Source organism: Nylanderia fulva, unplaced genomic scaffold (genome assembly GCF_048542155.1).
Source record: "Nylanderia fulva isolate GAGA-0341 unplaced genomic scaffold, ASM4854215v1 Scaffold179, whole genome shotgun sequence".
NCBI classification, from domain to species: Eukaryota; Metazoa; Arthropoda; class Insecta; order Hymenoptera; family Formicidae; genus Nylanderia; species Nylanderia fulva.
In genome coordinates, this window is record NW_028190044.1 from 4,118 (window position 1) to 76,206 (window position 72,089).

The following is a 72,089-nucleotide window of genomic DNA, read 5'->3' on the forward strand; positions in this document are numbered from 1 at the left end:
AATATACTCAGAAGCAATGGTTACCCTCTTGATCTGATTTTTAACAAAATTAATCATCGGATAGAACACATCATATCTAGGGGGAGCATTATAGAGAGACAGGCCAACATAGAAAGAACAAAAAGTATAAGAAATGACTCGGTCAATAAAAAATTCTTTGTCATTCCGTATATAGATGGGATCTCAGAAATGATTGTTTCCTCGGTAAAAAATAAAAATTATATGGTAGGGTATAGATGTCTCAACAAACTGGACAATATTATTAAAGCGCAGAAAGATAAAACTAAACATCCATGCAATTCGAATGTGGTTTATAAGATCAGTTGCAATAATTGTAATGCATCTTATGTAGGCCAAACAAAGAGGCAATTGCAGACGCGAATAAAAGAACATAAAAATAATATTAGGTTGGACTCAACGAAACATTCAGTAATTTCTGAACACATAATAAATGAACATCATACTTTTAATTGGGACAATGTTAAGATCATGGACAACGAAAATAATTATTATAAAAGACTCATTTCTGAGATGCTACATATCAAGGAACAAAAAAATGGACTAAATTTAAACAAAGATACTGAGTTACTTAGCGAGTCGTATTTTGATATTTTGGATATATTAGCGAACAAGAAATAATAATAGGACAAATAGGACATTAACGAGTAAAACATAGATATTAGATCATATATAAACACGCACGCTCTCCGATCAAGTAGAGTTTAAAATGAGCTGTCTTTCTGTATTGTTGGTTTGTTATGTGTCATCCTTAATAACTGTTAATAAGTAGCAAAATTATCAAGAAGAACGATGATAGGTAAGCATACTACCAATTGTAGGGGATACATATTATAATTTGGACATGCGTTGATCGGTAATTTTTTTATAAATCGCAGCGCCTACGGAACGGGTTAATTTCTCGCATATTAACGATGAAACTATCCGAGATCTGAACAAAATCAGGGATCATATCGAGGCGAACATTGTTGGACAGGACGGATTGAAACACGCGTTAATTACTCAAAAACTCTTGATTCTGAATAACTATAATTAAATTTCGATATTATGTGAATTGTAAGAATTTATATTTCAATAATTATACTGAAGAAGACCGCGTGCGGTCGAAACGTTTATAGAATGATTGTAATTTGCGTTAGTTTTAATATAATGACTGTAGTTTTATAATTTATACATGTAATAAATGGTAGTTGACTGAACATCTCGAATATTCAGCTCGATAAGTTGGCCTTATATTTATCACTTTGTTTTCTTTTATCTTTTTTATCTAATTTTTACAGCGTTTCGCTGGAGCCTCGTGTGGTTCGCATACTTGGAAGACGATACGCATTGACGGCAACGGAATTCAAATTCCTCGAAATCGGCATCAGAGTGGATCTGCCGAGTTACGTGGAGATCGCCATAGGAGATCATCGGGGAAAACAGCTATTACTATCTCTTGAAACGTGGAAAGGACTCTACGAGCAACGCCACGCTATTCACAATTACCTGAACAATGACTCCTCCTCCAACAACAATGTGTATAATTGCATAAGTGTCGGGCCGCTAACAGTGCGATTTCACAAGATAAACGGCACCAAGCTCATAAGTCTCGAATCAGCGGACGTGCGCATGATGATGGTCGAATCGACGTTACATCGTATGTTCGAGCTCGATTCATGTATCGAAATAATGTTCGATCGTTTGACGAGGCTCGTCGCAACGGTTGATATCAAATATACTCAATTCTCCAATATTGCATCCTCTGTAACGAATGCGAGAGAATTGTCGAATGCGATACGCGCTAGCAATGCCTTCAACATGCACCAACTTGTCGATTGCGAGCTGGTGGCTTTAGTTTTTAATATGTAATAAAACTATATATAATTATGTATTAAGTATAAGACGAATAAATACTTATATGTATATATCATGGCGTACTTTATTTGCGCGCCACCCGTTACATACTTTGCGAGATATAATTATTGTGTCAAGGACATTGCATTCAGCGAGAAAAAAATCGATATTTTTATCTTACGAGATGAGACCATCCATGCTGCGGCAGAATCGATAATTTTATCTTACGAGAGAGAGCGAGAGAGAGAGAGAAGACACAGCGCGCGAGAGTAAGAGAGATGCGGTGGCGAGAGAGAGGTAGCGCGCGGCGGCGAGAGAGATCCAAGCCTGGATGTGGCGGCTCGGGCCTGCGGCGAGAGAGTCGGCGGCTCGGGCGGCGAGAGATTCGGCGGCGAGAGATTCGGCGGCGAGAGATTCGGCGGCTCGGGCCTGCGGCGAGAGATGCGGCGGCGAGAGAGGCGACGGTGAACGAGAGAGATCCAAGCCTGGATTTTGCGAGAGAGATGCGGCGGCGAGAGATGTTGCGGCGAGAGAGGCGACGGTGAACGAGAGAGATCCAAGCCTGGATTTTGCGAGAGAGATGCGGCGGCGAGAGATGTTGCGGCGAGGGATGTGAAGGAGAGGAGGGGAAACATTTTTTTTATTTTAATAAAATACATATTTTATTCATTACTTTTTTTATTCATATTTTTTATATTAGTTTTTACATAATTTTTCTATAAGGAAAGAAGAAGGGAAACATTTTTTAAATTAATAAAATTTTATTATATTATTAATATTTTTTTTATTTAATATATTACCGCCGGCATTGGCATTACCCGAGGTGTACCGCGTGGAGGTTGCCGGTCGGATTTACACCTCATATGTCAGAGTATGTGCATGTGTGTATGCGTGTGTGTACTTATACATGTGTTGCAGTAGAGATGAGGACCCCGCGATTCGTCACTTCCGCGGTATTTAACGACTCCAAACCCTCTCTACTGTGTGTGTAAATAAAAAATAAAAAATAATATATGTAAAATAAAAAAAATATAAAAATATAAAAATATAAAAATATAAAAATATAAAAATATAAAATATAAAAATAAATTAATACAATTGTCGCTCGTATATTGAAAACAAAGTGATAAATATAAGGCCAACTTATCGAGCTGAATATTCGAGATGTTCAGTCAACTACCATTTATTACATGTATAAATTATAAAACTACAGTCATTATATTAAAACTAACGCAAATTACAATCATTCTATAAACGTTTCGACCGCACGCGGTCTTCTTCAGTATAATTATTGAAATATAAATTCTTACAATTCACATAATATCGAAATTTAATTATAGTTATTCAGAATCAAGAGTTTTTGAGTAATTAACGCGTGTTTCAATCCGTCCTGTCCAACAATGTTCGCCTCGATATGATCCCTGATTTTGTTCAGATCTCGGATAGTTTCATCGTTAATATGCGAGAAATTAACCCGTTCCGTAGGCGCTGCGATTTATAAAAAATTACCGATCAACGCATGTCCAAATTATAATATGTATCCCCTACAATTGGTAGTATGCTTACCTATCATCGTTCTTCTTGATAATTTTGCTACTTATTAACAGTTATTAAGGATGACACATAACAAACCAACAATACAGAAAGACAGCTCATTTTAAACTCTACTTGATCGGAGAGCGTGCGTGTTTATATATGATCTAATATCTATGTTTTACTCGTTAATGTCCTATTTGTCCTATTATTATTTCTTGTTCGCTAATATATCCAAAATATCAAAATACGACTCGCTAAGTAACTCAGTATCTTTGTTTAAATTTAGTCCATTTTTTTGTTCCTTGATATGTAGCATCTCAGAAATGAGTCTTTTATAATAATTATTTTCGTTGTCCATGATCTTAACATTGTCCCAATTAAAAGTATGATGTTCATTTATTATGTGTTCAGAAATTACTGAATGTTTCGTTGAGTCCAACCTAATATTATTTTTATGTTCTTTTATTCGCGTCTGCAATTGCCTCTTTGTTTGGCCTACATAAGATGCATTACAATTATTGCAACTGATCTTATAAACCACATTCGAATTGCATGGATGTTTAGTTTTATCTTTCTGCGCTTTAATAATATTATCCAGTTTGTTGAGACATCTATACCCTACCATACAATTTTTATTTTTTACCGAGGAAACAATCATTTCTGAGATCCCATCTATATACGGAATGACAAAGAATTTTTTATTGACCGAGTCATTTCTTATACTTTTTGTTCTTTCTATGTTGGCCTGTCTCTCTATAATGCTCCCCTTAGATATGATGTGTTCTATCCGATGATTAATTTTGTTAAAAATCAGATCAAGAGGGTAACCATTGCTTCTGAGTATATTAATAATTAACTCCAAATTTTTATTAAAAAATAGTGGATGTGATAGCAATAGACATCTGTCTACAATAAAATATAAAATATAAAAAAATATAAAAATATAAAAATATAAAAAATATAAAAAATATAAAATATAAAAATATAAAAAATATACGGTGACGGCGAGTGAGCAGCGAGAGAGAGAGAGAGAGAGATGTGGCGGCTCGAGGTAGTGGCATCTACATATAGAAATATAATAATAATTTAATATAACGTATAAGACGGGCAACAAGAGCCAAATCGCGGATGACAATGCGTTATCCTAACGAAACTAAATAATTTTTCGTTAGAATTAAATACCGGTGCACAAGGCACCAAATTTTTTTACTTGGACACGGCCAAGATTTTAAATATGAAATAATCTCATATTTTGAGATTTAATTTCAATACCCTTTTTAACCCCCCTACGGAAAATAAATAAATGAATGCAAGAGAAAAATATAGATCCGAAAATCGCTGAATCGGGAATCGAACCCGAGACCTTTCGCTTGCCGGGCGACTGCTCTTCCAGCTGAGCTATTCAGATCTTTTCGATTCTACACTTTTCTCTGTTATATATATTAATGTTGGTAAACAAACGCATTTTTTAAGCCAGCGTGTATCAATATAAGAGTTTTAACAAGGCTCTGTAATATAAATATAAATTTAACGTATAAGACGGGCAACAAGAGCCAAATCGCGGATGACAATGCGTTATCCTAACGAAACTAAATAATTTTTCGTTAGAATTAAATACCGGTGCACAAGGGGTATTGAAACCTTAAAAGGGGTATTGAAATTAAATCTCAAAATATGAGATTATTTCATATTTAAAATCTTGGCCGTGTCCAAGTAAAAAAATTTGGTGCCTTGTGCACCGGTATTTAATTCTAACGAAAAATTATTTAGTTTCGTTAGGATAACGCATTGTCATCCGCGATTTGGCTCTTGTTGCCCGTCTTATACGTTAAATTTATATTTATATTACAGAGCCTTGTTAAAACTCTTATATAATAATTTAATATTTTATAGATTTTTTTTGGTATTTTAATATACTTACAGCCCTGACGGGACAGTGAGAGAGAGGGGGGGTCGCATCACCCATCGCTGGCATCAGACTCGACATCTGTGCATAGAAATATAATAATTTAATATTTTATATATTTTTTGACATATATATATATATATATATATATATATACTCACGTCCTTAACATGTGGGACAAGCGTTGGCCAGGTAGAACACGTATAATCTTTCCCGGCAATCCTCGCAACGCAGTTCGGGTACATTTATGTACCGCGATGTAGTGTGTCCCTCGATGGTTGTGATGCTTAGGAATCTGCCCCTGTTTCTCACGAAACAGCGAAAGCAGATCCTGATCATTCCCCATGGTGCGACGAATGCCATGACATACGACGCCACAGTGCATACCCTCGCTGTCTCGTCGAGGGATGCAGTGGCGCGTATGCCATACATGCGGGACCTGCACGACTCCCGGACAGCGTTGTCAGTATCGTACCCATCGTCATTGTCATCTTCATCTTCATCTTCATCTTCATCTTCATCTTCATCTTCATCTTCATCGTCATCGTCATCGTCATCGTCATCGCCATCGCCGTCTTCATCAATGGGTACGATATCAACGTCCATCTCCTCAATGTCGTCCAATAGGATGTTCACATCCCTGTCGTACACAGGATCGTACATCGCACCATCACTGTCACTGTCGTCGTCCGAGATGGTTATGACTTCCATCTCGTCATCCGGGACAACCACCACCTCCATCTCTTCATCGTCGGAGATCACTACTTCTTTGTCTTTCTCCATTTTTTTGCAAAAACAATTCACTCACTCACTACTTCTATGATCGCCAGTGGTCACCGTACTATGACCCGGCAGTGACATCAGTCCTCATTATATATCCCGGTCATCCCTTTGTTCATGCAATGATGCAATTATCTTCGAAAGATGATCTCCGACGAAACAAAAATAGCGGCTGCTCAGTAGTTGTCTATCGACATGTTTACACCTTCCGCGAAGACATATCTACTCTCTCTCTCAGAACACGTTGATATCACATATGTTGTACACCTATTTTATCACAGAAAAGATAAATAGGCTGCCGACAAGAAATCTGGCGATGATGATGATGATGACGGTTCTCTCCTATCTGACTCCTCCTCCATTTCTTGGTCAGAATCATTTTCGGATGATTGTGTTTTGCATGACACCGATGGTGAAGGCATGTCCATGTAGCCAAAATCATAGTTGTCCACAGTGAAATAATCGACACAATTTTTGTATCGACGTTGATAACATGCGACTCGCTTGTGTCGCTTAGACGTTCTGGTGCATTTAGATAAATTACCAGCCACTCTTACAATGTCTTCATGCGTTTCCAGGAACTGGACTACACGTCTTGTATGCGGTTTTCGCACACCAAGTTCGCGATTTCGTACATATTGTACAATTGAAGTCGCCGCTTCACGTTTATTACAAAACGGGTTATCTTTTTTTTCATTGTGACAGCATACCTCGAGATGTCTATACCATCTCTCGGCAGTCTTATAACACCCCTTCTCATGACACTCTGCATGATTTTGCGGTGCGCTCTCCATTTTTTATGTCTATCACTTATTCGCACTTTTAACCTCAGCCTATTTTCGCTGACATTCGCTGCAATCCCTGATCATCGGTGCTGGACCGTCAATATGCGTTCGCATCCACGGCCGATTGTAGTGTTCGAGGCAGCGACGATATGTCTGAACCTCCGGATCCGTCTTGATATGCTCCGGCAGTTTTTCCCACAAATGCTCTACGAAATATCCGCACTTTTGCAGTAAAACAATCTTCGGAATATATTGTAACTGTTCGGCACTTAAACTGAGAATGTCGGAAGCACTTGATAGTATTACAAACATTCTGAATGAAGAGAGCGTGCGCTCGCCAGTGGTACTATGGCCCGGCAGCTGCATCGGTCCTCATTATATATCCCGATCATCCCTTTGTTCGTGGGGATGATGATGCAATTGTTAATTTGCGAGAAATATTTGTGCGATATCTTATCTTCGGAGAAAATTTAGATATCGCTGATAATTCTTAGAAATACATAGATAAGGCCGCCGTTTCATTTCACCCCGTCGGATCGACACGTCGCGCAAACATGTCGCAACCTGTACGGATCAACTCGCTTGATTGTCGGCAAACCTTTTGTTCTTAGTAATTCGCAGAATTATCTTATCTTCAGAGAAAACTTAGATATCCAATTGTCGGCGTCGGGATCCAAAATGCGGCAGCCATTCGCAGAATTTTTATCTTATCAAATTTAGATGAAGAAACGCAACCCCCTTAGTAATAGATATCCGATTGTCGGCGCTCGGGATCCAAAATGCGGCAGCCATTCGTAGAATTTTTATCTTATCTTGGATTTTCGGAGAAAATTTATGAAAACTTAGATACCGCTCAAGCTTATTTATCTTGTTTATGAAAACTTTGATACCTTACAAAGACGCCGCTTATCTTATCTTATCTTGTTTATGAACATATCAGGTAACATGATCCCCTTATCTTATCTTGTTTATAAACATATCAGGTAACATGATCCCCTTATCAGGTAACATGATCCCCTTATCAGGTTATCTAATATGTTTATAAACAAAAGATAAGCTTATCTACTGATAAGACCCCCTCCCCCCGCGTGACGTCACCCCCCTCGCCACCGATTCCCCCCCCCCCCCCGCCCCTCACCCCCCCCCCCCTCATTGCTCCTGGTCTAGAACTCCCCTAGTATACCTACTAATGTTTGATCGATTGACGAGACTCATTGCAACGGTCGATATCAAGTATACACAATTCTCCAATATTGCATCCACTATAACAGATGCTAGAGAATTGCCGAATGCGATACGCGCTAGCGACGCCTTCAACAAGCACCAACTCGTCGATTGCGAGCTAGTAGCTTTAGTCTTTAGTTTTTAATATGTAATAAAATTTTATATATAATTATGTATTAAATATAAAACAAATAAATACTTATATGTATATATCATGGTGTTCACCCGCCTTCGATTTACGCGTGAGACACTAATTTAAAAACAACTAATATATATCTTTTTTTATTACCGGTTCGTCACTTGTCCCGGGTGGGATAATAATAATAAGTCAATGGAGTTTAATTAACAAACGTATATATTTAACACTAGAATAACACCATTGATTTAACAAGACGAGGCTCTCTAGACCGATCAAAAGCCGACCCGGATAAATTGTACGAACTACGAGCTTCCGTACTGATCGCGCGTAAAATACGGACGATGCGTACGCTATCAAGGTTCGTCTCACAGTCTTGATTCTGCTCAATCCTCGATAATATTTCCTACCGAGTCGAGTACAATAACATACTCGGTGTCGGTCGTACGATTTCTTCAACCAATCACAATCGACCACCGATATGCTTGTCAAATTTCGGCAGCAACGGTAATGTCAGAAAAACTAAAGGAAAATAATTCTTTAGAATCCGAAGCAAATGTTATTTGCCCGAGGACTGGTTCTTTGAAACAAGAGTTATAAATCAAGCGAGAATTTATCTATATTGTGATCGTCTCTTTTTCAAACATCCCGCTTGCCTCGTATACCGGATAGGTAACAAAATAATTACTTCTCAAACAGATTAAAGTCCAGTCCTTCAGGGTTGAGCGATCTAGAGAGGTTTTAAGACAACATTGCAAAACAAAGAAATATGCAGTTGATTACATGATGCATGATTGAAGAAATGGTACAGATTAAGTACAATAGTTATAGATCGAAGATGATAACGGAGTATGGCGCTGAAATTTGGTATTACATTGTACTTATGTTTACATAATCATAATTTGACGTCGCGACATAGTCTTATTTGAGACGGTAATCGAGCGAAATCTTCATTTCGCGGAGCGCATTAATCTAAGAGCTAATAATTCGCATTTATCGGTAGTCGACAGATCTGTGTTATTGGTCGCTTCAGAGTTGTTTTTGCGGTACGTAACGTTACAACGCGGATATGGCTATCCTTTCCTGGATGAACCGCTACTATTCGAGCGAGTTCCCATTTAGAAGGAGGAAGGAGACTATTTTTTAATAACACTAATTCGTCGATCTTTAAATCCGGTTGATTCTCACGCCATTTTTGTCGTTGCTGAAGCGTATGCAGATAATCAGCCGACCAAGATCGCCAGATCTGTTCGAGCATCGCGCGTACTTGTTGCCATCGCGAGAGACGGTCAGAGTCTATTTCTAAATTCGACTCTTCCGGTAAACTAATTAACGGGCGGCCGATTAAAAAATGGCCCGGAATAATCGCAGAAAAATCGTTCGGATCGTCATGTAATGCGGAAATAGGTTGTGAATTTAGACACGCCTCAATCTGACACAGTAGCGTAGCGAACTCGATTTGCGACAATGTACGCGAGCCGGTTACTCTTTTAAGATGAAACTTCAATCCTTTTACGCCGGCTTCCCAGAGTCCGCCAAAATGCGGCGCGGCGGGAGGAATAAAATGCCATTTTACGTTGTCGTTGGCAACGGTGTTTTTAAGTTCAGGATCGGCAATAAGTCTTTGAAAAACGGAGTACAATTCCCTATCTGCGCCCTGAAAGTTCGTGCCGTTGTCGCTGTAAATGTCTGACGGGAGGCCACGACGACTCGCGAAACGTTTGAAAGCAGCGAGGAATCCGGCAGTGGTGTAGTTATGAATGTGGGATTTGACGCTGGTGCGAGCGGAAATTATCCAATAGTTTTGTCGTAAAATTCGTAGCGTAAGTTGAGTGCCATCATAAAGGGCGGCTTTATGCGCGTGCGCGATTAATAAGTCGGAGATGCGATGCTTCGGCAAAATGATAGGATGCCGTTCGTTAAAACTCAACGGCGAGTTTTCGATCCGCCCGCCCAGGAGTATTAATTTGTCTTCTCCGAGGAAAGGACAGAGAGTCGACAAGGAGCTGGATTTCGGAATTGAACCTTTCGCATTTAAAACCTTAATTTCCGACAAAAATTGATGAAGCTGTACGTACCGAAGCCAAAAAAGGGAAGCTTCCTTGAGCTCGAAAGCTGACAACTCCGTCGTTTTTGGCGCAGTAAATTCGCGTTTTAATTTTTGAATTAATCGTTTCACGAGCGCGGTAACTCAAATTAATTTCGTCCAGCTAGAAACGATATGCGGTAGCTCCCATTCCGAGGAGACTCGAGTATGACACACGGAAGAGAGTTTTATTTCAGATTCGACGATTTCTCGATTAGCGTCGGGTCGATTTTGATCATGCTTATGAATTGGCCACGCGGATTCCGTAGAACTCAACCACGCAGGGCCGTGCCACCAGAGCGTAAAGTCCTTGAATGCAGCCGGCGATACACCTCGCGACGCACAGTCCGCGGGGTTATCGCTCGATGAGACGTGATTCCATTGAACCGAAGGGAGTCGAGTCTGGACTTCAGATATGCGATTTGCGACGAAGGTTTTCCATCGCGATGGATGGCTTTGTAACCAGGCTAAGGCGACAGACGAGTCGGTCCATCCGTATACAGGCGCTTTTTGCAAATTCAACGAATTTTGCACCCATTCGAGTAATTTAGTCAATAATACAATTGCGCTCAACTCCATTTGCGGTACGCTTATTGTCTTAATCGGGGCGACTTTTGATTTAGCTGTTAATAAAACTACTGAAATTTTATTGAACGAGTGACGAATTCTCAAATAAACGACAGCAGCGTATGCGCGGGTCGACGCGTCTGCGAACCCATGTAATTCGACAGCTAAATTTTCTCGATGTCGTCCAGTCCAGCGCGGGATGCGTATTTCATTTAGTTTGGAAAATTCCGAGCAATACTTTCTCTACGGCTCTAATAACTTGGCAGATACAGGAGAATCCCAGTCATATTTTCTGATCCACAGCTCTTGGATCATTATTTTAGAGGTAATTACTATCGGAGATGCCCATCCTAATGGGTCAAAGAATTTCGCGATAAATGATAGAATGGTTCGTTTAGTATTAAAGTCGGCAGTAGGTATATCTATTTGGAAACAAAACGAATCTTCTTGCGGTCTCCACGTGAGACCAAGTACTTTTAACATATCGTCTTCACCGAGTTTTCGTTCGACAGCTAATTCGTGCTCGTCAGCCGGAATATCGTCTAATAATTCGGTCGCGTTAGCAGCCCATTTGCGTAAGTGAAAACCGCCACGCGACATTAGTGACTGAAGTTGATCGCGGCTTTCTTTGAACTCCGGAACGTCGTCGGCGCCAAATAACACGTCGTCGACGTATATAAATTCCTGAACGATGGATTGAGCTTTCGGAAATGCATGTCCTTCATCGAGAGCCAATTGATTAAGAACTCGCATGGCTAAATAAGGAGCAGGAGCAGTGCCGTACGTAACCGTTAATAATCGATAGGCTTTAATAGATTTATCATTTGCGGATCGCCAGAGAATCCGTACGAAATCCGTATCATCCGGATGAACGCGAATCTGTCGGAACATTTTTTCAATATCCGCTGTATACACGTAGCGGAATTGTCGCCATCGCAGGATAATAGATGCTAACTCGCGTTGTAACTTAGGTCCGGTCATCAGATAAGCATTTAACGTAGAGCCGTTACTAGTTTTACACGACGCGTTAAATACGACGCGAAGTTTCGTTGTACTGCTAGACTCGCGGAGCACCGGATGATGCGGGATATAAACCGGAGAAAAGCGTGGCTTATTGTCATCCGTAACGGCCTCCATATGACTCATTGTTTCATATTCCGACAAGAATTCGTTATATTGTTTGGGAAGATCGTAATTTCGATCTAGACGTTTTTCTAATTTAGAATATAGAAGCGCGGTAATTTCGTATGAAGAACCGATCTCAAGCGGAGGATCGGTTTTGAACGGTAACCGAACGATATAACGGCCGTCGTTGGCACGCGTATGACTTTCCTTAAAATGCAACTCACATTTTTGATCTTCTTCCGACAGCGGAGAGTCGGAAGAAATCTCCTCGATCTCCCAAAACTTACGGAGCAGAGAATCTATCGGAGGGTCCAGGACGCAATTTAGCGTTTGAACCGATTCTGTTCTTTGAGTAGAAGTTCCGGTGGGACCGGATAAGACCCAGCCTAGTTTAGTGAGCTGAGCCGTTGGAGTTCCGATTGAGCCTTGCTTTACGTCATGCAGTAACAAAGCGCCGTATATGTCTGCTCCGAGGAGCAGATGAATCGGGTGATTGCTAAACGGATCGGGATCCGCGAGATTTAATCCACTTAAGTGAGGCCAAGAATCGAGAGGTTTTATTCGAGAACCCGCGTACGACGTTATTTTTTGATATACGAAAGCATTTAGAGGTAAAGAAGGTCCTTGCGTTTGACACGGCTCGAGCTTGAGCGGTACTTGCGCTTTCGCTACGCCACTGTATTGTTCACCAAAGCAATGTACCAGTAATCTCGCGCGGTAACGTTTCGTGCGCAGCGTTTGGCATAATGACTCCGAAATAAAACTAACGGCAGAACCCTGATCCAATAACGCACGTATTTTAAATTTACGACCTTCGACCGTGCGAAGAATCACCCACGCAGTAGCTAACAGTACATTCGGTGGATTTTTTATCGAAGCGCTAATCGTTTGAACAAAGACGACAGCGGACTCGTCTTTGGCCTCAGAGGCAGTAGCAGACGGTTGAGCGTTGAGCGTCGCATTATTCGCGACAGAATTTACATTCGTCTTTTGAGCATTAACGTCCCGGTGTAGGAGCGTATGATGCGCTCGTCGGCACACATTACATCGTTTTTGACTCGAACAATCGTTAGGGAAGTGGCCAACCTTTAGACAATTGAAAAAACATTTATTTGATCGGAGAAGCTGAATTCTCTGTTCAACTGATTTACGTTTGAAATCATCACATTGCATTAACCGATGATGGCCGGGGCAATTCAAACATTTATCGGCGGTCACGCTGTGTACAGAGGCGCGATTATAACTGCAGCGGTTAGAACCTTTAATTTTATTTTTCGAAGAATCGATATTTTTATAATGATCCGTCAACCCTCGTATTTGCAACGTCATGAAATCACGAATATTTTCGTAAGTCGGATAAGTGCTTGTTTTTCCGCGTAACAGATTCTATTCGTTACGCGTGCGTGGACTAAATTTTTGAGAGATTATAAAAACTAACAAATCGTCCCATTGATCTACCGGTCTGCCGAAATTATCTAACGCAGCCAATGACGAGGCAACAACATCTCGCAACCTCTTAAGATCGGCAGCTGTTTCCGTTTTCATAATCGGCAGCTCTGCAAAGGCTTGAATGTGCGCAAAGATGATAGCGTATTGGTTATCGTACTCATCTACAAGTAATTTCCACGCAGCGTCGTAACTCGTGTCTGTTATCTGGATATGATTTATCAATAACGCGGCGTCGCCCGTAACACTCGTCTTTAGGTAATGTAATTTTTGAGTGTTCGATAGCGTTTCTTTAGAGGCAACAAGTGACTCGAAGATTCCGCGAAAATTTCCCCACTCCGTTAGACTACCGGAAAATTTCGGCAGAGATATACGAGGTAATTGCAACGCAATAGAGGGTTCCCGTATAGAGGTGTCGCTTACCGAGTGAGCCGCGTTCGACTCGCATCGAGTGAATTTACCGATTACATCAGCGAGATAGTCCGCGGCTTCGTGATAGACGTCCTCAACCTCGAAGAAGACCTCTGCGGTGAAGTATCCGTTCGTTCGTTGTTCCTCGGGTGATGCTGCGAGGAGAAGCCGGACGTTCAGCTGTTGACACTTCTCCCATAAGGTCTCCAGGCCTTCCAGTCGATTCTTCGCCTTGTATAAGGTGACGTTCGCCTTGCCAAGTTTTTTAAAATTGGAAAGTACTCGCTTGATCGAAGCGATCGTGGCAGATTGCTCGACGAGCAGTTCCTGCAGGTCACTAGACATAACAGCGAGAAGTAGGGCCTCAGCTGGGCACTAAAGCTTCACCAAACGCACAGCGATTTGGTAGAGTGTTAAAGTGACGACTGACCGTCGTATTTCAGTCGGCTAAGGAGCTCGACAATCGCACTTAGGCTGTGCAAAACGCTAAAGAGCTCGTAAATAGTGCTTGAGCGCGACTCGGCGGATTACGCAGAGCGCAATTATTCAGGTTACGCGCTAAAGAACGCGATAGTCACCTTTAAATTTGCGAAGCGTTAAAGAACGCGGTAACAATACTTGAAAGTGGCACTGCGGATTACGCAGGTCAACAAGAAGAAGTTCGTAATCCACGGGGCACGATTATTTCACTTCGTTGTGTGAAGCACTAAGAGCGCGACAACAGTTTTTTACGATGCTGTCTTGCGGATCACGTGGAGCACACGCGTGTATGGTGTGCTGAGGAGCACAATACATTAACGTTATTAATGCGCCAGGGGCACTTTGACTGTGATAGTTTCAATCTGCACAGAAGTCTTGTTCGATCACTCGCTTTTTACTTTTCCACGCGAGAAGACGTTTCCTTAAAATACAGCACGGAACTCTTCACGGCAACAGCGGAATGCGTCTTCTTGTTTACAGTCAACTTATGTACCGTGTCAGCTTCGATCACCTGATCGGTTTTCGGTTCTTTCTTGCATCACTCGCGGCAGCGGTCTCAATCACACTCCGTCTATCGTTCTCTCGAAGTACTGTTTTTAGCGTGACAAGTTCCAAATCCGGCTCGAAGGACCATTTCATTTTCACCCGCCTTCGATTTACGCGTGAGACACTAATTTAAAAACAACTAATATATATCTTTTTTTATTACCGGTTCGTCACTTGTCCCGGGTGGGATAATAATAATAAGTCAATGGAGTTTAATTAACAAACGTATATATTTAACACTAGAATAACACCATTGATTTAACAAGACGAGGCTCTCTAGACCGATCAAAAGCCGACCCGGATAAATTGTACGAACTACGAGCTTCCGTACTGATCGCGCGTAAAATACGGACGATGCGTACGTTATCAAGGTTTGTCTCACAGTCTCGATTCTGCTCAATCCTCGATAATATTTCCTACCGAGTCGAGTACAATAACATACTCGGTGTCGGTCGTACGATTTCTTCAACCAATCACGATCGACCACCGAGATGCTTGTCAGATTTCGGCAGCAACGGTAATGTCAGAAAAACTAAAGGAAAATAATTCTTTAGAATCCGAAGCAAATGTTATTTGCCCGAGGACTGGTTCTTTGAAACAAGAGTTATAAATCAAGCGAGAATTTATCTATATTGTGATCGTCTCTTTTTCGAACACATGGTGTACTTTATTTGCGCGCCACCCGTTACATACTTTGCGAGAAATAATTATCGTGTCAAGGACATTGTCGTAGCAGCGGCAGCGAGAAAAAAATCGATATTTTTATCTTACGAGGTTAGAGATAAGACGGGCCATGCTTGGATCCGGCGGCAGCGAGAGAAAATCGATAATTGTATCGCAAGGCGCACGCGACGGTCTCATTAAGAGACAGAGAGAAAGAAGACGGGCCGCAGCGCGAGAGAGAAGACGCACGCATTCGAGAGTGAGAGAGACGGCGAACTAAGACGCAGCGCGCGAGAGTGAAAGACGCAGCGTGAAAGAGAGAGACGGCGAAATACGACGCATCGTGAGAAGACGCTGCGCCAAGTAGCGGCAAGAGAGATTCGGCGGCTCGGGATCCACTCCTGGATTCAGCGGCGAGAGAGAGAGATTAGGCGGCTCGGGATCGACGCCTGGATTCAGCGGCGCGGCGAGAGAGAGATTAGGCGGCTCGGGATCCACGCCTGGATTCAGCGGCGAAAAAGGCGCAAAGGAAAGAGACGCGAAGAAGAGAGACGCGAAGGAGAGACACGCGAAGGAGAGAGAGGCGAGAGAGGCGCGAAGGAGAGAGACGCGAAGGAGAGAGATGCAAAGGAGAGATAATTTTTTTTATTAATTATTTTTTTTGGAAGCGGGATGTTGCAAGGGATGGGAAAAGGTTTATTTATAATAAATTTTTATATTGATATATATATATATATATGTTTTATTCATTTTTTTTAAATGTTTACTATACCGCCGGCATTAGCATTATCCAAGGTGTACCACGTGGAGGTTGTGTGTATGTGTGTGTGTCATAGTAGAGATAAGGACCACAGTTCGTCACTCCCGCGGTATTTATAGACTCCCAACCCTCTCTACTGTGTGTATGTGTGTGTGTGTAAATATAAAAAATAAAAAATAATATATGTAAAATATAAAAATATAAAAAATATAAAAATTATAAAAGTATATAAAAAATATACAAAATATAAAAAAATAAAGATATAAAAAAATGAAAAATAAAAAATAAACCTTAATTATAAAATGGGTGATTGCGGGGACGAGGGTTGCGGCGGTGACGGCGGCAGCGAGAGAAAGCCGGCGGCTCGAGGTAACGGCGATGGCGTCGGCTGAGACTGAGGCTGAGGCCTTACTGGAACGTCGGACGGGTCTGTAAGCAGAACAATTATTAATTTATAAATATAATACAGTATTATATTTAAAAAATTTTATTTTTACCGTTCCAGTCCTCGCCTTCGAGTTCCCGGAGAATCGGGCCCCAATCGAACGGCTCTGGTGGATCGAACAGTTCCACCAGGTCGAACGCGTTCTCCATGATTTCCGGGCAGTGGTCCTCTAGATCGCGGAGCCACTGGATGTCGCCCCACAGGTAGTTCAATTGCTCCCGCCTCCACGCCCTCTGCGACCTGATCCACTGTTCCTCAGTGGGCTCCCACCACTTCCTACGTCCCTGCCTCTCCTCCTCCTCCTCCTCCTCAATAACCGATACTCTCGGCACCACCAGTTCCCTATTCAGGATGAGGGTTTGGATCATCTAAAATAAATTAATATTAAATATATAAAAATATAAAGATATATAAAAAAATATTATGTAGGCATTTTTATATATTTTATTTTATCGCGAAGTACATTTAGCCGTATATAAGGGAAATAAACGAGAGAGACGTTGATTTGTTTTATTTATATTTTCGTCTACTTGTCTTTCGATCGGTTTAATTTAATCATGTGTTGTTACATTTTTATTTATTTGTGCGATCGTAAACCGAATCTCTCTCGTTCGCCAAAGTTATTGTTTTTCGTGAAGACTAAACGATTTAAGCTGTTTAAATGAAAACTGCTCCAATTGGTCCTATACTTTGAGGTGGGAATACTTTTTGGACAACGCGTATAAATATGGGGATCTTCGAGAGAAAAAGGGATCATAATTATAGTCATCATTCTGGCGGCGTTAACTACAGCAAAATCTCCGGCGTCTGTAACGACTCTACGATATATATTGTAACCGTTAATTTGATATAAGTCCGTCGGATCGAAAAGAATCCGGGAAATAGAGCCGATGTAAGTGGCCGACGGCACACCTTCGGCGCGGAAAGTGGGAAATTCGCGTAAACACGAAAAATATGTTTAATTGGGCGCCAGGCGCGAGATTCGCGCCACTCTGAAAATTTACAAATCGACAGATGACCTTTATAATCGGTAAATCATCCCGAAAATTTCCGCGACGGCGATAATCGACTCGCTCAGATCGTCAGGGGGTAGAGGGGGGAGTTCGGACGGGAGAGAGGACGGAATTCGAAAGAGGCTATTTGAAATCGCTTAAATGTAACAAGCATTAAATATATTTGAACAATGATAAACGAAGATAGACAGAAAAATAATGGTATAAAAGCTTGAGAAAAATGTTAGGTCAAGAAAAAAAAATCAATATTCTTTCAATATGCTACGGAGTGAACTCCGTTTTAGTGACGCCAAAATACAAATAAGCAAGGCCGAAATTTGATTCGGACAATACAATACGGCGTATTTACGGCCGAGACGCGGCGCGTTGTTATCGTTCCGCGCCTTTGAGACAACCCGACGCGGTGATATCGGACGACACGCGGGACCCGGAAGTAGATTCGCACGTCTACGTGTCGAATAATTAGTAACGCACGAGACTTAATAAGGTCCGTGCGACGTAATTCATTCCGATGATTCTAGGCAGTACAAAATTTCCGAAAACTCGAGTAGGTCCCGCGCGCCTTCCTTTGAGATCGATCATGCCGGTCGTCCCTCGCACAATATTACAACGAATCAGAAAAATGCGCGAATGATGATAGGCGCAAGAAAGATTACGCTATTTCTTATGCGTGACTCTCGACAATTTTCTACTCTCCGATATAGAAATCCTAATAGACGAGAACAACACAGTAAATACGAGACGATACTTTGATTGTACATTAATGTGACCAAAATCGCGGCGATTGTCGGCGTATCCGCGGGAGAGAGAGCCTCTCTTAATATGCGCGCGGGAGAGAGCACGCGGTCGACCGGGCGCCGGGATAAATTCTACGCGGAACAAAACTCTAAATCAAACCTCCCGAAATATCACGAAATTACACCGGTGAATCTAATAACCGGCCGCGGCCGTGACACGCTTCTCTCCCAAATACGGTACTCACAAAAAGAATTTAGCGGCTTTACAATAGTATAGGGCCGTTCGTCTCACCGGTAGCGATGGGTCCTTTAATGCTTCGGCATCCAGGCGCAGGAACCTCTGCTCTCGACAACGCTCCGTCAGACAGTGACGAGCAAGAGGCCTGCCGGGATCACGCCGATAATAAATTGGGCATTTTCCACCCATGGCGCTCCTTATCCTGGCAGGGCCGCCAGGTTCCCCGCGGGGCCCTGCGAATTTGCTTGATGCAAATTTTTCTCGCCGTTCCTCTTTTCTTCTGCATTGAGTTCCGCTGTTCCTCTATATTGGTCGTCGGGAAGACTCCTACGAGCGCGCCTCTTTGCTGTTTCTCTAAAAATCCGCCAAATCGATTGTTTGATCGATGGTGAACTTTCGTACATCCAAATAGGCTGAGGCTCGAGGCAGTGCGTCTCCCGTGCCTCTAGTTTCCGGGGCTCTCTCGCTTCTCGCGAGAGAGTGGCCATCCCCGTCTCTGGTCGGAATCTCTGCGAAAGAAGGAACATTTTACGGCGGTATCCAGGTTCTTAACGGGAGGAGCAATCCAGAAAATCTATGTGAGAATAATATTTACCGGGCGTGATCCGGACTTGGTGGCCTCTGCTCGGTCCTAAATTGTCCTCTCCGCCCTCTCACTCTTTCTCTTTCTGTTTCTCCGGTTGAGACACATACCCTATGCAAAATTGCTCGCCAAAAACGCAAAAATTGCTTAAACAAAAATTATAAATAAAATAATTCGCGGAACGGATGCGCGGGGCGCATCCTCCTACGCGGAAAAAACGCAAAACTACTTTTCGGGTGCTCTCTCTCTCTCTCAAAGATTGGCTAGAGAGCAAAGGTTCCCGAATTTCCCGCCTTCCCGGCCGGGCCTTCGGCCCTTGTGACGGACAGTAAAAAATGTCACGTCACAATATATATATATATAGAGGATCGCAATAAAATACATTTTTAACTGGAACATAATACATATATATATATGTCTCTAATCTTTAATCCACATCCTGATTAAAATAAATAACCTGAGCGATATCCATCTGTGTAAAATCTGAGAACCGAGCATCTGTCGACGACGATTTAAAGGCCACCGCCAACAATTACATGTATTTAAATTACTATACTTACTATTTCGGGGTCGATACCGTGCAAATATCCTCCCGTCATTTTTTTATTTTGGTCTTGCTGATGCTTCTGCTGTTGCTGCTTCTTCGATGAACGTTTGAACCTTTATGATGACCTTTGCAGAGACAGACCCGCTCTCCACAGGCTGTACCCCACTTAAAAAATCTTTACAAAGGATTATATCACCAGACGCTATCTATTTCAAAACAAACCAAGTGCCGAATGTTTACATCACGCGTTCGAGAGAGCCGACGGGCCGCATCCATGCTTGGATCCGGCGGCAGCGAGAGAAAATCGATAATTGTATCGCGAGGCGCACGCTCTCCCATGCATTTGCGAGAGAAAGAATCGAATAGCATCTCATGCAACGGCACCCCCTCGCGACGACTCGTTGGTTGCATATTTATTGTCTGTCACTTTTCACACTTATTACACTTGTGGTCACTAACCTCAGCCTATTTTCGCTGACATTCGCTGCAATCCCTAATCATCGGTGCTGGACCGTCAATGTGCGTTCGCATCCACAATCGATTGTAATGCTCGAGACAGCGACGATATATCTGAACCTCCGGATCTGCCTTGATGTGCTCCGGAAGCTTGTCCCACAAATCTTCTACGAAATAACCGCACTTTTGCAGTAAAACAATCTTCGGAATATATTGCAGCTGTTCAGCACTTAAACTGAAAATGTCGGAAGCACTTGATAGCATGACAAACATCTTGCACCCCAAATGAGGAGAGCGTGCGCTTGCGTGGTCAGCGTACTATGACCCGGCAGCAGCATCGGTCCTAATTATATATCCCGATCAACCCTTTGTTCTTCAACGCGCGATTGTTAATTCGCAAGAAATATTTGCGATATCTACCCGCTGATATTTCTTAGAAATATATAGATACAGCCGCCACCGGATCATCGTTACCTCCCTGGTGTACATTTCACCCCATCGCAAGCGGCGACACGTTTGCCTCCGATGACGCAAACTTTTCCAGATATTTCTTAGAAATATACAGATAACGTATAGATCAGCACCCACGTATGGGAGGGGGGAAGAAACGCAACCCCCTTAGTAATAGATATCTGATTGTCGGCGCTCGCCACAGAAATGGCGGCAAGCCTTTTGTTCTTAATAATTCTTAGAATTTGATTAACCAGAATTTTTACCTTATCTTGTAATAGATATCTTACAAAGATGCCGCTTATCTTATCTTGTAATAAATATCGCTGTAATAGATAAAGAAACGCAACCCCCTTAGTAATAGGATTGTTGCCGCTCGCCAAAGAAACGGCGGCAGGCCTTTTGTTCTTAATAATTCTTAGAATTTGATTAACCAGAATTTTTATCTTATCTTGTAATAGATATCTTACAAAGATGCCGTTTACCTTATCTTGTAATAGATATTGCTGTAATAGATATATGTTTATCTTTTGTTTATAAACATATCAGGTAACATGAGCCCCTTATCTGGTAACCTGAGATGATAAGATAAGCTTATCTGCTAATAAGACCCCCTCCCCCGCGTGACGTCACCCCCCTTGCCCCCCGATTTCTCCCCGCCCTTTACCCCCCCCCCCCCTTATTACCTCTGGGTTAGAACCGACCTAGTATACCTACTAGAAAGGCTACGATTCGTATGTGTTTAAAAAAATTCATTGGTGTATTCATTCCAAAATTTGGATAAGCGTATTTTTTTCTGATTATAGTAGCCAATTCACTTCCGCATTATGAAAAACGAGACTTGAAGGTAAGAGTATAAACGTTTTATATAGTTCCACACATTAGAGATCCTCAGTCAAATCCTACTGTACGAGTGATGCGAGAGTTGAGTCGATTATTTAGAACTTTGTGTGCGGAAAAGCACATAAAATGGGTTAATGTTGTACCAAAAATTGAAGAAAAATATTGAACGTAACAATTTACCAAAGTACGGAAATAGTCCCTTATGAATTTCAATATGGCAAGTCTGTTCATGATGAAATCCAAAAGATCGTTCAATTTTCTAATAGTAAGAAACCTTTGCATAAATATCTAATCACATTGTCTAAAGAAAATTTAAGAAAGAATTTAAATATCGAAAGAAATAAGAACAAAGAGGTAAATCAAAGGTCGAATTATTACGGAGACTTAGTGAGTCCTTGTAAGAATAAAACATCTCTCAAATGCTTTGGATGCCTGTTGAAAAGTTTTTATTTCAAGGCCCCTATAAAATAATTCGATGTGTAGGTGAGAACGCATTTGCATTAGTTGATCCTCAAAATGAACAAATAGAAAAAAACATATAATCGTCTAAAGCTCCGAAAATATTATAGTCAAAAGCAAAAAAAATCACGAAAAGTAGATATGAAATGGTCTGTTCAAGTTCTCTCGAATGTATATTATTTTATGTTGAGTCTAAGTATCCATGTAGGAATGCCAGTCTTTACAATAGTGCCAATGCTTGGTCCAATATATAGTTATTCACGAACGCGATGCGAGAGAAAGGATCGCGCGGCACCAAAGGATGAGTCACTTTTATATTTGAAAAAAAGACTTTAATATTATCCACAATTAAAAAAACAACACTTTAACAAACTTTTCACAATAGTAATTATTTACAGAAAAATCGGAATCAAATCAGAGTGCGGAGTAAGCGGCGGTCGTCAACATGGTTTTGCGGTTTATCTAATAAGCGGTTTGTGATATGTGTTTCACGGCGGAAAGGCGATAAGATGAAAAGTTTCGTCGACGCCCCTTTTATCAACGCGGTGCTAGGGCCCGTCACGTCATCACGCACCAATTGATTTCGATCATTTCAAAAGTGGTGATGTGACGCAAGGGCGCCGAACGTTATTGGCTGCCCGGTTCTCGCGCGGAGTAGGCACGGGCCTGACATGCGCGAGCGGATCGATTATTTTATTGATTGGCCTTCCAGAGCCACGTGACCGCTTTGCGCATGTGTTTTGCGACATCGGCAGTTATATCTCCGTGCGGTACCCGTTGCGGGATTGTTATTTATTATGACATTTTAATTGCCCTAATGATTTATGTACGTAGATATTTTTGATCTGGGTGAATTTTTTTCTATTGTTTATTTTACCGCGACGCATGATAATAACAACTGAAATAGATTAGAATGGATAGGCTTACTTACTTGAAATTGCATGAAATAACTCGGATTTATTTGCAATCTCAAACATCCCGCCCGCCTTGTTACGTTGTGACGAAACAATTCGTTGATGATTGCTGGCCGCGGGCCGCGCTTTATTGGTCGGTGATTGTGGCGGTGCGGCTGCGCGTCACGACGCACGTGGTGATCGCGTGTCGCGCTAGACTCGATCAGCTGTGAAATATCCGCCACGTGTTTGGTGAATACCGCGAGTGAGAGTGGTCGCGTAAGACAATGATGCATTATGATGGCATAATTAATGCTCCGTTAGGTGTACAAATGGCGTGTAGTGTTTGAATCGTGTGTGAATTGTGTATTGTGTAAAGTGTGAAAGATGTGACCGGAAGTGTGTATAATTGTGTGTATCGTGTGTGGTGTGCGTCGCGTATCTTTCACGCATCGGTAATCGTCGTGTCTGCTTCAACACCGGGAAGCAGGACGATCTTGACGAGCGGACGCATGAGCTCGGAAGACGCGGTCTTGATGGTGACCACGCGCACCACGCCGTCGTCTCCGTGATGCAGCTTCGTGATCCGGGCAAGCGGCCATCGACTTGGAGGAGAGATCTCGGAGCGCACCAGGCAGAGAGCTCCGATGTGGGGTGCCATCTCATTCTTCAGCCACTTTGAACGAGAGGTGAGTCCGTGGATGTACTCCTTCGACCACCTCCCCCAGAAGTGATCTCTCATTTGTTGTAGATGTTGCCATCGTGATCTCGAGGAACCAGGTTCGTCTTCCTGCAGCGGCTCAAGGATGGCGAGAAGAGGTGCCCCGATCAGGAAGTGTCCGGGAGTGAGCGCTGAAACATCGTCTGGATCGTCGGAGAGTGCCTGCAACGGTCGAGAATTGAGACATGCTTCAATTTGAGTGAGGAGTGTATTTAATTCCTCGAAGGTGAGGGTGGTTTCGCCTATCACCCTCCGCAGGTGATACTTGGCAGATTTTACAGCGGCCTCCCATAATCCACCGAAGTGCGGGGCCGCCGGCGGATTGAAGTGCCAGCGGATACCCTCCTTGGCAGCTGCGCGTGCGACGCCTCGACCCTCCGGAGATGCCGCAATGAAGAGCTCTCGTAGGGTGCGGTCAGCTCCAACGAAGGTCGTGCCGCAGTCGCTGAAGATGTCGGTGCAGAGACCCCGTCGGGAGACAAATCGGCGAAGAGCGGCGATGAAGGCTTCCGACGAGTAATCTGAGACGAGCTCTAGATGGATGGCCTTCGACCAGAAGCAGATGAAGACCGCAATATAGCCCTTGTAGGCCCGGTGACCGCGGCCCTTGCTGGTCCGGATGAGGATTGGCCCCGCGTAGTCCAGTCCAGTGCGGAGGAATGGCCGTGTTGGAGTGACCCGGCTGTGGGGCAGATTGCCCATAGGTGGTTGTGGTGTTGTCGCTCGCCACCTTGTGCAGGTGACACAGCGATGTAATCGCTGCTTCACCGCTGAACGTCCTCGAAGCACCCAGAACCGCTGTCGAAGCAATTCCAGAGTCAGTTGCACTCCTCCGTGCAAGGTCCGGCGATGACAAGAATCGATCAGCAGTCGAGTCAGCCATGAGGTTGCTGGGACGATCATTGGGTGTCTCTCGTCCTGTGGCAAGAGTGAATTCTTCAGACGTCCTCCCACTCTTAACACGCCTTGTGCATCAATGTATGGAGTCAATTTGGCCAACGGACTGCGTGTTGCAACAGTGCGACCTGCGGAGATGGCGGTGACCTCGTCAGGGAAGTGAAGTGCTTGTACTCCTCGTAACCAGTGCGACAGAGCTACTTCCAACTCGTCCGAGGTCAGTGGCCGTCCAGGTGTGTTAGTTGGTTCTGCCGTGCGAAGCCAGCGACGACACCATGCTGTGACTCGTAACAAGCGGTGCAACGACGAGAAGCGAAGAAGGAGCTTAGGTTCCATGACGACCAGGCTCTTGGTCAGTAGGCTAACAACTCGTCTCTCAGAAAGGTCGTCCTCCTGGGTGTTCACCTCGGCGATTGGCCATGCAGTCTCTTCCTCCAGCAACCAGGTAGGTCCCGTCCACCATAATGCGTGATTTGTAAGTTCCGACGGAGTAACGCCCCTTGATGCACAATCCGCAGGGTTGTCTTGACCCGCCACGTGTCTCCAGAGTGCATTTGGCAACAGGGTTTGGATGTGGGACACCCGATTGGCAACGAAGGTTTTCCACCGCGAGGCGTGTCCTTGGATCCACTGAAGCGTGACCTTCGAGTCAGACCACAGATGAGTTGGTGTGTCTGTCAAGTCGAGCGTGGTTTGAACATGCTGTGTCAACGTGGTGAGTAAGGCGGCGGCGCAAAGCTCGAGTCTTGGCAAGGTCACTTGCTTGACAGGTGCCACCTTGCTCTTGGCCATTAGCAGCTTCACTGACGTTCCCTCTTTTTCAGCGATGCGGAGGTATACGGCTGCGGCGTACCCTCGTTCGGATGCATCGGCGAAACCATGGAGTTGCAGCGATGAGTCTCCACGTCCAGTGCCTAGCCAGCGAGGTATTCTCAGGCGGTCGAGGAGATGGAGGTCACCCAGCAGTTGCTGCCAACGATGAGCGTCGGCTGTCGGCAGTGGGGCATCCCAATCCAATCCCTGAAGCCACGTAGTCTGGATGAGGATCTTCGCGCGGATGACGACTGGAGCGAGCCAACCCATTGGATCGAAGAGACGTGCGGTTTCAGAGAGGACATGTCTCTTCGTGTATTCCTTTATAGACGGTGGACGCAGCACGAAGGAGAACTGATCGTCTTGAGGATGCCATCGAAGTCCTAGCGTTGAGTGGCTCTCCCCATTCCATGAGTGCTGCGATTGTTGCATGCGATGATCCTGCGGGACGCCTGTCAGTATCTCCTCATTGTTGGCTGCCCACTTTTTCAACGGAAATCCACCCGCCTTACAGAGGTTGCGTAGTTCCGTCTGGAGAACGATTGCTCCCTCGAGGGTGGTTGCTCCGGTGACGACGTCATCGACGTAGCAATCCCGTCGCAAGGCCACAGCGCCTCGAGGAAAATGCTCCTCTTCATCCTCAGCTAGTTGGTGAAGAGTCCGTATGGCGAGGAATGGAGCGCAACCGAGACCGTAAGTGACCGTTCTCAACTGGTATTCCTGCACTTCATCGTCCGGAGAATGCCGCCACAGGATCGTCTGGAAGCGACAATCGTCTGGATGCACGAGAATCTGCCGGTACATCTTTTCTATGTCGACGACGAGGACGTAGCGGTGTTGACGCCATCGGAGCAGCACGTCGGCGAGTGTCGGAAGCAGGTTTGCACCAGTGAGGAGATGCGTGTTCAGCGCTTCCCCTGCTCGCGTTCGCTGCGATCCGTTGAAGACGACCCTCAACTTGGTGGTGGTGCTGGATTCCTTGAAGACCCCATGATGTGGTAAGTAACACTTGTCTTGACGATCAATTACCGCAGTGTTTAGCATCGTCATGTGTCGCAGGTCTTCGTATTCCCGCATGAAGCTGCGGTAGAGGTCACCGAAGCGAGGATCCTGGACGCAGCGTCGCTCCATGGCTGTCAGGAGACGTTCCGCTGGTCTGCGAGTCTCCTCCAGTGCTGTTGGCGGTGAGGAAAATGGCAACCTCACCACATATCTCCCAGCGGCAGTGCGGGTGTGACTGCGCACAAAGAGCTCCTCACATCTTTGTTCGTCGGGAGTGAGGGATGCGACAGCGGTGGGCTCCTGTTCCTGTTCCCAGAATCGACGCACCAGATCAGCGAGGTCATAATCAGCGGTGCAGCGGAACGTGCGGCGGTGATCCTCGGTTGCTGTTGCATCTGACCCCCCGGAGAGAATCCAACCAAGCATGGTCTTCTGGGCGATCGGCATCTCTGGACCGCCCTTGCGTACGCCCGCCTCGATAATAAACGAGCAGACCTCCGCTCCCAGGAGTAACTCCGCGGGGTCGTCGTCCTGGAAAGTTGGGTCGGCCAGCTGGAGGCCTTGAATGTGAGGCCAACGTTGGTTGGTCCTTGATGCGGGACCTTGCGTCAGCAGGAGGCGCGGCAGAACGTATGCCACCACGGAGAGCTTGGCGTTGGTCACGTCTGAAGATATATTCAGCGTGACCTTGCCGCGGGTTGGCCCTGGACGGGCTCCTCCAACCCCGAAGATGGACAGTCCTGTGTGAACTCGAGGTAGTCGTAATCGTTGAGCCACCGTTTCGGAGATGATGGACAGCTCAGAACCCTGATCGAGTAGAGCTCGCACTGCGTGAGGAGATCCATACCTGTCAGCTATGTTGACGCGTGCCGTTGCTAGGAGGATGGCCTTTCGATCCTCGCTCTGATGGGTAGTGGCTAGTGTCGTGGCAAGTGAGGAAGCTGATGCGGCGGCAGACCTGTTGACCTCGGAGGCCGGAGACGCGGTGTGTGCCTCGTGCAACATTGTGTGGTGACGTGCGTTGCAAGTGAAGCAGTTTTTCTTCGATTGACATCGTGAGAGAAAGTGGTTCCCCAGGCAATTGTAACATAGCTTGTTCGTCTCCACGAATGTCTTTCGTTCCGCAGAGGACTTGGCCTTGAACTCACGGCAGGCCATGAGCGTGTGTTTCTCCCGGCACAGTGCACATTGTGGAGATGCCGGTCCGTGCTTGGTGACGTGAGATTTGGCCGCTCGTGCTTCGCCTGAGTGTTTGTTGATCGCTTTCGGTCGTACAGCGTTGAGTGTCAGAATCCGTCGGCTAATGAAATCGAGAAGTGTTTCGAGCGATGGTGGTTCGGCGGATCCTGATGTGGATGACTCCCATTCGAGGCGAGTGGTTGCGTCGAAGAGCTCCGTGACGAGGTAATTGAAGAGGTCCATCCCGTGCGTGTCGATCGGACGACCGATGCTCTCCTGCGCGTTGACGACGGTGGTGGCGGCGTTATGGATGCGACTCAACTCATCGGCGGTATCTCCCTTCATCTTTGACACGTTGACGAATGTGGCAAAGTTGGAGCGGATAAGTTCTCTCTTGTTCTCATAATGTTTGCTCAAGATTGCCCAAGCGCGATCGTAATTGTCGCCGGTGACAGGTAATGATCGTATTAATTTTTCAGCTTGTCCGGTCACGCTCGAACGAAGATGGTGAAGACGCTCGATGTTTGAGATCGACGTGTTGTCTCCGATGACGGAGAGGAAAAGGTCTCGGAAGGATGGCCAATCTGCGTAGTTGCCAGAGAACAGCGGCACCTTGATACGCGGCAACGAGGACCTTGAAACGCCCTCGGTATTCCGGCGAACGGGCGACGGAGGAGACTCCTGGAATTGCTCGGCGTAGCCATCCAGCAAGCTCCGTTGTGCCACATAGAGGTTTTCGGTATCCTCATGCAATCCTGATTTGACATAATCGCTTTCATTGAATTTATCTTTCAGACCTGAGCGGATGAGATCATGCTGCGTCTCAAATTTCGACCACAACTGGTCAATGATCCTGGTGCGAGTGGTGACGGCGCTGGCGGTGATGTTGGCGTTCCCCAGCTTTCTGAGATACTCTACTGAGCGTGCGATGCGAACTTGGATTTCACGCTGACAGTCAATCAGCGTGGGCAGATCCATCTTCGATAGTTTGCTGGATGCTGGCGGACACTCACTTCACGCACCGATGGAACTCACGTTCGCGAAATTGCGGGTGCCGGCTCAACGAGAGATCCGGCTCGAAGGACCAAAAATATATGTTCACGAACGCGATGCGAGAGAAAGGATCGCGCGGCACCAAAGGATGAGTCACTTTTATATTTGAAAAAAAGACTTTAATATTATCCACAATTAAAAAACAACACTTTAACAAACTTTTCACAATAGTAATTATTTACAGAAAAATCGGAATCAAATCAGAGTGCGGAGTAAGCGGCGGTCGTCAACGTGGTTTTGCGGTTTATCTAATAAGCGGTTTGTGATATGTGTTTCACGGCGGAAAGGCGATAAGATGAAAAGTTTCGTCGACGCCCCTTTTATCAACGCGGTGCTAGGGCCCGTCACGTCATCACGCACCAATTGATTTCGATCATTTCAAAAGTGGTGATGTGACGCAAGGGCGCCGAACGTTATTGGCTGCCCGGTTCTCGCGCGGAGTAGGCACGGGCCTGACATGCGCGAGCGGATCGATTATTTTATTGATTGGCCTTCCAGAGCCACGTGATCGCTTTGCGCATGTGTTTTGCGACATCGGCAGTTATATCTCCGTGCGGTACCCGTTGCGGGATTGTTATTTATTATGACATTTTAATTGCCCTAATGATTTATGTACGTAGATATTTTTGTTCTGGGTGAATTTTTTCTATTGTTTATTTTACCGCGACGCATGATAATAACAACTGAAATAGATTAGAATGGATAGGCTTACTTACTTGAAATTGCATGAAATAACTCGGATTTATTTGCAATCTCAAACAATAGTAATCAATGATTAGCCGATACTTGGTGTTTTATTCTGAGCCACGTTTGGCATATGACTGGGTATCATTAAACAGTATCTTTGTTGATATAATTATATGTCAGTTTGTCGCGAGTTTTTTTCAATGTTACAAACAGACAAAAATATATCGGTAATTAAAAAAATTAAAAATTGATCATGAATATAAGAATGTTAAGAACGTGAATAATAATCACAAGAATGAAAATCTTTGAAAAAAATTGTAGACGACCAAACTGAGCAAAAAATATATTAATTTATTAGATCTTCCTCATTACGTTTGGTTCAGGTCCTTGTCAAATGAACACTGTAATAATAATTTCACAATTGAAATAATACAATAAATAATAATAGAAACGAATTAATAATCCAAAATATAAAATCCGCAAAATTATTGTAAATTAATAAACATAAAAGCGGAAAATGTAATACTAGACACAGAATAAAATAAAATAAATTAAAAAATAAAATACAATAAAAATAAAAGTAAAATTAATTTACAATAATTATTAAACTATAGAAACAATTAACTCAAGACCACAGACAGACACACAGAAGAATGTGTAAAAAATATATATGCGAAACTTACAAACTGTTGTATTTTTCATATATAGATAGATAGATAGATAATTCAGTTTATTGGCCAACCTTTCAGTATACAGCCATTTTACATTGCTTAGCCTTAGTCAGTCTTTGTAGATGGCGCTTTGGTACATTATCATTTGGCTTCCGTATTATAGCTTAATTATTGGTATGGTCTTAGTATCGAACGAGAGCTAAATCTAACGCATTTATAAACTAATGAGCAAACAACTAATATAGTTTGTGTTTATCTTAATATTATACTTGTACATTAATGCCTAGGAATTTTTACCGAGTAGTAAATTAAATTTTTTTTTTTTCCTTAAATGTCTATTTTACAACTGAAAATAAACTCTGTAATAATTTCAATTTTTTCCCTTTTCAGTCTTTTTAAGACTTCCCTAATGTCTATCGGAGGTCTTAGTCTTAATTTTTTAAATTTTTTAACCATGGTTTTTCTTTCCTCTTCAAACTTTTTACATTCCCAGAAGACATGATTAATATCCTCAGGGCTCCCACACGAGCACAAATCGCTGTTTATTATATTAAATCTCGCAAGACTACTTTTGAGAGAATTATGACCACAACGGATTCTATTCACAGATACGATAGCTCTTCTGCTTAATTTCGTTTTAAAAAACCATGGTTTGCTATTTGGCGCAAAATATTGCTCAAAATAGAATGCACCTTTACCCTGTGTTTGTGCCCTATTTATTACATCACAATCGTTTTCCTTTTTACATTTAAGTTTGAAAACATTAGCTATGTCCGAGTAAGGAAGTTCTTGGTTTAAAAAAGGGCCTTCTTGAGCTGCATTCTTAGCTAAAGCGTCAGCGTTTTCATTACCTTCAATATTACTATGAGACGGAATCCATATCAGTTCTATGTCTTTATTTCGTTTTTTATTAACGGATAATAAATGCTTGATTTCTTGGATTATATGATTTTGGTTTCTTAATTTTCTACGGTTAGACAAAGCTTTGAGAACACTCATGGAATCTGAGAAGATGATAAAGCTACTTAATTCTGACTCGTTAATTGTTTTCAATGCCTTTAAAATGGCCATGGCTTCCGCAGAGAAAATTGAGGCATGATCAAAAAGCTTGAAGCTAGCTGTGAACTGATCATTGGAACACCAGTTTGCCATACCCACATATGACTTATCGCCTATTACTGATCTAGAGCCATCCGTGAAAATAGCAATCTTATTACTGATTTTTTCTTGAAAAATTTTTGTGAATAGTCCTTCTGCATCGTTAGATTCTTTTAATTCTTCACCGCTGGAGATGTCTATATTAGTTAGTTCAAATTGATTTTTAAAATCTAGTTGATAATATGTGGGGATTTCTGACTTATATATTATGTTCGTATAAAAGAGAGTTTCTTCAAATTTACTTATGAGAGATGATTTCTCGAAGTTATTTTCATATATAAAGTTTTCTGACATTTCATTTATCTCCTCTATAATTTCTAACAGGGCTGTATTATTACTGGCCATATTTTTGTTTAAGAACTTGTAACAGGAGGTATCAAATCTACGAGCCAAAGACAAGATTTTCGACTCACTTAGTATTATATTTGTCGGAGTGGACTTTCTGTAACCCATAGCCAGCCTCAAGCATTTATATTGTACTTTTTCAATTTTCTCGAGTAACTCAGGTTTACACGGTGATATCAGAAATCCGCCGTATTCGATTCTAGATCTAATAAGTGAATTATATAGGGTCAGCATAGTAACCGGATCTGCTCCCCACCAAGTTCCTCTGATGCAACTGAGGATTCTTATCGGAATATCACATTTTTTTATAATGTGGGAGATATGGAGATTCCAATTTAGTCGTTTATCTAAAATTATACCGAGAAATTTTGCGTAAGGTGAAGGTTCAATGATGGTGTTATTAATATTAATATGAAAGTTATTGGTGTTTAAGTTTAATCTATTGAATATGACTAATTTACATTTTTCTGGTGCCAAGTACAAATTTTTTGCAGCTAGATAATTCGAAATGGTACCGACTTGCTGCTCAAGGTGGCTAAGGCTATTACTTATTTGTGGGTCAGACGTGTATAAGGCCAAGTCATCCGCGAATTTTAAAATTTTAACGCCCGGGAGTATTAAGTTATCTATATTATTTATATATATATTAAACAGGACCGGGCTCAAAATACTTCCCTGTGGGAGACCTTTGAATGAAGGGCGGGTTATATTACCTGGACAATTAATAAAATGTATAAATCTAACTGAGATTAAGTTATATATGAACTTAATAACATTTCTCGGAATTTTCAATTCGATTAGGTCTTTAATTAAAATTGCGGGGTCCACATTATCGTAGGCCCCCTTGATATCTAAAAATACAGCTGCTAAGTGGTTTTTTTTATAGAATTGTTTTCCTGTTTCTGAGATGATCATTGCTAAACTATCTATACACGATTTATTTTTCCTGAACCCAAATTGAGATTTATTAATTAGTTTATTATGTTCGAGCCACCACATTAATCTCTCATTTATCATTTTCTCTAACAATTTTAATAAACAAGAAGACATGCTGATTGGTCTGACTTTTTTACTATTTGGCTTAGGGATAAAGTAACATAAGTAATTTCTCCATTCTTCTGGAAAGATACCCGTATAAAGTACGTCATTATAGATATCCAAGAGTGCTCTCTTTACCGCTTCTGGTAATTTATTAATTATGTTATAATTAATTTTGTCATACCCCGGAGCTGATTTACGGTTAACATTTTCTAGAGATACTGTAAGTTCCTCGTAATCAAAAGGCATATCGAGGAAATGGTTATCTTGATATAAATTTTCCATTTTAGGCAGAGTACACTGTGAGCCTAGTGCACATATTTCTTCAATGCTTTCTTTCATGGATGTAATTATTTCTGTATTACCTTCATATGATTTTGGTTTAGTAAATTTGTTAGTAAATCTTTTAATCTTACTAAAAACGTACCCACTCTTACTATGTCTATTTAAAGATTCACAAAATTTTTGAAAAGCTTCTTTTTTTTCCTTCCTTAGGGTAACTTTAGTTTGAGCTTCTACTTTTTTATATTTAAAAAATTCCTCTCTTGAAAATTTATATTGTAAAGATAGCCACTTCGCCTTTTTTATTCTAAAAAATCGCCCTATCACAGTTTTCATTCCACCATACCGTTGGTGGATTCTTATTTTTTGGCTTAGTTCGATTAGTATTAGTTATTTTATTTACTTTGTTTCTAGGCAAAGAACATTCAACCGCTTTTGTTATTTGACTAAGCATGAATGAGTATCTTTCATTTACTGTCGAGTTTATATATTGAATTGAGTTAAGATTATTATTAAACTCCCAGAACTCATAGAATTTAGACCAATTAATTTTATTTTCGTTAAACTTGTATTGAGGTTTCGGTAAGTAATCACTTTCTATATCTAGATTAATTGAGATGGGGTAGTGATCACTTCTCCAATTATCATTGCTTACAGACCACTCACTGCTCAAAGCTAGGGAAGGAGAAACAATTGTTAAGTCAATGTTTGATTTTTTAAAGTTAGGTCCTGATATGTGCGTATGATTACCATTATTTAGAATTATAAAATCCTCTGGGTCTGTGAAATTGTATACGATGTTACCATTGTAGCAGTTGTGATCACTCCCCCATGACTTGTGGTGGGCATTCAAATCCCCTCCAATACAAAATGTATCATATTTTTTTACTGTCTCTAAAAATTTCTTCCATTCATTGTTAAATAAATTGTTACCTCCTGTTGGAGATCTATAACAGTTTACTATTAATAAATTACCCGTTGTAGTAGTTATCAATATACATCCTATTTCCAGAGTCTTGGGATTAAAGTCTAATTCGACAGTTTTGAAAATCATATTTTTTTTAATTAAAAAAGCTAGACCGCCTCCGTTATTGTGTAGTCTATCAAATCTAACCGTTTCAAAACCATTTATATGAAAATCAGGTTGGTCTGGATTCAGAAAAGTTTCGTTAAACATAAGGATATCCCATTCATGCGTAAATCTATCTAATTCATAAATTTTACCTCTTAATCCTCTACAATTCCATTGTAGTATTTTTAAGTTAATGCGATTATTCATACTCACTTATATATTAATACTTATTTCGAATTATTATTCAGTTCTGTTACTTTTGCTGATTTTTGGTAGGTTCTTATCGTCTTTAGGGAATTATTTGGAGGTGTAACCTTAACTTGCACTTCTTTCTTCATCATCGTGTATTCTGGTTTATTTGATAAGTCCTTGAGGATGACTCGCTGGCCACGGACATTTTGTATGAGTTGTAGGTGGTCTTCCGTTTTTGCTGACTTATTTGTCTTGTTTGGTTGATCTTTGTTCGTTTGGATAGTCTTCTTACCGCTGCTACCTTGACCCATCGCTACTCTATTTGCTGAGTTGATGGATTCTCGGCTTCCAATAAAATTTTCACAATTTTCCATTTGGGCTTTATAAAAGTTGTTTGGTTTTTCCTGAGGTTTCCTGGGTACTGTAGGTAAAGACCTTCTATCTTTAACTACTTCACTGTATGTTGAATATGCTGTGCTTTGGAAATTTGGAAATTCCTCAGGTCCAGGTTTAAGCCTTTTCTTTGGAGGGGAATGAAAAACTAGTTTCCTAGCATCTCCCATGACTAAGTTTTCGTACGCCATCAGTCTTTTGACTTCGTATTCCATCCGGTATATTGGACAATTTCTGTCAGTGGCGATATGTTCCCCCTTGCAGTTGGAGCATTTAGGGCAACTTGTTCCGCAACTCTCTTGGTGTTTATTTTCACCACACATGCTGCATTTTGTCTCATTTCTGCAATTCAAACTTGTATGACCTAGCTTGAAGCAGTTGTAGCAGACAATGGGTAATGTCATATAAGGATCTACCTCAATCTTAATTTTATATAGCCGTACTTCACTGGGCAAGTTTTGGCCTGAGAATGTAATTATCACTGATTTACTTGGTACCCATTTCGGGTCGTTTTCCTGTCTGTTAGGATCTCGGTTTCTCCTATTTAGTCTTCTTATTCCCAGTATACGCTGATGTGACTCCATTTCCTCCAGCATCTCCTCTTCTGAAATATCCTCGTCTACGCCTTTAATGATGCCTCTTCTTATTAATCTAAAGCTCGGGATGAAAGCTTTCAATTTATTTGCTTCTAATAATGGGTCGTCTAATAATTGATTTGCCTCGTGTATGTTTTTGAAGTTAATTTCTACCCGAGATCTAGTTTTGTTGCAGACATAATCTATGCTATTGAATTTTTTGCAAAACAGTTTACCTACTTTATATTGGCTTACTTGTGGATAGTATGTTTTCCCATTGCTCTCAATTGCCTTAGATTGAATCCATACTGTGAATGGGCCTTTATTGTCTTCTTGAAAATTTTTGATAATTTGGGACGTGGTTTTTTTTACTTTTATTGGTTCCGCTGAATTTGTTACCTTATGATGAACTTCTGAAGCTTCCTTTCCCGATTTCTTATAGTTTTTAATCTCTTCATTATCCGAACTTTTCCTTTTATTTTTTACCACCGTCGACCAATCCATGTTTTCCTCTTGTGACACAGTTTCAAATCGGTTCATTGTTGTAAATGCCTCTGCGCCTCCCCCGCTGTTACGGGGGAAGGCTGCGTCCACGTGGGTGACTTTATTCACTTTTAGGTTAGGCTTTTACTTGCGTTGAGAATCCTCCGCCCGGCTGGATTGGCCGGGAATTAATATTGATAACTATATTCGGCTTTCGGTTTTTAAAGTTTTTCAACTTAAGATGCACTTCTCTCCAGTGTTATTTACTCGATCCGCGAAAATTTTCTCTCCACGTACTTTTTTTTCGAGCGGTCTATCGAGCACCCGTCCGCCGCCGATCATATATAGATATTAAGATTAGCGCCTGCGGATGACACCTCCCGGCGCTCTTAAATAGCAAGAAGTCGATTCTCTGTTATCGGCTAAAATGCTCCGATTTTCGCCGTGTCATTTGTACCCCCACCGGGGACTAGCGGATAGCGCGCGCGTAAGGAGCAGGATCGCTCTGGAATCACTCCTGTGTGATCCTTTATCGCGAACACAGTTAGCGTACCTTATATGCCCACAGGGGGATCGGGCACGAGTTCGAGGGTACCGAGCCCAAGCTCAGGAACAATTTCGGCACAAAAAGTGGCAATTGCCAATCCGCTCCAGGTCGACGTGTTCGACCCGCAACGGCAGCCGTTAGCGAGATGGTTGTAGCGTTTGGAAGGAGCGTTCCGTGTGTTTCAAATAGTGGAAGATGCAGATCGAGCGGCCTATCTATTACATTTTGTGAGCGTAGAAGCTTTTGGAATTCTGTGTGATCGACTCGACCCTGTCGATTCGTATACGCAGACGTATAATGAGTTAGTTGAAAAATTAAAGGAATTCTACGCACCAGAACCACTGGAGATCGCAGAAATATATATATATATATATATATATTGTAAGGGCTCCCATAAAGAAAGACAGGAATCTAAATCGTATAGATACGTGATTGGGAAGAAAAGGGGGGTGATAACCCGCGAATTAGGTTGAGAGCTCCCGAGCGAGGGAAGGGGGAGAGAGAAACCGAGTGTCTAAGTAACGAGACTTGAAAAAGGGAGTCAGTCGTTTTTCGTGACGAGGATCAGCCAAGTCGGGCCCCTCTCAAGAAAGCGAGGAAGCCTTTGGTACGGGTCAAGCCGGGCCCTCCGAAGTGCGCGACCTGAAAGTCCTAAACGCTGTTTTGGAGCTAAGGCGTTGTAGCTAAATAAAGAAAAAGAAATATATCATTGGACATCTACAAGGACGGTGAAATTAATCACACTGTCTTCCTACCCGAGCCCTTCCTTACAGTAAATTTAATTCAGAAGTGGGATATCGAAGACCTGGGCGCAATGCCGACTCGAGCCCGAGAAGCAGCTCATTTCAAGAGCCTGCGAACACGGTTAGAAGGACTAAAGGAAGAAGAGCTCCGCGAGGAAGCGACCACCCTAGGACTTAGCACCGAAGGGTCGTATCAAAGGGTGATGGACCGAGTCCTGGACCACTACGCAAGTAATCCGGATTTGATAGACCTAGGGGTGTCGGAAGGCGAGACGACGCCTGTTCTATCAGGAGCAATGCCAGGTCCGTCGGTAGTGATGCCGGCGCCATCGGGGACGAAACCTGGAGGAAGCAAGGCAAGGGTGCAGCCAGCCAGCGGCGGAGAAATGGCGCAGATGATGATGTGCCTACAACAACAAATGCAGGCGCAAAGTCGGCTAATGGAGCAGCTAGCAACTTTAGTGGAGAGATCGCAAGAGAGGCTCTTGGTCAGCCCGCCTGAGGGAAGATCGCCCGTCGGGAGGGAGGACCGAGGACGATCCGACTCGCCGAGTTCAGCACACAGCAGACTAAACGGAGGTAACATAATTAAAATGATATCTCCTCAGATACCAAAATTCGAAGGTTCGGAGAGAGACAATGTGAAAAAATGGCTGGAAAGAGTAAACTATATCGGGAGCTTATACGAGATAAACGAAAACACCTTACTATTAGCAGCTACTAGTCGTCTCGCAGGCAATGCCTTAGATTGGTATAACAGGCAACCGACAACAGTAATCTCATCCTGGGCGGAGGTGAAGAAAGGCCTACTTGAATATTTTGAACGGAAGGTCTCTTTTACCTTAGCCATGTCCAAGATTAACGAGAGAGTTTGGCTACATTCTAAGGAGAAGTTTATCGATTATGTTAATGAAAAACTAAACCTGATGCAATTTTTAGATTTATCAGAGAGAGATCAAATCGATCTCTTAGTAACCGGTATAAAATTGCCCATGATACAAGTGGCTGCAGTGGACACCCGTTTAGAGAAATTGTCGGACTTTATCGAGCATATGCGTAGAGTAACGGAAGCCACAGTTACCATTCACGAGGCTGGGCACAAATCGCAGACAGCAAAGGCGACGGCCGCCGGCCCGTTGAAGGCAGCGAGTTCATCGAAGGATGTCGTGTGCCGTAATTGTCAACGGAAAGGACACTTCGCCAAGGACTGCCGATCGAAGCGGGTAACCTGCTATAATTGCCAGCAGCCAGGACACACCCGGCCTCAATGCCCGTTAAAAACAGCGGAGAAATCGAGCGCAGCGGCCAGAACGCCTGAGGAACAAGATAGTATTGCGACTATTGTAAGCGAAATATTGCCTAGCGTGCCGTACATTCAATTATCTAGCATAAATGATAAAAAATATTCATATAACGCTTTAGTAGACTCAGGTAGCCCAATTAGCCTCGCGAAAAAGTCGGTTTATGATCACCTCTTGAGCGACAAAGAATTAGAGCCGTTAGCGAAAAATCAAAATTTTATGGGCATCAGTAATACTCCGGTGGAAATACTCGGCACTGTCGACTGCGTCGTAAGAATTGACGACCTGAATCGCGACTTAAAGGCTCGGTTACATATAGTATCCGATGAAACAATAAAGCATTCGGTGTTATTAGGTCGAGAATTCTTTATAAATGAAAACTTGGTAGTCACACATAGGCCGGAAAGTAGGAGGTGCGAGATCAAAGAAAACCAGGCGCGCGAAATAAACGAGATCCTATGCGTGGACGTGATCGAAACTAAAGACCGAGACGATTTAATTCTCGAAAATTTAGATAGTGACATAGACTCAGAAACGAAGGAGAAATTAATAAAAACATTTACCGAGGTAGATAAAATGCATATTGAGCCAGTGAGAGATAATTACAATGTACGTGTCAATATAAGAGATGAATCTGTATATGCGTATGCCCCGCGCCGTATGTCTTATAACGAAAAATTAAAAATAAGGGAAATTACAGATGATTTATTGAAACGTGGAATAATCGTGCCAAGTAGCTCGCCGTATTGTGCGAAGGTCGTGCCGGTTACCAAAAGAAACGGTGAAACGCGTATGTGTATAGACCTTCGTCCTCTAAATCAGCGAATAAATAAACAGAAATTTCCTTTCCCTATTATCGAGGATCAGATAAATGGTCTACAAGGAAAGAAAGTATTTACCGTTCTCGACATGAAAGACGGATTCCATCAAATCGCTGTTCACCCTGACGACACAAAATATTTTTCTTTCGCGACGCCGGACGGACACTACGAGTATGTCAGATTACCATTTGGATTCGCGGATAGCCCAGCGGAATTTCAAAAGAGAATTTTTCAAGTTTTCCAACCGTTAATTAGGGCGGAAAAAATATTAATCTATATGGACGATATGCTAATCGCGACACGTTCAGTAGAAGAAAATTTAACAGTTCTCAAGGAGGTGTTAATTACCCTCAAGAAATATAACTTTGAACTAAACTTAACAAAGTGCCGGTTTTTGAAATCGAAAATAGAATATTTAGGATACATAGTCTCGCGAAACGGAATTACTATGAGTGATAGACATACGCGCGCTATATTAGAATTTCCGATGCCAAGAACCTCTCGCCAGTTACAGAGTTTTTTAGGCCTCACAAATTACTTTAGGCGATTTATTCGTGACTACGCGTTAAAGGTAAAGCCATTACACGTGTTAACTAGAGGATCCACAGACTTTGTTTTCGACGAGGAATGTAAGCAAGCCTTCGAGGCATTAAAAAAAGAGCTAACCGCTCATCCCGTACTGCGTCTTTACAATCCCTCGGCAGAAACGGAATTACATACCGACGCGAGCAGCGCGGGTTTTGGAGCTATCTTACTCCAAAAACAAGCCGATGGAAAATTAGCCGCGGTCGCGTATTTTAGCCAAGCTACCACTGACGTTGAGCGGAAATATCATAGTTACGAGTTGGAAACCCTAGCTATTGTCAAGGCCTTGGAAAGGTTTCATATATATTTACAGGGAATACCCTTTAAAGTAATAACAGATTGTAACTCGTTAGTTTTAGCATTAAAGAAGGTCGATATAAATCCTCGAATTGCGCGCTGGAGCTTGACATTCCAAAATTACAATTTCGAAACCATTCATAGAAGTGGAGAAAAAATGAAGCATGTGGACGCATTGAGTAGAAACATTTATGCGATAGATGCTCTCACTATTGAGGACGAACTAATGTACAAACAGCTAGCCGATAAAGATTTACAAAGAATCGCAGAGTCGATTGAGTTAAAAGGGAGTAAATATTTTACGCTCATTAATGGTATGATTTTTAAAATAATTAATGATCGAACGCTGTTTGTGGTTCCGGAAGCAATGACTGAGAACATCATTCGCATTTATCATGATGAAATGGGCCACGTAGGAGTAGAAAAAACTGTCAAAGGGATTTTGGGGCACTATTGGTTTCCCTGTATGAAACAAAAAGTTAAGTCTCATATAGAAAATTGCGTTAAGTGCCTCCAATTCTCTCTCTCGAATTACCATCTGGAAGGAGAAATGCAAATAGTCGATAAGGGGACTCGTCCTTTTGAAACTCTTCACATCGATCACTTCGGACCATTAGAGACATCACCGGGAAAGCACAAATATATATTACTGGTGATCGACGCGTTTACTAGATACGTTTGGTTATTACCGACTAAGACCACTAACACCAAGGAAGTCGAAAAACACCTAACTTTTCTATTCAACATCTTCGGAGCGCCGCGACGTATCGTTAGCGATAGAGGCTCTAGCTTTACTTCGCGAGATTACGACAAACTAATGTCCAGATTTAAAGTGCAACATGTTAAAGTGGCGGTCGCATCTCCTTGGGCGAACGGACAGGCGGAGAGAGTGAATCGCTTTCTAAAAAGCACGTTGGCTAAAACGACTAATAGTGTCGACGAGTGGGACACAAAATTAAGTGACGTCCAATACGTACTGAATAATACGCACCACAAATCAGTAAATACCTCCCCGAGTAATTTGCTATTAGGATATAGTCAACGAAACCATAGCGATAGAGATATATGCGAACTTATTGATACGATAACCAAAATCGATACCGATATAGCGGAAAAAAGAGCGGCAATGCGAGACAGTGCGAAGTTAGCGAATCAGGCGATCCAAGAATATAATAAAGCATATTACGATAAGAGACACAAGAAACCTTCGCTATATAATGTAGGCGATCTTGTCATGATTAGAAGCTTAACAGTCAAACCAGGGGCGAATCCAAAATTGCTTCCAAAATATAAAGGGCCGTACGAGATTAAAGCGGTACTACGAAAAAATCGGTACGTGGTCGCCGATAAAGAGGGGTATAATAAAACTCAAAAACCATACAATGCAATCTTGTCTGCGGACAAATTAAAACCGTGGATTCGCATCGGAGATTATCCTGAGTCGAAAGAAGCAAACGAAAACAATAGCGAAAGCAAAGAATGTGACGCGTAAATACCAAAGTCATTGTAAATCAACGTTTATCATTTAATAATAAGAAATAGTTATAAGTGTATCTTGTTTGTAGTTTGGAAGGCTATTTGAAAAAAAAAAAAAAAAAACAACTTATATATATATAATGGTATCAATACATATATGCGAGCGTTGTTCAGGGTCGAACACGAGGTCAGGCTGGCCGAACTGTAAGGGCTCCCATAAAGAAAGACAGGAATCTAAATCGTATAGATACGTGATTGGGAAGAAAAGGGGGGTGATAACCCGCGAATTAGGTTGAGAGCTCCCGAGCGAGGGAAGGGGGAGAGAGAAACCGAGTGTCTAAGTAACGAGACTTGGAAAAGGGAGTCAGTCGTTTTTCGTGACGAGGATCAGCCAAGTCGGGCCCCTCTCAAGAAAGCGAGGAAGCCTTTGGTACGGGTCAAGCCGGGCCCTCCGAAGTGCGCGACCTGAAAGTCCTAAACGCTGTTTTGGAGCTAAGGCGTTGTAGCTAAATAAAGAAAAAGAAATATATCATTGGACATCTACAAGGACGGTGAAATTAATCACACTGTCTTCCTACCCGAGCCCTTCCTTACAATATATATATATAGAAAGCGTATGCAACGCTCAGAGGAGAGTGCACAGGAGTATATGGCCGCTCTTCTAAATTTGGAGATTACCTGCAAACAGAACTGAGGAATCAATTTGTATTTGGGCTGAAAAATCAACGGATCCAGTCAAGGTTGCTAGAGACGGCTAATTTTACAAGGGAATCAGCTTTAAAAATTGCCTGCGGCATGGAATTGGCGGAAAAAGGAGTCAGTAAATTGAAGGAAGAAAATCCGTTGGAAACAGCCGTTGACTTTGTTGGTGAAAGAACAAAACACAAGAAGACAAAAGGCCGTAAAGGAAATTATTATTGACTGACATTAAAATCGGTCTAAATGATCTTGGAAAGTTGGTGTTATCAAAATATTTACCAAAATATTCGACTGAAACATCAAGCAATCTCGATTTATTGCGAGATATTGATTTACGTGATTTTCTCTAAATATATGATGACATTTAAATGTTCCCTGCATTTCTGCAGGAAAAACCACTATGGTTTTGACATTATTCTAGATGTATGAAACCTAAAACAACTGGAATTTTACTTTCCGCTCGAGGTAAAAAAATCGCACTTTTTGAACATTCTCCTTTCAGTGTCTATCTAAGAATTTAATGTATTATTACACTTTTTCATATAAAACATCTAGCTATTTCTCTTTTCTTAGTATTTTTCTCATAGTACGTGCCTGTTCACACGAATTGTCCGTAAAAAATGACTTAATGATAAGTGGACTGTATTTAATTTATTTTGCGATTGATTTACGATATTGGAAACCCTTTTGGTTCCCTTTGTCAAAACTAATCGAGTCAAATGTATAATGTGGTTCGAATGAATTACTAATACTGATAAACGGAACAGAATAGAGAAAGCGTTACCACGTCGGTCCTTTGCTTTTATTCCTCTCTCCCCGCTAAGGGTTTCTCCCACTCATTACAAAAGACGCGCGCCAACGCTCCCGCTTTACATTAATTTTCAAAATATCGATGATCGATCTTTTATCGTTCTAATACTGTACACTCATGATGTTAAATTATCGGATTATCTCAGTCAAAATCGTGTCCAAATTCAACTCTATGTTTGCTCACTACAGAGTAATTACTTTCATGTAATTTAATATTATTTTTGTTCCCTAATGCGGGTTTTCAGGTGTCTTTTTGTTTGTCCGATGTAAGAAAAAGTACAATTTTTACATACAATTTTGTATATCACTTCAGTTCTATTCAATTTAAAAATTTTATTTTTACCGTGATTGATAATCCTATTTAATTTTTTGGGGATCGAATACACTACATTTAGACCAAACTTTGAGAGAGAATTTTTTATATTGTCACTGAGATGGTTTATGAAAGGCAATGTAAAACAAGATTTTAAGTCAAATTTCTGTTGATAACGCGGTTCATTATTATTCCTATTGTGTCTTAAAAATCTGAGGCGTTTATTAACAATGCGGTTGACAATATTCAATGAAAAACAATTGTTAACTAAGATTCCCTTCACAATTTCAATATTCTGCCTATGAAATTTGTCGTTAGACAGTAGAATCGCGTAATCCATTAAATTTATAATGGTATTAATTTTGTATTTCTCTGGATGATTTGACAAATAATTTATGTATCTACCTGAAAACGTCGGTTTTCTGTACCAATTAGTAATTAATCTTCCTTGTGTTCTTATTATTGTAGTATTTAGAAAATTTATCCTGTTATTAGTTTCGATTTTATATGTGAATTTTAAACGATCATGATACTCATTAAATGTTTTAAGAATGACATCAATTTCATCTTTCGGAATCACTGTTAAAATATCGTCAACGTATCTAAAATATAAAGAAATACGAAAATCTAACTTATCGAGGCATTTTATTTCCAAATCATCCATAACGATATCTGCTAGTATGGGTGACAAAGGTGAATTATTGGTGTACCAAAGGTTTGTTCATAAAATACCCCATTAAAAAAAAAAGTTAGTTGAATCTAAAATTCCACTGCTTATTTAAATTGATCAAAACTAAAACTAGTATTATTTTTGATGTCGTTCCATCTAGTTTCAATGGCCTTGATAACGAGAAAAGAAATATTATTGAAGGATAAAGTAAAAAGAAGCAAACTGAACAAAAATAAATAAACATATAAGAAAGTCAAAGTTGTTAAATTAAGTTTAAAATATTGTCATAAAAAATATAATTACATTTATATTTTTCGTATCTTGTTGCAAATTAATAGAGTTCCTGTGTTTCCTAATAAAAATCATTTCTCCAATTTCTTTTTTTTTTAAATTACTTTTATTATGTAAAATCGTCACACGAATTTCGAGCAGAATTTCTTCTAACATATTTGTTATCAAATTAGAAAGAATTATTATCAGAAATAAAAATACGAGCGTTAATAAAATATAAGTTTAGTAAACTGCGTTACTTGTCTGTAAGTAAAATGTTCTTTTGTTCTAGAATTTCTTATTTTTTTATCCAAATGTGTCGAATAATAATAAAATTAAATTATAAATTTTTTTAATTGTTATTACTTAAGTATAATAACAAATAAAAAATTTAATATAAATACATATTTGTATAATATAATTTATATATATAATATAAATTTATACATATAAATTATATTTTGCAAATATAGTAATAATTATAAAGCAATAACAAATAAAAAAATATAAATATACATACATATATTTCTAAATATATGTAATATTTACATATATTTACATGAATATTTTTTCATGTGGAAATGTTAAATCGATTATTGCGTTGTGAGATTAAAAGAGTTATGTTATAAAAAAAATTTATTAAAAAATATGTTCTTGCAACTTGAGGATTGGAAAGCACAAAAATAAAAAAGGCATATCATGTTTCGAATGAAATTGGCCGTTCAAATCCTTAAGAAAGAAGTCAGTGTAGTTTTATATTTTGCAAGCACTATATATGTTTCTGAGCAATTTAATCATTTGAAAGAAACTGTTTTCATTAATTCAATATTTAATTTTCGATTTATTGAATATCAGATCAATGTTTTGTAAAATAAAAGAGTGTATAATATGGCTCTTATAAATGAAAATTTTAAATTAATATATACACAAATATAATTTTCCCGTCCGTAAAGTCGTGCACTCGTTCGTACCTTTGCCGCTACGCGGCGTCTTTTCTCGCAGTTAGAATTCCGCTGAGTGAGGATATAAGGCCACGCGCTGCGAGGCGGATATATTTGTGAATATATATTTGTATACGTATATGTTGTAACTGTTAAAGGGATGCCGGATGTCTGTTTTATCGATCAGATGATTATAGATTTTTCTGTGCACCGAAATCTTTTTATTGGTTTAATAAAATAATAAATGCTTTTCCACAATTAAAATATGTACAGAAACAAAGTGGGAACCTACTGATTTTGTGTTAAAAACAAGAAAAAATTTAAAAACTAAAATTTCTTTATCGACTTCGTCGTCAGGTCGAAAAAAATAATTGTTTAATATAAAAGTTCTGCTGTTTGTACGTACAAAATAAAAGATAGGTTCCGACTAGAAATTGAATGAAGAAGTATTAGTATATTTTTAGATATAAGTTTAAAAGCCTAATAAATAAGAAAACGGTGCAGAAAATTTTTACGCATATGTGTTGTATACGTGCATATGTTTAGACATGTGTGGTGCTAACCTATCATGTGTATATGTGTATACGTGCATATGTTTAGATATGTGTGGTGCTAACCTATCGGAGTTCGGCCGTCTCTCCGGCATCCTCTTAATTTATTTTATTACGTCGGATCGATAATGATCTGAGAAATAGGGCCGATGTAAGTGGCCGACGGCACACTTTCGGCGCGGAAAGCGGGAAATTCGCGAAGACACCAAAAATTATGTTTACTTGGGCGCCAGGCGCGAGATTCGCGCCACTCTGAAAATTTACAAATTGACAGATAATCTTCATAAACCGTAAATCATCCCGAAAATTTTCGCGACGGCGATAATCGACTCGCTCAGATCGTCAGGGGGTAGAGGGGGGAGTTCGGACGGGAGAGAGAACGGAATTCGAGAGTGGCTATTTAAAATCGCTCAAATGTAACAATCATTGAATATATTTGAACAATGGTGAGCGGAGAACAGACAAAAAAAATAATTGTATAAAAGTGTTGAGTAAGATGTTGTACCAAGAAGAAAAATGAATATTCTTTCGATAAATTACGAATGGACATCCGCTCACTGGTCGTTCGTGGCGGACAGAGAGTTTTAGTAACGCCGAAATACGAAGAAAGCGAAGCCGTAATTTTTATTCGGACGATACAGTACGGCTTATTTACGGCCGAGACGCGGAGCGTTGTTATTATCCCGTGTGACGTCCCGTCTATTTAAAAATTTTTATTTTCAGTATAACTATTGCGCGCTACTCATATTCTCGTAGAAATAAGACTATTAATAACCATTATATTTTATTAATTGCTCTAATCCGACTATTTTAGTATTAATAACTAAAATCGCCATATCTGGGGTCCTCTACCTAGGAACCAAACATCTCTATCTAGTCCTAACTACGCGACCAATCAGGCTCCATCTAGGGACTCCAGAGACAGCATGTAACTAGCGGAACTAACAGATATTCCAGAGACAGCATGTAACTAGCGGAACTAACAGATATTCCTTTACAGGAGCACTTATCGATACACTTAGTACAATAACGCCAAACTGTAAATAATAAGTACGATAATTATTAATATAATTAGATACAAGGATATAAGGACTAAAAATGTTAATCCACTCCCTCCTAAAGTAAATTACAATACAACGCGATGTATTATTAATTCCGAAACAACTTATCTTTAGTCAGATTCACAGAATCCTAAATCACATCAAATTTATATGATAACTAAAAGAGAAACACTAATTCTTTCAGAATTCATACCTGAAACGAAACACGATTCTGTAAGTGCGACTAAGAATTACCGAGTACACATTTGAATATGTAAACCTCTCAATATATCAATTAATGAATTATGGATCCATAAATAATTATAGACCTTTTTATTAACTATAAATATCAAATATTATTAATGAAGTATGCCATAATTGACCATAAATATCATATATTATAATTGAAGGATGCCATAATTGACTGATCAATATGCGTAAAAGGACCAAACAAGGAATAATAAATGTACTAACAGACATAAGTATTTGTAGAGATCGACTTGGCGACACGATGGCTTGTAACTTGACCCCGTATGACCCCCTGCCGCATTCCTGAGCTTTAGGAAAGAAACCAACGCCCTACGCCGAACCAAAGATTTAGAAATCCAAATATTATCTTTATCATTATAAGCTACAACTCAAATTATTAAAAGCTAGCCCTTGAATCCCTTACAGAATAACGTTGCACGTTCTTTTATTTTAACAATAAATGCCTCTCAATTATTATTACAATGAACATTCAAGGAATTACAATCTCCACATTTTTGTAATGGCTTCTAGGGCACGCAATTTAACCCTTTTAGTATAAATTATAATAATAAATATTAACGTTTTTATAAATAAGCAATTCGGAAACTAATGTAAAAATTCCCATTCGTCTATTAAGAATCGTAATTATACTGCGCCAACAAACCATCTTAGCTGATGGACCACCCTTCGCCCCCTTTTCGATGACGCAAATCGAATTCCTACGGAACCATAAACATGTCAGAATCTAAGCACGCCTGGTCCTCCAAAGGGTATATAAACCGCGGATTTGGCGTCTTGCGAGCACTTCGTGTCAACTCCTAGAATAGAGCATTTCGTATTACTATTTTCTAAATTCTAAATTCTACACTTAGCCGATTACGGTTAATCTAGTTTTTGTGTCAATTAATACTTAGATTTTTTCTGCGAATTCTTATGTTAGTTATCATTCTAGTTACTTCATCTGATAGTTTAAATTCGTAAACTCTAAATTGTACAATTATAAGTCACAGACTTAGAAATTGTTCATAAATAAGAAAATAAAGAATTAAAATTAATATAAAATCAGTGCACGTCTGTTCTTTCAACTCCATCCTGAGACCGAGGTCCCCAGGAGAACTACAGCCCAGGCATAGTCACCAGGAACAACAGAGCAGACCTTCATCTCCGTGCGAAATCAAGTAAGAACTAATCCTTTTTAATCCTCAATCTAATTTTATAATCTCTTAATAACTAATTAATTAATATTATAAGGATGATTATATCCTTGTAAATGGACAGCTGGAAACGCAACCTTGTACGTAAGAAGAAGCGTACACGCCCTTCAATAATTAGAAAATATAGATCAATCGCGACTACTTTCTCAAATTCTCAAGAGAGATTATCCGAAGATAAACAATTACCTGAGTCTCAAGAGGTGATCTCTTCTGACTTACCTCAAGGTTCCGGATCAATTGACAATTTTCAACATAAAATAGAATCTTGATCACCAATCCCTCTTGAGGAGATTGATAATATAATCAACGAATTAATAGAATCGTCTAAGAATTCCTATCAAGATTTTCCACCTTTCGAGGAATATGATTTTCCTGCTGTCTCTTTACCAGAATTAATAAGCTCAGGACCGCTAGAACCTCCCTTTGAAACCGATGACTATTCGAAGTATCTAGATCTTTAATAATCTCAACTCGCGATTATTTCCCGATTATTCTAAATGTTCAAATCCTTGATAATAGACTATTACTTTATTTTATTAATAACATACCCAGGGTATAGTTGGTGCATGCAGATTGCCCTAAATAAATAAAGAGCTAACCCTTTCTTCCTAGACCCAGAGTAATAGAGGAGGAAAGAAGGTCACTCGGACGTGACACCCGCGTCTTTGAGACGACCCGACGCGGGGATATCGGGTGACACGCGGGACCCGGAAGTAAACTCGCACGCCTACGTGTCGAATAATTATTAACGCACGAGACTTAATAAGGTCCGTGCGACGTAATTGATTCTAATGATTTTACAATTTATTCTAATGATATGACTTATTGTCAGAATCGGCATTCGGCATAAAGAGTTTTCATAGTTTCAGACTCGTAAAACGAAATTGAGGACTTTCGTTAACGGAATAGCCCAAATGCGGATTTCCGCATTTGAAAATTTTTTACCGAACGCAGATCCCTCTAGATATCCCAATTTGCGGTAAATAGCCCAATCTGGCAGCCCTGTTGTACAGCCCAAATAGCAAGATCAGTTTTTAAATTTTCATTTTTTATATTAACATTGTCGGATGCTAAATAAGCTTCTGATTCATCATAGGAATCTGTTGTGTATGGGATAATGCAGCTGGATTATCAAATGTGAATAAAGCATTGTATTAACTATTAACTAAATATATTTGAAATACAATTTGTCGGAGCTGATGAGTCCCGTGTCGTGGCTCACGGAAAAGAGAGCCGCGATTTTCGGCGCGCGTCAACGCTAATCGCCGCGTGCGCGTTCTCCAGCGCGCGCATGTCTGTCGATCGTCGCGCGTAATCCGGATCGATATTTCTTTTCTTTTATATATGAAAATGGGTATCTCTCAACACCTTCTCTTGTAAAAAAAATAATACTGATATTTTCTGAAAATGATACTAACATTCTTTGGAATATACTGTGTATGCGGTGATATATATATATAGTTATTCTGCTACAAATTCAGCCAAGTATCTCGGCCTTCTTTTTGGTCTACTGGAGCATCGCGGTGTTTGCTGAATCGGTTCAGCTTCTTGGCGTTGTTCATTTTGTTGTGGTTGTTCAGCTTGCTGAGGAGCGGAGGCATCTATTTGTATTTCGTTCGGAGGTTGTATAATCTCTGCTAGTGGATCATTATTCTGATTTCCTTCGTTTGCTTCTGGTGCGCTCCAATAAAAATTATCATTTTAAGCATTATTTAAAATAGGGGTGTTTTCCCCAATACTACGTATTTGGTTAACATGCCTAGTCCAGGAACGACCATCATCTAATTTAATTTTATAATGTAACTTTCCTAACTTATCGATAATTTTGCCGAATTTCCATTTTTCTTACCCTGAGTAATTTCGGTACGCTACTCTTTCTTTGTTTTTGAATACTTTTTCTGTTGTATTTTTATTCGCTTTATTTTCCTCAATAGGACGAATTAAATCTAATCTAGTATAAAGTTTTCTTCCTAGAAACATCTCTGCTAAAGATTTGTTTGTAAAAGCGTGTGCCATTGATCTATATTGCAGTAATAATTGGTTTAAGGCAACATTGACGTTTCTAGGATTACAATTCATGCGTTTCAAAGATTGTTTTAAAGTTTGTACGAAACGTTCGGCTTGGCCATTTGTCGCTGGGTTGTACGGGGACGTTAATTTGTGCCTAATGCCGTTTAGTTTCAAGAATAATTGAAAATCATGCGAGGTAAATGTTCTTTCATTGTCTGTTACAATGACTTGTGGCAGACCATATGCCGCGAAAATTTGTCTGCATTTTTCAATTGTGGATTTAGTAGTAATGTTTGACATTATGTGAACCTCAGGCCATTTGGAATAAGCGTCTATTAGAATTAAAAACATTTTTCTTAAAAAAGGTTCCGCAAAATCGATGTGAACTCTTTGCATTGGAGCGGAAGTTGCTTGCCAATGATGTACTTCTATTTTGGGCGGATTGTTTTTGTGTGTATTACAATTTGCACAGTTTTTGGCTAGCGTCTCGATATCTTTATCCATTCCTTGCCACCAACAGTAACCACGAGCAAGGCTTTTCATTTTCACTACTCCGAAATGGCCTGAGTGTAATTCCTGTAGAATTTTAGTGCGCAACACTTTCGGAATAATGACTTTATGTCCCCACATAATGACGCCGTTCTGTAAGCTAAATTCTAGTTGTTCTACATTGAAACGTTTTATCTTATTGATCTGAATTCCTGTTTGTAGTGCCTGTAATAATTCTTTTAATTCTCTATCTTTGATTGTTTTTTCAGCAATCTGGGCCGCTGTAATCGGAAGCGTGTTTATGGTTTCCATTTGGAATATATCGATTGTGTCGACAATGGCTTTCTGGAACGGGGAGTCTGGATAGGTAGTCCGCGTTTGCATGCTTTTCCGATTTCCGGTATTGTATTTTGTAATTAAATCCTTGTAAAAATATTGCATAATGTTGCATGCGTATTGCCGTGTAAATTGGTAAGCTCGCAGTGGGCGAAAATATTTGAACTAGCGGACGATGGTCTGTAACCAGGGTAAATTTTTTTCCGTATAAGTATTGAACAAATTTTTTTATTCCGAAAATAATTGCGTATGCTTCCTTATCTATTTGCGAGTACTTTCGCTGTGTTTCTGAAAATGTTTGCGGCGCGAATTGAATAACCCGTTTTGTTCCGTTTGAATAACGATGGGAAAGGACAGTGCCTACCCCATACGAACTAGCGTCCGTTGCTAACACAAGTGGTAATCTGGAATCGAAATGTACTAAAACCTGTTTACTCGTAAACATTTCTTTCGCTCTGCAAAAAGCTGCCTCACATTCTTTTGACCAGATAAATGGAATATCCTTTCGTAATAGCTTATTAAGTGGAAATAAAATCGCGCTTAAATTTTGTATAAAACGCCCGTAATAATTTATCATGCCCGTGAAAGCTCGAACTTCCGAGATATTTGTCGGTCGTGGCATTTGTCGAATTGCTTCCATTTTCTGCTCTTCTTTATGAACGCCGTTTTTATCAATAACATATCCGCAATAGTTAACTTTATCCGAAAAGAAGGTTGATTTATCAACATTTAAACGTACATTGTAACGATTTAACCTTTCTAATACTTCCTCTAATTTCGCTAAGTGTATCATATTAGTTTCTCCCGTAATCACTATATGATCAAAGAAAATCGCTACCCCCGGAATGCCTTGTAATATATTTTCTATTTCTCTTTGCCATATAGTCGGTCCGGATGCAATGCCGTACATCAATCTATTTACTTTATACAATCCTTTACATGTACTAATTGTTAGCAATTTGCGGTCTTCTGGCGCGATTTCTAATTGCAGATATGCTTGTTCTAAGTCTAGTTTCGAAAATTTTTTTCCATTTGCAAGTTTCGCGAATAATTCGTTTATTGTAAGGAACGGGTGGTCATCGACTAACAATTGAGAGTTTAGTGTAATTTTGTAGTCTCCGCATATTCGAATTTTACCGTTCTTTTTTAATATCGGGACTATGGGGGTCGCCCATTTAGATGTCGTGACCTTCTCGATGATTGCCGTGTTTTCTAACTTGTCTAGTTCCTGTTCCACGAGAGATAATAATTTGAAAGGAACGGGGCGTGCTCTAACAAACACCGGTACTGCGTCCGATTTCAGCGAAATTTTTGCTTGTACTCCTTTTATTGCTGTATATTCTGAAGGTCGTGTATTGTTGTATTTTTCAATAATATTTTGTAGCTTGCTATTAGGGACGAACATTAAAATGTTATCAATTGTCGCACTTGAAGCTAGGAATTCAGATCCGTCGGATAACTGCCTAATCCATTCCCTACCGAGTAATGGCTTTCTAGAACTACCGACTATATACAAGTTAAGCTGATTAGATTTATTTTTATATTTGACGTTAACTGTTATGAAACCTTGACTTCGCAAGACACGGCCGCAATACGAAATTAATTGTAACTGTGTTTTGTGTATAGTCGCACCTGGAAAGACTTTGTTGACGTCGTGTGTACTTATGACCGTGACAGCAGCACCGCTATCTACTTCAAATTCCATCGGTTTATCGTTGACCAGGAGCGAGGAATTTGTCTCTATGATTTACGTGTTCCAAGCTCGGGATTTCTTGTAGTTGATTTGCAGAGCCCTTCGAAAAACACACCGTACTTAGATGCCCCGGCTTCCCACAGCTGTGACAAAGTGTGTCCCTGCTCAAGGAACATTTATTAGCTAAATGTGCTTTATGGCAACAATAACACCTTATATTACTATTATTATTTTTCGAATGAATTTTAGAATTTTGATTAGTATTTTGAATAGCGTATTTGTTCTTATAATACTTATCGCCCTTGTAACGCTTGTCTGAAGGATTTTTCTTAGGAGGTTTTTTTCCCGCCTTCAATAAGTCCAGATTTGACGAAGACGGTCCTGCTTCCTTCATCTGCATTGAACTCTTCTCCGATAGCTCCATTGTGATGGCAATTTTTACTGCATTGTCGAAGTCTAAATCCTTCCTCTCCAATAAATGAGTTTGCGCTTTTTTGTTCAGTAGTCCGAAGACGAATTGATTGCGAAGAGCTGTCCTTAGGTATTCTCCGAATTTACAGTGGATGCTCAATTTATGAAGCGCTGCCACAAATTGTTGAACTGACTCTCCCTCGCATTGTTTCCATTGGTGAAACCGATAGTTTTCCGCTATTTTTAGCGGAGTTGGCGCATAGAATTCCTCAAGCTTCAGCACCAGCGTATCATAAGGTTGAACGAAGGGGTCAGCTGGATCAAGCCTGTCGCACAGGATATCAAACGCCGAGGCTCCCACATAGTGTAAAAGATAGGGCACTCTAGCATCTTCTTTTATGCCGAAAATCAGGAAGGCGCCCTGCAGGCACTGTACCCAGCGTTTCCATGTAGTGGTTGCTGGATCGAAAGCTTCGATTGCGAAAGAGCCGGGGATTGCCGGCCTCTCGTCACGAGCCGGTGGTTGTGCCATTTTCGAATTCGATTAACTGCACACGTGTAAAGCTTCTAGAAGGTTCACCTTATCCACACAGCACGGGTGGGCGAGACTTGGAGCAAGATCTAGAAATACTTCGTCAGTAATGTGCACGTCCAGCTTATCCCATCCTCGTCGCCAGAATTTGTTGTGTATGGGATAATGCAGCTGGATTATCGAATGTGAATAAAGCACTGTATTAACTATTAACTAAAAATATTTGAAATACAATTTGTCGGAGCCGATGAGTCCCGTGTTGTGGCTCACGGAAGAGAGAGCCGCGCTTTTTGGCGCGCGTCAACGCTAATCGCCGCGTGCGCTTTCTCCAGCGCGCGCATGTCCGTCGATCGTCGCGCGTAATCCGGATCGATATTTCTTTCCTTTTATATATGAAAATGGGTATCTCTCAACAGAATCGTTAACAGAAGATTGTTGTGCGTTCAAGATATCATTATTTTCTTTATCCTCTTCGTGAACAATATAATTTTCAGCACTCTCAACTTCAATATTTATTACATCTGAATTAACTGTAGAAATATCTCCCAAATGTTTTGTGCATTTATAATTGATATCCATTACAGCATCTGAATTAACTGGAGTATTTTCCAACTGTTCTGTGCATTTATAATGAATGCTGCTACATGATGCTGCTACAGTCGTATTTAATATAGCTTCACAAATAATGTTGAATTCTTGTGTAGCTAGTCTTTTTAAGTGTCGGTTAGAAACGCTTGCAGTATTTTTTCTCGAGCGCTCTTTATTTATTTTAATTTATAATTTATTTTGTTCTGTTAATATAGTAAAAAATTAATATAAAATATATATTAATAATATTAATATTTATGTCAACTTTTAAGTGTTAATATGCTTTTTCGAATATTATTATATATAATATTATATAAAAATTTAGCGAGATAAAGTTAAATAATTTTAAAAGATTTTGTCACTATTTTTGTACGTTTAAAAGATTATTTAAGGGGATACCGGAATCTGTTTTTATCAATTAAAATTTAATCTAACGTAAAATGATATGGTAATAATTTCATCAACCATATTTGGCTATAAGTAATATAAAACTTTACGACGTTTCGGCCCTTATCAAGTGCTACATAATACCGCCTTATTATAACAAACACTACTTTTTTTTATCTTAGGTCATGACGTGATGTAATGTCATGACCTAAGATAAAAAAAAGTAGTGTTTGTTATAATAAGGCGGTATTATGTAGCACTTGATAAGGGCCGAAACGTTGTAAAGTTTTAATAAATATTACTTATAGCCAGATATAGTTGATGAAATTATTACCATTTTTAATTATCAACTGGTGACTTCTTAGTTTTATATATATAGTAAAATGATATATTTGTAAATTATTGCACATCGAAATATTTATTTGCTAAGCTACTAAACTCGTTTTTAAAAGTTTACAATATTCCTTTATGCAATTCCGAAAGGCTGAACTGATCTTATTTTGTATATGTATAACTTGCAACTTTTATATTACGGAAATATCATTACGTTGTGTTACATTTCGATTAGTAAAAATAGACGTCTCCAACATTCCTTTAAGAATAACATAAATAAATCCCCACAAAATCTACATCGATTTAATTAATATCTGCATATTCTTTTGTATATTAAAAGCATTCTACATAATATGTGTATGTTAAAGTATATACATACATATACATATATATATATATATATACATATATATATGTATATACACAGGATGGACTATTTTACTCCATCCAGTCGAATATCTCGAAAACCAAGTCCGGGAGAGAAAAGTGTTTCAGACAAAAGTTGTTTTGTTTCGAGGGAGCCATAAGATGGTACCATTGGTTTGACCTTGAAGTCATTTGAATGTCATATGAAGATCACCTTAAAGTTTTTAAACACTACATATTTTTGCATATTCTTGTAGCTTTCCTCAAGATATTTCCAAAACACTATACGTAAATATTTTTTTATTGAGTACTTTTCGAGTTATAAGATTTTAAAGTTGCAGTATTTTGACATAAAATACAAAATATCTTGCAAAATATTCATTTTTTGATTATCAAACCTTAATACTTTTATGCACAGAATAATGAGACGAATCAGTTGATGTAAAGAAAACATAGTTGTCTTTAAAACAAATATGAAAATTGCAACAAGCAGTTACACAATTTTTCTTTAAGACAACTATGTGTTTTCTTTACATTAACTAATTCGTCTCATTATTCTGTGCATAAAAGTAATAAGGTATGATAATCGAAAAATGAATATTTTGCAAGATATTTTATGTCAAAATACTGCAACGTTGATGTCTTATAACTCGAAAAGTACTCAATAAAAAAATGTTTACTTATAATATTTTGGAAAGATCTCGAAGTAAGCTACACAAATATGCAAAAATATGTAGAGTATCCCATAAAAAATTTATTGTAATCTTCATATAACCTTCAAATGACTCTTCAAGGTCAAACCAATGGTATCATCTTATGGCTCCCTCGAAACCATACAAATTTTGTCTGAAACATTTTTCTGTAAAACGTATTTTTCGGGAGATATTTGAGTCGTTATTGTAAATGGGACACCCTGTATGTTTATGTACAATTACATCGAATTAAAGTAAAAAATATCTTGTGAACTATTCAATTCTTATCTATCTTATACTTTCATAATTATCCGTGATTGAGTGGCAGAATATGTGCCGATTTGGTCGAAGATGTACTCACTCTTATTTATTCTCACCAGGATACAAAAAGTCTTCCTTATTTCCAACGCTGCAACATAAAAATTACAAAAAATAAATATGTATACATGTCTTCGATAAATAATTAGTGGCAAAACTGTATATTCTGTGTCTGCTCTCTCTCTCTTGATTGCATTGTGTAGTGACTTATTAGCACAGCTTTCAATACATTACAGTATCAACATAAATATAGAGCATTTATATTTGTATTGCGTAAGACAAATATAAGTTCTCCATATATGCTCTGATACTGTAGTATATCAAAAACTGTGCTAATTAGTCACTACACAATGCAATCAAGAAAGAGCGAATACAATATGTTTATAAAGATTTGATTGATGAGAGTTGTAAAGCATCGACAAAACTGAATGATATGAATTTTATAAAGAAAAAGGATCGACTTACTTACCTTAAATTAAAATCGTTGCGTAGGTTTGATCTTGTCGCACATTAACACACAACTCGGGAAACGAAAATGGCCGATGGCCAAGCCACTATCAACCAGTATTGACGAAAGACGGTAAGATCGGAAGTTACATGTATCTAAGATGGCGTTGCTGTACATTCTGTACGTAACTCAAAAATATGTTCTAAGAATATACGGAAATATACAGGAAATCATAATACTGTTAGAAATGTTAACGTATGTTCTGAGAATATTCGATAATATACGAAAAATGATATAACTAAATAATATACTGCTAAAGATATTATAAGTATATTCTAACAATATACGAAAAATAATGTACCACATGAGACATTATAGAGATGTTTTCAGTATATTATATACTGTACGTATTCACAGTATACATATAGAATATTTTAATGATATCATGTGCTGTGTGGGATATTCTTTAACTTCTAATTAGGTTCAGTATATGATATGTACTCCGGCTACAATATGATCCACAAGAAATAGAAAATTATTGTAAAAGATCCAAGCAGACTGATAGGTAGGTGTGCTAGCCCCTGCTCCTGATCTTGGCATTGACATTGTGACCTTTTTTCTTTCTTTTCCAAACTGTTTACGGAGACGATGGAAAAGTCTTTCTGCTTGCAAACCTGAAAACAAAATAAAGTCAGACTGTATAATTGTTTAACCTATACACACATGCTTCAAATTTACTTCAGCAATCACTAGTGTGAGTGCTTTTTTACGTACAGTTGTGTATTGGGGCGCACATAATGAATAAATATACGGATATATATCGCAAGTTCTTCTGATACATGTTCCCTATTGCATTACATTTGTCCTCATTATTATTATTATAAATAACCTTCTTCATCCATGTTACGTTGTAAATAAAATTAATTTATTTCGTCTGCGAAGCAGACATCGAGCAGTATAGTTCTGCCCTTGATGATTTTGCGCCTTCTTTCTCTATTCTTTTATAATCATCGAGCAGTACATTTCTGCCCTTGATGATTTTGCGTCTTCTTCCTCTATTCTTTTATAATCGTCGAGAAGTACATTTCCGCCCTTGATGATTCTCCTTATTTCTCACAACCGAACTTTCTTCACCTCTCTAGAATTACCCATTTATCTCCCCTTACTACATAAAATCAAATAAATACTTTGATCTAGACGCATTCTAATTAATTTAGAAGATAAAATATCTCTACTTGGTGACTCCATTGTAGATGAGCAACCGGAAAGCTAAAAACGAACGGCGAAGTAAACGAAACCATCGAGTCAACGTAAAGACCCATGCAAAGCACGTAGTCTCGTGCCTGCGTTGGTTAACACACAAACAAATTGCGAATAAACCTCGCATCAAAACAATCCAGACGGTTTCGTTCCTTCGATACATATTGCGCAGCTTCTAGAAGACTAGCATGTCTCCTAACTCTACTAATTCGCAAGCAGCTTTAACACCCGCGTCTAACAAAATTAAAACTGAGCCTACAGAAGGCCACACTCCAGACCTACCGGCAGCCGCTTCAGACCTATTAACTTACCTCGAATTAAACCGAAAATCCAAATCTAAAGAAGATACCTCACAAGGAGAGCTATCACCTATCGATTTAAATACAAGACTAAAGGACCAATTACCAGAGAGACATACGGAAATAGACCAATACACAGCCTATTTGCAAAATTAAATTAAGTAACATCTGTATACTCATATAAAATACCCAATAAAATGAAATAAGACTATCTATTCGTTAATTAAATTAAACCTAAATTTTCGGATAAGACTGTACAAAACCTCAGGAAAATAGGTCTTTATTCCATTATCGATATTATTATTGGACTATTAATTGACTTAGCTACAGGATTAATAGATACCGATTTGTTTACAGTCCTCGTAGAAAATCTTTATATTACCAAAGGGAAATTAAGAGTAGAAATTATAAGATATCCCGAGGACAATTTTGACTTCTTTTACAAATTATAAATGAACTACACAATTGTTGATAGAGCTATAGAAGAGTTTATGCTAAAATTGTTATTCAAAGCATTAGTTGGCGTCGTTTGTGATTTTATGACGGACGATTCGACCGTCGACGAAGTAATCTCCATTTTAGAAAACTTCAAGAATCTTACACGAAATCTCGCCACGCCTACTAGTGACTTAAATTCCCCATTCTAGTGCCTTCCTAGCCCCTAGATCTCCAACATCAGTCCTAGCTCTCGGCGTCCCTGGGGTATAGCCGGTGTAAGCAGGTTGCCCCTCAAAAAATAGAGAGCGCCCTATTTTCTCCCTAGCTTAGGCGTAGGAAGAGAAAAGAATCGTCGTCCGGACGTGACATAAAACAAGCACTGAAATTAGGGTGCGTTCCGTTTCACGCATAATGCGCATAGACTGCATTCAATGTGCTGCGCGCATTGATATCGTTCCGTTTCGTTAATGCGCATGATGCGCGCTTGGAAACGAAACGATTATTATGCGTTTAATGCGATTAAAAAATGGCTACTACCATGGATAAAGTAGTTGTAACTTCATTTTTATTAATAAAAAATATTGAAGAAATTAATTCAAGCAGTGATACTACTGATAGTGATAGCGAAGATGAAGTGGAAGATAGTTATGAATTAGAGTTAATATATTTAATATTGATGATTGCTGAAACACGCGGGGAAACCGTTTTTAATGAAAAAATGGATTATATTGAGCGAGTTGTTCCTAATTATTCTAGAACGGTATTCAAAGAACATTTTCGGTAAATAATATAAATTTATAAAAAAATTTATAAAAAAAATAATATAAAAAATTATAAATAGCTTATATATAATTTTCTATATTTCTATGTAATATTATATTGTTTTATATATGATTATATATAAAAGAATTTTGGGAAGTACCTTTTTATTATTTTCACCGTTCTTTTTTTAGAATCTTTCCTGAAACTTTTGAAATGGTACTGACAATAATTGGTCCAGCATTACGAGCAATTAATAATACACTCTCTGGCAGAAAGCCAATACCAGAAAGAAAACAATTATTTATTGCTATTTGGTTTATGGCTACTCCTGATTCTTACAGGTATGTACAATGGAGGTCACTGATTCGTTCCCTGAGGGTAAGGGGGGGTACCTAGAAAGTTTAATTTAAAACCAATTTCACCAATTTTTTGTCTTTTTTCAGATACGTTCTTTAAAAAGAGACAAAGATATAATTTAACCGGAGGTTAAAGTTAACCGAGGTTGGTGAAATTAGCTCTTAGGCCCGTTTCTACCAACGTCGATTAAATTAAACTTCTGGTTAAAATATATCTTTGTCTCTTTTTAAGAACTAGTGCACTCCCCTTACCTCAAAGAACGAATTAATGACTAGCAATGTACAGTATTTTTTTGGAACGCAACCTTAATCTATATGATACATCATTATTTTAGATCTGTAGCGACAAAATTTGGAGTAGGCAAAGCTTTTCGAGCATTGAGGCGTGTAACATATGCTCTCCATTGTGTTGCACCTCAATTTATTAAATGGCCGAGAGATGAGATTGCCGTTAGTGTAATGGAACGATTTAAACGATCATGCGGCTTCCCAAATGTTATCGGAGCGATTGATGGGACTCATATTAAAATCCGAGCTCCTCCTAAAGATGCTCAATCGTATATTAATCGAAAAGGTTTCCATTCCATTAACGTGCAAGTAATATGTGATTCTCTTGGTCGTTTTACACATGTATATGCTGGACAAGTTGGATCAGTCCACGACTCTCGAGTTTTTCGAAACTCGCCAGTAGCCCGGTTTGTTCGATTGCCCGAAGAATATTTCCCCAATGATTCACATATCATCGGAGATGCTGCATACCCCATTCAACCTCACATAATGGTGCCTTTTCGAAATAATGGATATTTGACAGATCGGCAAAAAAACGTTTAATTATTGTTTGTCGTCCACGAGAATGGCAATTGAGCGTGCTATAGGGTCCCTAAAAATGCGTTTTAGGATACTTTTAGACTGTTTGCCATTAACAGACATAAAAAAAGTTCCAGAATTTATCCTAGCATGCTGTGTGTTACACAATATTTGCATTTTACAAAATGATGAAATGCCCATGGGTATACAATTAAATCTTGATGAAGACAACCTTGTTAATACACACCACGATGCAGAATTAGGAAAACAGAAACGATTAACAATTATGAATGCGCTACGAATGAGATTATAATTATTAATAAAAAAAATAATAAAAAAATTAGAAAATAAAAAATAAAAAATAAAAAACAATTAACAAAAAATAAATAAATAAAAAACAATTAGAAAATAAATAATAAAAATAAATTAGAAAAAATAAATTAGAAAATAAAAAAATTAGAAAATAATAATAAAATTTTTTACAAAAAAAAAACTCCCGACTGCTGCCAACAAAGTTTTAATGTTTAAATTAAAAACTAATGTTAAAATTAGAAAATAAAAAAAAAAAAAATAAAAAAAAAAAAAGAAAAAAAAAAAAAAAAAATAAAAAAAAATTAGAAATAAATAAAAAATAAAAACCAAAACAAAAATTAAAAATAATAAAAGAACAAAAAAATTATAAGTATAAAAAATAAGCTTGTAAAAGTTGGAAATAATCACACATAAATAAAGTCTGTTGTTTATTATATAATTTTTCTTATTTAAATTTATTGTTATCATACATATTTAGCGCTATATAATTTACAAAAATTTCAGATTGTTGAATTCAAAAAATTTTTTTAATTATAATTATTATTATTAATTCTACAATTTACAAGAGCAGTCGGGAGACGCCGCGCGTCTAAAAACTGTAACGTCCGTTGAGTATCGATATTTGTGTTTGTGTCTATTTATTACATAAAACGTGCGCGTGCGTATATGTCTCAAATTTAGCGCGGCGTCTCCCGACTGCTCTTGTAAATTGTAGAATTAATAATAATAATTATAATTAAAAAAATTTTTTGAATTCAAAAATCTGAAATTTTTGTAAATCATATAGCGCTAAATATGTATGATAACAATAAATTTAAATAAGAAAAATTATATAATAAACAACAGACTTTATTTATGTGTGATTATTTCCAACTTTTACAAGCTTATTTTTTATACTTATAATTTTTTTGTTCTTTTATTATTTTTAATTTTTGTTTTGTTTTTTATTTTTTATTTATTTCTAATTGTTTTTTATTTTTTATTTTTTATTTTCTAATTTTTTTATTATTTTTTTTTTATTTATTTTCTAATTTAAACATTATTTTTTAATTTAAACATTAAAACTTTGTTGGCAGCAGTCGGGAGTTTTTTTTTTGTAAAAAATTTTATTATTATTTTCTAATTTTTTTATTTTCTAATTTATTTTTTATTTTCTAATTTTTTTTTTTCTAATTTATTTTTATTATTTATTTTCTAATTGTTTTTTATTTTTTATTTTTTTTTTTAATTGTTTTTTATTTTTTATTTTTTATTTTCTAATTTCTTTATTATTTTTTTTTTATTTATTTTCTAATTTATTGCTGTTCTTATGCTGTTTCTTCATTCTTTTGTCTCTCTGCTTCTTCATCCTACACATAAGTTTTTATTATGTAATATATATATTACAATGTATATAATATAATAATAATAATAATAAAGACACACATACACTCACCATGTGACTGCAATGTTCTATATTCTTTCCAAATATTTTTCTGCTACAATTTTTTTAATTAATATAATATAATATAAATAGAGAGATAAATAAAAAAAAATAGCTAGATAGATAGATTGATAGATAGAGAGAGACAGATGACAAAGACAGATGACAACAATATCTTATATTAAATACGTAAACTTGTACGCAGTTATAATTATGGCTTTGACAAATATATTAACTTTCTTATGGCTATATAAGTTTATACATTATGTAATCACAAGTAAGTTTATATATTTGTATAGCCTTAATTATTATTACATATGTGAATAATCTTTTGTAGTAGATAATTGGCTATGTAATGTAATATATTTGTCTGCATTGCCATAATTATTGGTGCGCTAATATCTTTGTATAACTATAAATATATTTGTATACATATTTTTAATTAATTATATAATTATTATATAATATACAAATAAGAGAAAAAATAACTATATACATTTATACAATTATATATGTGGATATTTATAGCAATGTGGCTACGTAGCAAATTTAATAGCAAATAAGTGGCTACGCAGACAAATATAAATTCATATAGCCATGTTATGACTACAACAGATTAATTATATTATTAATTATATTATATATTTTTATTAATTATTAATAACAAGACTTACTCGTTTTCTATTATTAATAATGTTTTCTTCTTCAGATATCTTCAAGCGAGTATCTTCTTCCTACATATAAATAAAGAAACAATAAATAAATAATAATAACAATATTCTAAATAAAGAAAAAAACAATAAATATAAAAGAAGAAACTTACTCCTTTATTTATATCTTCTTGAGATATATCCATAATAATACACTTCACTTAATATTGTTGTTGACAATAACACGCAACAGGTGACAGCTAACCTATCCTATCAGTCCCGTCATTATTACTTCGAGATGTATATACCAATGTCACCAACATTCCCTATCCGGATACTACAACGAATCTCATTGGTGAATCATTTTTCCTCTTAGGTTCACACAGCAGCCAATGAGAGACCGTATTGACGAAATAATACTCATTTTTCACTTTTTATTAATAGAATAAATAACGATAATAATACGCTTTAAACCTTCCTTGATTAATAAGAAACTTATGTTCCAAAGTTGATATAAAACTATGCAGTAGTTATCGAGAATTAAGGTCACGACCGATCCGGGCTCGATGAAACGCATACTTCCTCTCTTTTCGCCAACCTACGGTTGGCAGCAGTCGGGAGAAAAAATATATAAGTATAAAAATACTTTTTATTCTTTTTTAGAATTGTACATCTGAAATCGGGATGCACCCGTTAAAATAATAACATATTTCGTACAATTTAACACATAAAAACTGTAGTATGCTCTCTCTCCCTCTCTGTGCACGCGCGCGCGTGCATGGGAGAGATCTTATCTTTGGTTCTTTCGGTGGACATACGAGGTAATGGGTCTGTTTTTTGTTCCTGAACTGCTGCACTAGTTTAGAGGTTGTCCTTTTCTTATCAGTGTCGAGCAAAAGACAACCTCTGAACTAATGCAGCAGTTCTGGAACAAAAAACAGACCCAATAATTAAACTAATAAACTATAAACTATTAAACTAATAAGCTTATAACTAAAAAATCACCGTGGTAATATAACGAATTTAATAACTTTTTATTTCAGTCTTCTCAAAAGCGTACAATTCTCGTCCACTAAGTACATAGCGTTATTCCTTACCAAAAATAAGTTGAAAAGTCCTAAAGAATTTTTACACTTAATGAACTAGTAATTATTGAGTAAAGTACGATCAAACAGCGCCGGGTTTATAAAATTATTAAAAATTATTCAAATTATTATTTTATTTAAAATTATTCAGGACTTTTCAACTTATTTTTGATAAGAAATAACGCTATCTATTTAGTGGGCGAGAATTAATAAGTAATACCCTGTGCATTTAAATATGACTCTATCAGGCACATTTTTCGCGCATCTTAATCCAGCCTCGCCCAGGTTGGTTTGCGTATTTCTTATATATAATGGAAAAAAATTTAATTATTCTGCTGATTAAATTGCACCCTTAATATCACAGTGTATTGCACTAACGTTAATCGTTTCGATTAACTTACTTTTTATTTGCAAAATTCTGCAGGACGGCAAGTAGTGATTTCTGTACCTCCATGTTATCTTGATGCATTTTTTCACGCTCTCTCTTCTTTTCTTCATATTTTGCTTCTCTAATTTCTTCTTTTTTCTTTCTTTCTTCATCTCGCTCTTTTTTTGTAGTCTCCCTTTCTTGCTTTATATTATCAATATAATTTTTTAGAATATTCTCAACTCGTCTTTTTTTAGGCGCACCTGCAATATTAATACAAATGTTTACAAGATTATGTATAATGCGGGGTCTACAATGGTAGTAAGAGTACGAGTACAAGAGTAAAGCAGTAAGCAGTACGAAGTGGGATTCGCTCATTTCGTCGGGAGTAACGAAATGAACAAATCCCATTTCGTACTTCTTACTGCTTATTCTTGTACTCTGTACTCTTGCTGTTATTGTAGACCATGCATAACACTGAAAATGCCTTCAGTCGTGGGCTGCTTTGGCGACAGAATCAAAATGATCTAGATTAAAATAATCCATGTACTGTGATTGGTCAAATCTGAAATTTCATTATAACAATCAATGAAATTTCAGATTTCAATCACGGATTGACACGCACGGATTATTTTAATCTGATTGTGAATCATTTTGGTTCTGTCGCCAAAGCAACTATGGTTTATTAATTATGTTATTACTTCGTAAATCCTCTGAGAAACTCGCTGGAGATAAAGATCCTGATGTAGATAGTATCGGTTGTGATGGACCTTCGCTGGACGCTTCAGCTGGAGGTTGTATATATGCCTTTTCACCAAGTAATGAATCCATTACCTACAAATACAAAATCAGTTTTGTAAGTCTATACATTCAATATTATATTATTATACTTGCAAACACATATGCATATACTTACTGAATAAAAAGCCCAACTACTGTGGGAGTTACCACTTTTTTTATTCTGCTCATATATATTTTTATATGTCCGTTTGAGGCCAGCAAATTTTGTTGAGCATTGAAGACCAGTAACTATATACTTTTTGTCAGTTTCTTTTATTTGGGCAGCAATCTCTCCCCAAATGATATTGTGTCTTTTCATGCCGGTATTAAATTCTTGCTCTCTTTCTCTATATAATTTAACAAGCAAAAGTACTGCAGCGTCAGGCCACACAAAAGATTTTGAATTGGATTCATCTAAAATTTTATTCAAGTCATAAAGTAAATTTTATTACAAAATCTATACTGTTTAACAAAATTATAGGAAAATAAATGAGCTCTTGAGCCAATCGCTGTTATTGTAGCGTGTTTAATTAATCTTTATTTAAAAGAACACCGTAAAACGTTTCAGCCCTGATTGGGCCCTCTTCAGTTACATTAATTAATATTGTCATGCTTTGTAAATTTTAAATAATTATGTCCTGTACGCCATATGTATATAATTTATCGATTCTTTGTTTGATCATTGTTATTTCAATGCCTTGCTGTTTATCTGACGCTCAGAGACGTTCTGTTTCTGTCGTGTCTCCTTTGGATGCCATCCAACAGAAACAGAAGGTCTCTGAGCGTCAGATGAACAGCAAGGCATTGAAATAACAATGATCAAACAAAGGATCGATAAATTATATACATATGGCGTACAGGACATAATTATTTAAAATTTACAAAGCATGACAATATTAATTAATGTAACTAAAGAGGGCCCAATCAGGGCTGAAACGTTTTACGGTGTTCTTTTAAATAAAGATTAATTAAACTACTTATTACTGTTTAACAAAATGTTAAATTATAAAAATTACCAGGTTCTTCAGTGGTGTTAATTTCAGGCACACACAATACATCTTTATTTCCATTATTAAGTCCCTCAGTATTACATTTATTTTCTTTCCATTTAATAAAGATATCTTGCAAAAACTGTGGATCTGTAAAATTATATACTTTCATTACTTTTAGGTTATAGAATTATATTTTATAAGTATATACTGATTGTACATAATTTAATACCTTGATTTGCCTTTGCAGCAGTTTCTTGATCCAGTATAAGAGTAAAAACTTCATTATTTTCATCAATGACTGGGACTTCGACCAATGCCATTGTGCACACTTGAATAAAAAAGGCGCCTTTTCTGTTGATGCATCAACTCCGCATCAAACGCTTCACGCCCGAGCTGTGGTAGCTGATGCACGTTGATGCGCGAGAAGTGGTGGGGATATAGGGAATTCTGTGCGCTATCAATGCGCGCATTGAGTGAAACGGAACGGTTCTTTATGCAGTCTATGCGCATTATGCGTGAAACGGAACGCACCCTTAGACAATGTGAGAAGTACAGATGACGCATGTTATAATGAAGAATCAGTCATATTATTTAAAGATGCCGTGGAAGAACAATTAAATACAGTAGAATCATTTTTCACAGTTGAAAACGAAAACAAATCCCCTACGATAAACCATTAATGGCTCAACATTGTTCACCATGTTTGGCCGCGTATAGTTATCCTTTATCGAATCGAAGTTATCATTCCATAATATTCCCATTGATAGGCCAGTTATGGTTGCTATTATCGCGCCAATATAAGTAACCTGGTAACCAATTTTTGACCAGTATTAGACCAATTGTAAAATCCTATAATGTATAATAGATAATCTTTGATAGTTAGTCAATTAATGAAAAGTGAATACTTAAATAGGATATTATAAATGTAGATTATTTTATATTAAAATATTGTATGTTATAATTAACGATAGGTTAATTATAACATACTGTAGGAATCTTCTCATTAGAACACGTTGTTATACAGATCAGAACGGCGGAGAGAGACTAAGTGCGTGCTTTTTGGCGCGTACGCACATTAAACAAACTAAAAACATAGAATATAACTAGTGACGCAGTGATGAGAGTGTACACTCGCGCGTAGTTCCGCGGAGACTTTTTCACTAGAGGACAGAGCCAATCACCGCTTCAGAATTAAATTTAAAATAAAATTAACGCGTCTTATAAATAAAATCTTACATAACAATAGGCCCAAAATTTAGTGATATAAATACATATTATTCTATTTAGATAAATTTTATTTGAAAGTTTGAATTAATATTTCAAAACGATAGGCGAATGTCTAAATATAGATAGTGTTACATATATTAGTATATTGTAAAAAGCGGATAAATACGATGTCGACGATTTATGCATGTCTAAACATTATTGTTATAATAAATGTATATGAGTGAGTTGGATTAGAGATGAGCAGATGGTTCGCGAACCGTTCAGTTGAATCGGTTCACATCAATGAGCGCTCGGAAACGGGTCTATAGAAAAAGAATCGCGATTCCTTGGTTCAGTAGTAGTAGTGCACTCTACCGGAATTTTCGGTAATTCGATTCTATAGGTTTCTCTCTAAGTCCACAGAAACGCATTGAAGTTACGCATAACTATGGTGTCTGGTGTCCCTAAAGACACTACATGTGTCGAGAGACGACACGATAGCCAATCAAATTGCCGCATTTTCATAAAAAACTTCCGCGCGTCAAAATTGATCCAATTTTTTATTGGCTATCGCGTCGCCTCTTGCCGTGCGTAACGCGTCGACGCGTCTTATATGCATAAGTCCATACGCTGGACCTATCCTGAACTGAGGGGATGATTCCCGCCCATTTCTTATATCGTTCTCTTAAATCAGTTCAGAACTATTCAGAACAGTTTCCGCTCTCTTTTCTGGCATTTTATTTTGATTTTGACTCGACAACTCACTAGTTTCATCCACTGAATAACAATTTTTCAACTGTTTGTTTGTTCTTTTACATCTAAATCAAGTATATAAGTAAGTATATATAAATAATATAAGTATGCAACTGGCAATTTTAGGTTAGAATTATAATTTGCACCATTATATCTATGTATATTTTTCTAAAATATTTAGTATAAATTTTAAAAGGTGATAATTTTATGATAATTATAATATTAATCAATGATGTTTTATTTTCTAATAAATTTTTTTAGATTAAAATGTCTTTGCCTCGAGGCACTAGCAATATTTGGTATCATTTTGCTAAAACAGATGGAAAAGGACGATGTCGTTATTGTTATATGACGATATCGATGCCTGGAGGATCATCTACTGGAAATCTCAAGAGGCATTTGAAAAATAAGCATCCCGCTGTACTATTCTTACGAGAAGATTCATATGATTCAGCAGATTGTCGTTCGCGATCTCCTTCGGTTTCAACTGGATCTAGTAAAAATTCCGAAATACAAACGATTATTTCCCAGCCAGATTCATCTAATCCTAGACCTCGCAGCGCTAGATCATGCCCTATTGCCCCTATTCCAATTCCTGGATCTTCATAATCAAGATTTGAATTTTCATCTTCAATTAACCCTGTTACTTCTTCACCCTCAAATTTAGTTCAGCCGCAGTATTCAATAAACGGATTTGTCGATATTATTAAACCTATACCGTTAAGTAAAAGTAAATCTATTGACACTCAATTATTAGTAATGATATGCAAAGAGTTTCATCCATTTTTAATAGTAAAAGATGAAGAATTTAGGAAGTTTATCAAATTTTTGTGCCCTAGTTATAGTTTACCTAGTCGTAAAACATTGTCCAATTCTTTATTGCCTTCCATATATAGTGAGAGTTTAAATAAATTAACTAGCCAATTAGCCGACTCACAAGCCGTCTGTTTAACGTGCGACAGTTGGATAAATATTAATAATATCAGTTTTTATGCTCTTACTGCTCATTATTTGGATTCAAATACATGTCTTAAATCATATTTGTTAGAATGTTCAGAATTTAGTGATAGGCATACTGGTTTAAATATTTCTGAATGGATTAACACAGTCTTAAAAAAATTCAATATAGATTTTAAAATTTGTGCAATAGTGACAGACAACGCGCAAAGCTAGTATAAAATCTGCTGTTAATATTTTAAAATTAAGACATGTTTCTTGTTTTGCCCATTCACTCACAATCTCGTTGCACAAGATGCTATTAACAAAAACATTAAAGATTTAGTCGAAAAGACCAAAAGTATTGTACAATATTTCAAACAAAGTAGCTTCACTTTGGCAAAACTGCATGAGATGCAAAATAATTTAAATAAAGATCATTTAAAATTAAAACAAGATGTATCTACTCGATGGAACTCTACTTTTGATGTTTGATCGTTTTTTTTTAAATAAGGAACCTATTATTTCTGCTTTGGCATTGTTAGGGTATAAGAATACTTTGCAACCAGAGGACTGAAACCTAATGAAGCACTGTATAAATATACTACGAATATTTAACGAAATTACGATAGAAGTATCGTCAGAAAAAAATGTTTCTCTATCAAAGACTTCTATTCCCTCTAGAGTAATGATCAGAAAAGTGAAAACATATTTAGAGAATAATACGTTACCATCAATGATAAAAAATTTAGGGAAGAAATTAATAGAAGATTTGGCAAACCAATTTGGGGGAAGAGAAGGAAATGATGTAATTGCCCAATCGATTTTCTTAGATCCCAGATTTAAAAAGCGGGGCTTCGGAGATGAAAACAAGTTTCAGGCAACATATCAGAATCTAATAGCGAAAATTAGAGCTTGCAATAACCAAGAATCTCCACAGTCTTTGTCCCAACATTCCCAACCAGTCCAACCTCTTTTGACGACATCTTCGACAATCTCAGTTTGGAAAGAATTTGATATCGCAATAAGCCACCTTCAAGGAATACACAATCCCTCTACTGCAGCAATTATAGAGTTAGACAAATATTTGGCCGAACTCCACATTACCAGGACAAACGATCCTCTAATTTGGTGGGAAGCAAGAAAAAATCTATACCCAAATTTATATAAAATAATGCTCAAAAGCATCCCTGCTACTTCGGTCCCATGTGAAAGAATATTTTCTAAAGCGGGACAAAGGACCCCGCACTAAACCACGTGATTTTGGGCCCCGGTGAAAATGGTTGAATTGTACTTTTTGAGTCACTGAACAAATATTTCCTCAGGCAAAATTACAAAAAATGGACAGTTTCAGCGTTTCAACTCTTAGAAGCTTGAGGTCAGACGAGCAAAGATATCACTTTCGGATCAATGCGGTTACTGTTATAAGGGAACAATATGAATTTTTAGTGAACAAAATAATTAAAAAGTAATTTGTTTGTGATAATATTGTTTAAACAATATGATAGTATTGTATAAACAATGGTCGTGTTCAAGCCGGACGAAGCTGCTAGCCTACTCGCCGAGCGATTGAATGTGATTAGTTGGATCTATAAGTAAAACTAATCGTATATAATCGCTCGGCGAGCAGGCTAGCTGTGAATCGTGAGAGGCAAGGGGACTCACGTACAGAAAGCAACCCGAATCGTTCATGTAAATAATGATGTTTTCAAATTGTTTAGACAATACTATCATATTATTTAAACAATATTGTCATAAACAAATTACTTTTTAATTATTTTGTTCACCAAAAATTCATATTGTTCCCTTATAACAGTAACCGCATTGATCCGAAAGTGATATCTTTGCTCGTCTGACCTCAAGCTTCTAAGAGTTGAAACGTTGAAACTGTCCATTTTTTGACATTTTGCCTGAGGAAATATTTGTTCAGTGACTCAAAAAGTACAACATATTAAAAATTCAGCCATTTTCACCAGGGCCCAAAATCACGTGGTTTAGTGCGGGGTCCTTTGTAATGAAAAAAGAAGCCGATTAACAACAAAAAAAATTAATCAAATTTTAGTTGTGCAACATAATGTTAATTTATTATAATTAATATATTATTAATAATAATAAAAATATATATATAATAAAGAAAAAAATTTTTTTGTATTTCCTAAACATTCATGATTTATATTAAGCTTAAATAAGCGAATATAAAAGATTTTTTGTACGAGAATAAATTTAAAAAAGATAAAGAATAATTATTTATAAAGAACCGATGAATCGTATAAAAGAACCGATTCACTTGAGAGAACGAACCGACTCTGAACCGCTAACCAAGGTGAACCGTCTTTCTCTAAGTTGGATGAATGAAAAAGAAGTTAAATAAAGTAAAATTAGAATCTCTCAGGTTGAAATATTATTAAGTTATGGCGAAGTAAAATCTTTGATAGAATGTGCGAGCAATAAATAAACCCAGTAAATTAGAAATTTACATAACAGAAAGTGATTATATTGCCCACATCAAGGAGTCACATGTAAGGGGGGAAAATTTAAAATTTATATTTTTATTTTATATATTAATAAACTTTTTGTTTTCTTTCTCTCTTTTTGCTGTCACTATCGTAATTAACCTTAAAAGGATTATTAATATTTTACAACAAATTAATATTCTAAAATTACTATTATTCTTATTGCTTATAACATAATAATATTTTCTTTTTAATTATATTTTTCAATAAAAACTTTTATTACCCTGAATGATATTTTAAAAGTAGTTTTCATTTGAGATATTTTCTTATAAATCAAGAGACACACATTGCTGCTAGTCCTATACATTATATTATATCTTCACTAAAATTCTCTCAATATTCATAAAATAACTTTGATACTTCTGACAAATGTAATAAAATCGAGAGTACTGACAGTATATACCTAAAAGTTACCACAATCAAATATAAAAGTAAGAATCAGAATTCAGTATAATTTTCGTATAGATAGATAGATATATTTATTGCCGCC

The 72,089-nt window shown here is 38.3% G+C and overlaps 6 protein-coding genes across 6 annotated transcripts; all 6 read right to left on the reverse strand.

The window, feature by feature from the left end:
- Positions 1 to 10,412: 10,412 nt before the first annotated feature.
- Positions 10,413 to 10,886, reverse strand: LOC146723649 (uncharacterized). The gene has a single exon (XM_085481376.1). It carries the CDS (start codon positions 10,884 to 10,886, stop codon positions 10,413 to 10,415), a length of 474 nt encoding a protein of 157 aa, XP_085337502.1.
- Positions 10,887 to 11,117: 231 nt separating this feature from the next.
- Positions 11,118 to 14,201, reverse strand: LOC146723650 (uncharacterized). The gene is made up of 2 exons (XM_085481377.1): positions 13,458 to 14,201; positions 11,118 to 13,085 (listed from the first exon to the last, which is right to left on the reverse strand). Exons 1-2 carry the CDS (start codon positions 14,199 to 14,201, stop codon positions 11,118 to 11,120), a joined length of 2,712 nt encoding a protein of 903 aa, XP_085337503.1.
- Positions 14,202 to 16,323: 2,122 nt separating this feature from the next.
- Positions 16,324 to 20,898, reverse strand: LOC114946239 (uncharacterized). Its single transcript, XM_085481375.1, has 3 exons — positions 18,793 to 20,898; positions 16,803 to 17,118; positions 16,324 to 16,734 (listed from the first exon to the last, which is right to left on the reverse strand). Exons 1-3 carry the CDS (start codon positions 18,925 to 18,927, stop codon positions 16,601 to 16,603), a joined length of 585 nt encoding a protein of 194 aa, XP_085337501.1. The 5' UTR covers positions 18,928 to 20,898; the 3' UTR covers positions 16,324 to 16,600.
- A 2,516-nt stretch (positions 20,899 to 23,414) lies between these two features.
- LOC114946238 (uncharacterized) lies at positions 23,415 to 28,559 on the reverse strand. The gene has a single exon (XM_029322687.2). The coding sequence runs from the start codon at positions 28,557 to 28,559 to the stop codon at positions 23,415 to 23,417; it is 5,145 nt and encodes a 1,714-aa protein (XP_029178520.2).
- Positions 28,560 to 52,601: 24,042 nt separating this feature from the next.
- LOC146723651 (uncharacterized) lies at positions 52,602 to 53,528 on the reverse strand. Its single transcript, XM_085481378.1, has one exon. The coding sequence runs from the start codon at positions 53,526 to 53,528 to the stop codon at positions 52,602 to 52,604; it is 927 nt and encodes a 308-aa protein (XP_085337504.1).
- A 9,463-nt stretch (positions 53,529 to 62,991) lies between these two features.
- LOC114935767 (uncharacterized) lies at positions 62,992 to 66,877 on the reverse strand. Its single transcript, XM_085481382.1, has 7 exons — positions 66,421 to 66,877; positions 66,216 to 66,338; positions 65,336 to 65,613; positions 65,121 to 65,253; positions 64,454 to 64,682; positions 63,141 to 64,353; positions 62,992 to 63,051 (listed from the first exon to the last, which is right to left on the reverse strand). Exons 1-6 carry the CDS (start codon positions 66,509 to 66,511, stop codon positions 64,245 to 64,247), a joined length of 963 nt encoding a protein of 320 aa, XP_085337508.1. The 5' UTR covers positions 66,512 to 66,877; the 3' UTR covers positions 62,992 to 63,051; positions 63,141 to 64,244.
- Positions 66,878 to 72,089: the final 5,212 nt, after the last annotated feature.

Excerpts from the sequence above, each read along its gene's own strand:
- LOC146723649 (XM_085481376.1), bottom strand. The coding sequence starts at position 10,886 with ATGGAGTTGAGCGCAATTGTATTATTGACTAAATTACTCGAATGGGTG.
- LOC114946238 (XM_029322687.2), bottom strand. The coding sequence starts at position 28,559 with ATGGATCTGCCCACGCTGATTGACTGTCAGCGTGAAATCCAAGTTCGC.
- LOC114935767 (XM_085481382.1), bottom strand. The coding sequence starts at position 66,511 with ATGGCATTGGTCGAAGTCCCAGTCATTGATGAAAATAATGAAGTTTTT. Across the intron at positions 65,254-65,335 it reads GTAGTTGGGCTTTTTATTCA|GTAATGGATTCATTACTTGG; the intron begins GTAAGTATATGC and ends TTGTATTTGTAG. Across the intron at positions 64,354-64,453 it reads CAGAATTTTGCAAATAAAAA|AAATACGCAAACCAACCTGG; the intron begins GTAAGTTAATCG and ends ATTATATATAAG.
- LOC114946239 (XM_085481375.1), bottom strand. The coding sequence starts at position 18,927 with ATGGGTGGAAAATGCCCAATTTATTATCGGCGTGATCCCGGCAGGCCT. Across the intron at positions 17,119-18,792 it reads TAAAGGACCCATCGCTACCG|ATGATCCAAACCCTCATCCT; the intron begins GTGAGACGAACG and ends AATTTATTTTAG. Across the intron at positions 16,735-16,802 it reads CGAAGGCGAGGACTGGAACG|ACCCGTCCGACGTTCCAGTA; the intron begins GTAAAAATAAAA and ends TTCTGCTTACAG.
- LOC146723650 (XM_085481377.1), bottom strand. The coding sequence starts at position 14,201 with ATGTCTAGTGACCTGCAGGAACTGCTCGTCGAGCAATCTGCCACGATC. Across the intron at positions 13,086-13,457 it reads TAGATAATTTCGGCAGACCG|GTTGGCCACTTCCCTAACGA; the intron begins GTAGATCAATGG and ends AATTGTCTAAAG.
- LOC146723651 (XM_085481378.1), bottom strand. The coding sequence starts at position 53,528 with ATGGCACAACCACCGGCTCGTGACGAGAGGCCGGCAATCCCCGGCTCT.